The sequence below is a fragment of the Scyliorhinus torazame genome, chromosome 11 (assembly GCF_047496885.1).
Source record: "Scyliorhinus torazame isolate Kashiwa2021f chromosome 11, sScyTor2.1, whole genome shotgun sequence".
NCBI classification, from domain to species: domain Eukaryota; kingdom Metazoa; phylum Chordata; class Chondrichthyes; order Carcharhiniformes; family Scyliorhinidae; genus Scyliorhinus; species Scyliorhinus torazame.
The window spans coordinates 249,195,644-249,265,801 of record NC_092717.1 but is presented as its reverse complement, the minus strand read 5'-3'; the positions used below and the strand labels follow the sequence as shown (position 1 = coordinate 249,265,801).

Below are 70,158 nucleotides of genomic sequence, written 5' to 3'. Positions count from 1 at the left end.
AAGCGCGGATCCCGTCACGTCGCTGCTAGCCCATTTCGGGCCGGAGACTTCGCGACGATTTTTCCGGCGTGACGCAAGTCAGATTTGCGCCGTTTTTTGCGCCGATCGGAGGACTTTGCGCCGATAACGGAGAATTTCACCCCAGATCCCAGAAATGTTGGAGAATGAAAGGTTTAGTGAGAGGGAAGAACTGAGGGAGATCAACATTAGTAGAGAAATGGTGCTGGGAAAACTGATGGGATTGAAGGCGGATAAATCCCCAGGGCCTGAGAATCTGCATCCCAGAGTGCTTCAGGAGGCGGCTCTGGAAATAGTGGATGCATTGGTGGTCATCTTCCGGGATTCTATAGAGTCTGGAACTGTCCCTGCAGATTGGAGGGTAGCTCATGTCACTCCGATATTCAAAAAGGGAGGTAGAGAGAAAGCAGGGAATTACAGACCAGTAAGCCTAACATGGGTAGTGGGGAAAATGCCTGAATCCAATATCAAGGACTTTATAGCGGAACATTTAGAAAGCAGTGGCAGGATCAGTCAGAGTCAGCATGGATTTATGAAGGGAAAATCATACTTGACAAATCTGTTGGAATTCTTTGAGGAGGTAACCAGTACAGTCGATAAGGGGGAGCCAGTCGATGTGGTGATTGATGCAGGTAGGGCAGTGGATGTTGTCTATATGGACTTCAGTAAGGCCTTTGACAAGGTCCCTCATGGTAGACAATACAAAAGGTGAAGTCACATGGGATCAGGGGTGAGCTGGCAAGGTGGATACAGAACTGGCTAGGTCATAGAAGGCAGAGAGTAGCAATGGAAGGATGCTTTTCTAATTGGAGGGCTGTGACTAGTGGTGTTCCACAGGGATCAGTGCTGGGACCTTTGCTGTTTGTAGTATATATAAATGATTTGGAGGAAAATGTAACTCGTCTGATTAGTTAGTTTGCAGACGACACAAAGGTTGGTGGAATTGCGGATACCGATGAGGACTGTCAGAGGATACAGCAGGATTTAGATCATTTGGAGACTGGGCGGAGAGATGGCAGATGGAGTTTAATCCGGACAAATGTGAGGTAATGCATTTTGGAAGGTCTAATGCAGGTAGGGAATATACAGTGAATGATAGAACCCTCAAGAGTATTGACAGTCAGAGAGACCTAGGTGTACAGGTCCACAGGTCACTGAAAGGGGCAACACAGGTGGAGAAGGTATTCAAGAAGGCATACGGCATGCTTGCCTTCATTGGCTGGGGCACTGAGTATAAGAATTGGCAAGTCATGTTGCAGCTGTATAGAACCTTAGTTAGGCCACACTTGGAGTATAGTGTTCAATTCTGGTCGCCACACTACCAGAAGGATGTGGAGGCTTTAGAGAGGGTGCAGAAGAGATTTACCAGCATATTGCCTGGTATGGAGGGCATTAGCTATGAGGAGCGGTTGAATAAACTCGGTTTGTTCTCACTGGAACGACGGAGGTTGAGGGGCGACCTGATAGAGGTATACAAAATTATGAGGGGCATAGACAGAGTGGATAGTCAGAGGCTTTTCCCCCGGTAGAGAGCTCAATTACTAGGGGGCATAGGTTTAAGGTGAGAGGGGCAAGGTTTAGAGTAGATGTACGAGGCAAGTTTTTTACGCAGAGGGTAGTGGGTGTCTGGAACTCGCTGCCGGAGGAGGTGGTGGAAGCAGGGACGATAGGGACATTTAAGGGGCATCTTGACAAATACATGAATAGGATGATAATAGAGGAATACAGACCCAGGAAGTGTAGAAGATTGTAGTTCAGTCGGGCAGCATGGTCGGCACAGGCTTGGAGGGCCGAAGGGCCTGTTCCTGTGCTGTACTTTTCTTTGTTCTTTGAGGGCGCCTGGTGAGCCTGGAGGCGGAAGGCCGTCTCCCATCTTCATACGACTCTCCTCAGATCCTGCAACTGACTCACTGCCTTACCAGTAAACAGCAAATCGAAATACACCTGCGGTTTCTCCGATTCACATGGAGCTCTGGGGTGGGGTCAGTCAGATATCGGCTGTCCACCTCCAGAATATCGTCCACTAGCTTCTGGCACTCTTCCCTTCCCTCCCTATCCGTGTGTGCCTTGTACGATATAATCTCCCCTCTGATCACCACTTTCAAGGCCTCCCAGAATGTGGAAGGAGAGACAGACTCGCCCCCATTAAACCTCTCACACTCGTCTATAGCCTTCGAAATGCGCTCACAAAACCCGATGTCCGCCAGTCGCTCTACGTCCAGCCTCCATGCCCAACGTTGAATAGGGGCCACCTCGAAATCCAAATCCACCAAGTACAGAGCATGGGGTCCGAGGTGACAGTAGCCAAATCCTCTGCTCACCCCGGGAAGGAGAGACCTGCCCATCAACAAGAAGCCTACGCTGGAGTAAACCGGGGAAAATAATGAGAACTCTGCACACCCTGGATAAATGAACCACCAGGGGCCTCTCCCCACCCCCCTCCACCCACCCCCCTATTCCTTTCATAAACACTAACAGCACCTTTGTTATCCCGGATAGGGCCGCCGACGCTGGTTTGAGCAGTCTAACGTCAGCTCCAGCACGCAGTTCATGTCTCCTTCTTAGATCAGCTGATGTATGTCCAAATCCGGGATGGAAGACAACACCTTCCTTATAATCATCCCAATTTGGGGCATATACATTCACCATTACCAACCTACCTGCCAATGTCCCAGTAACAGCTACACACCTGCCACCCAAATCTGCTGCGACCGTATCCACTAAAATGCTCGTTGATTAAAATTGCCACCTCGAGCTATCAATGCCTACCTCACCCACCCCCTCCGGAGTCTGGTCTGGTCCCTCACCCACAAGTGAGTCTCCTGCAGAAATACCACATCGGCCTTTAAATTCTTCAAGAGAGAGAAAACTTTCCATCTCTTCACTGGACCCCCAAACCCCGCATGTTCCGTGTGACATCCTGATTGGGGGGTCTCTCAGCCCACCCCCAACCCGGATTCGGCCATTCACACCATGAAGCATTATCCTGGACCCACACCAAATATCTAGGCCCAAGGCCCTCCCAAGATGGCCGCCAATCCCACCCAAAAGGTGAGACAAAGAAACAGCTCGAGTCACCATCAGAGAAATACCCCACTCCTCTTTCCCCAACCAGGCCTGGAACCTGCTGATCACCTCCCAGAGAACAATGCTCCCTCCTCTACAACCGCAGCCCCCCGCCAAACAAACAAGCTTGGCTCATTGAACCTCGTCTAAACAGGTCCAACAGGCCGTAGCCCCACCCCCACCACACGCCCGTTCGCTGGCTAAAAACCTGCTCAGGGTGAATATTAAGGAACAATAAGAGGTTCCCTAGCCCTCCCCGTTACATATATATAAAAATAAATGTAACACCCCCACAATGTTCAAATTCCCACCAGGGACCATGTATTCCCATTGCTATGACATTACTCACTACCCCCTACCCTTATTGGCCCCTCATCCCCCCTCCCCCCCATATAACATATGTAAACCCCGAATAACAACAAATTTATACAGTATATGCGACATCCCAAACACATCCCGTCAACACCCGTATCGGTTCCCAGGAACCCTTTTTAACAAAGTTCTCCGCCTCCTCCAAGGTATCAGAATAGTGATCTCTCCGCCCGTATGTGACCTGCAGCCGGTACACCACCCCGAACCTCGCTACACCCTGGTGGAACGCTGCCTTCGCCTTGTTAAAGGCCGGCAGCCTCGTCACCAGCTCTGCTTTGACGTCTGATAATCCGCATGGTGCTCCCTTCCCGTCTCGAGCCTCCATTCTCTTTGGCCCACTTCAGGACCCTCTCCTTCTCTCGGAAGGTGTGGCTCATTCGCCCAAGGCTTCTGCTGGAGAATTTGGTGGGCCCTATCCAACTCTGGAAGGGATGTCTGTCCATCCCCCTCCCCACCAGCTTCTTCCCAAACCCCTGGGAAAAATACTCAGTGGGATCATCGAACCCCTACAGTGCAGCAGGAGGCCATTTGGCCCGCTGAGTCGGCACTGACCCTCTGAAAGAGCACTCCGCCCAAGCCCACTGCCCCACCCTTTAACCTACACATCCCTGGACACTAAGGGCAATTTAGCGCGGCCAATCGACCGAACCTGCCCATCTTTGGACTGTGGGATGAAACCCAAGCACCCGGAGGAAACCCACGCACACACGGGGGGAAAGTGCAGACGCTGGGCTGGCAGGGCAGCACAGTGGTTAGCACTGCTGCTTAACCGCGCCAGGGTCCCAGGTTCGATTCCCGGCTTGGGTCACTGTCTGTGCGGAGTCGGCACATCCTCCCCGTGTGTGCGTGGGTTTCCTCCGGGAGATCCGGGTTTCTCCCAGTCCCGAAAGACGTGCTGTTAGGTGAATTGGACATTCTGAATTCTCCCTCTGTGTACCCGAACAGGCGCCGGAATGTGGCGATGAGGAGATTTTCACAGTAACTTCATTGCAGTGTTAATGTAAGCCTACTTGTGACAATGAAGATTATTATTAGTGTGTGACCGTCTCCTACATGTCACCCCGGGAGCCCTCGAGCTGAGAGTTTATAACCAGCAGCAACGATTAGACAGGCTGGAAGCTCTTGACAAAGATCAGGATGTCCTGTTCCAGATGTTGAAAATAATGACAGGGATTCAGTGAGTGGAGCTGACAATTCCACTTGATGGGGAGACCAGGACTTGACGCCATCAAAACAAGGCCATCACAAATAAATCAGTGGGGAATATCAGAGAAAGCTGTTTACCCAGAGAGTGGTGCGAAGATGGACTTTGCTCCCACAGCGAGTGCTGAAGTATTGCTGAAAGTCAGAGAGTCAGTGCACCCTATAGAACCCAAGCTGGACATGGGGAGAAAGTGCAAACTCCACACAGTCACCCACGGCCAGATTTGAACCCGGGTCCCTGGCACTGTGAGGCAGCAGTGTTAACCTGGGTCCCTGGCACTGTGAGACAGCAGTGTTAACCCGGGTCCCTGGTGCTGTGAGACAGCAGTGTTAACCTGGATCCCTGGCTCTGTGAGACAGCAGTGCTAACCCAGGTCCCTGGCACTGTGAGGCAGCAGTGTTAACCCGGGTCCCTGGTGCTGTGAGACAGCAGTGTTAACCCAGGTCCCTGGCACTGTAAGACAGCAGTGTTAACCCAGGTCCCTGGCACTGTGAGGCAGCAGTGTTAATCCGAGTCCCTGGCGCTGTGAGACAGCAGTGTTAACCCGGGTCCCTGGCGCTGTGAGGCAGCAGTGTTAACCCGAGTCCCTGGCGCTGTGAGACAGCAGTGTTAACCCAGGTCCCTGGCACTGTGAGACAGCAGTTTTAACCTGGGTCCCTGGCACTGTGAGACAGCAGTGTTAACCCGAGTCCCTGGCGCTGTGAGACAGCAGTGTTAACCCGGGTCCCTGGCGCTGTGAGGCAGCAGTGTTAACCCGAGTCCCTGGCGCTGTGAGACAGCAGTGTTAAACCAGGTCCCTGGCACTGTGAGACAGCAGTGTTAACCCGGGTCCTTGGCACTGTGAGACAGCAGTTTTAACCTGGGTCCCTGGCACTGTGAGGCAGCAGTGCTAACCCGGGTCCCTGGCACTGTGAGGCAGCAGTGTTAACCTGGGTCCCTGGCACTGTGAGACAGCAGTGTTAACCCGGGTCCCTGGCACTGTGAGACAGCAGTGTTAACCTGGATCCCTGGCTCTGTGAGACAGCAGTGCTAACCCAGGTCCCTGGCACTGTGAGGCAGCAGTGTTAACCCGGGTCCCTGGTGCTGTGAGACAGCAGTGTTAACCCAGGTCCCTGGCACTGTAAGACAGCAGTGTTAACCCAGGTCCCTGGCACTGTGAGGCAGCAGTGTTAATCCGAGTCCCTGGCGCTGTGAGACAGCAGTGTTAACCCGGGTCCCTGGCGCTGTGAGGCAGCAGTGTTAACCCGAGTCCCTGGCGCTGTGAGACAGCAGTGTTAACCCAGGTCCCTGGCACTGTGAGACAGCAGTTTTAACCTGGGTCCCTGGCACTGTGAGACAGCAGTGTTAACCCGAGTCCCTGGCGCTGTGAGACAGCAGTGTTAACCCGGGTCCCTGGCGCTGTGAGGCAGCAGTGTTAACCCGAGTCCCTGGCGCTGTGAGACAGCAGTGTTAAACCAGGTCCCTGGCACTGTGAGACAGCAGTGTTAACCCGGGTCCTTGGCACTGTGAGACAGCAGTTTTAACCTGGGTCCCTGGCACTGTGAGGCAGCAGTGCTAACCCGGGTCCCTGGCACTGTGAGGCAGCAGTGTTAACCTGGGTCCCTGGCACTGTGAGACAGCAGTGTTAACCCGGGTCCCTGGCACTGTGAGACAGCAGTGTTAACCCGGGTCCCTGGCACTGTGAGACAGAAGTGTTATCCTGGGTCCCTGGCACTGTGATACAGCAGTGTTAACCCGGGTTCCTGGCACTGTGAGACAGCAGTGCTAACCCAGGTTCCTGGCACTGTGTGACAGCTGTGTTAACCCAGGTCCCTGGCACTGTGAGACAGCAGTGCTAACCCAGCTCCCTGGCACTGTGAGACAGCAGTGCTAATCCGTGTCGCTGGCAGTGTGAGACTGCAGTGATAACTAAGGTCTCTGGCACTGTGAGACACCAGTGTTAACCCAGGTCACTGGCACTGTGAGACAGCAGTGTTACCCCGGGTCCCTGGCACTGTGAGACAGCAGTGTTAACCCGGGTCCCTGGCACTGTGAGGCAGCAGTGCTAACCCGGGTTCCTGGCCCTGTGAGACAGCAGTGTTAACCCGCGTCCCTGGCACTTTGAGACAGCAGTGTGAACCCGGGTCCCTCGCACCGTGAGGCAGCAGTGTTAACCCGGGTCCCTGGCACTTTGAGACAGCAGTGTTAACACGGGTCCCTGGCACTGTGAGGCAGCAGTGTTAACCCGGGTCCCTGGTGCTGTGAGACAGCAGTGTTAACCCAGGTCCCTGGCACTGTGAGACAGCAGTTTTAACCTGGGTCCCTGGCACTGTGAGACAGCAGTGTTAACCCGAGTCCCTGGCGCTGTGAGACAGCAGTGTTAACCCGGGTCCCTGGCGCTGTGAGGCAGCAGTGTTAACCCGAGTCCCTGGCGCTGTGAGACAGCAGTGTTAACCCAGGTCCCTGGCACTGTGAGACAGCAGTGTTAACCCGGGTCCTTGGCACTGTGAGACAGCAGTTTTAACCTGGGTCCCTGGCACTGTGAGGCAGCAGTGCTAACCCGGGTCCCTGGCACTGTGAGGCAGCAGTGTTAACCTGGGTCCCTGGCACTGTGAGACAGCAGTGTTAACCCGGGTCCCTGGCACTGTGAGACAGCAGTGTTAACCCGGGTCCCTGGCACTGTGAGACAGAAGTGTTATCCTGGGTCCCTGGCACTGTGATACAGCAGTGTTAACCCGGGTTCCTGGCACTGTGAGACAGCAGTGCTAACCCAGGTTCCTGGCACTGTGTGACAGCTGTGTTAACCCAGGTCCCTGGCACTGTGAGACAGCAGTGCTAACCCAGCTCCCTGGCACTGTGAGACAGCAGTGCTAATCCGTGTCGCTGGCAGTGTGAGACTGCAGTGATAACTAAGGTCTCTGGCACTGTGAGACACCAGTGTTAACCCAGGTCACTGGCACTGTGAGACAGCAGTGTTACCCCGGGTCCCTGGCACTGTGAGACAGCAGTGTTAACCCGGGTCCCTGGCACTGTGAGGCAGCAGTGCTAACCCGGGTTCCTGGCCCTGTGAGACAGCAGTGTTAACCCGCGTCCCTGGCACTTTGAGACAGCAGTGTGAACCCGGGTCCCTCGCACCGTGAGGCAGCAGTGTTAACCCGGGTTCCTGGCACTTTGAGACAGCAGTGTTAACACGGGTCCCTGGCACTGTGAGGCAGCAGTGTTAACCCGGGTCCCTGGCACTGTGAGACAGCACTTTTACCCCGCGTCCCTGGTGTTGAGAGACAGCAGTGCTAACCCGGGTCCCTGGCTCGGTGAGGCAGCAGTGTTAACCCGGGTTCCTGGCACTGTGAGACAGCAGTGTTAACCCGCGTCCCTGGCACTTTGAGACAGCAGTGTGAACCCGGGTCCCTGGCACCGAGGGACAGCAGTGTTAACCCACGTCCCTGGCACTTTGAGACAGCAGTGTTAACCCGCGTCCCTGGCACTGTGAGACAGCAGTGTTAACCCGGGTCCTTGCACAGTGAGACAGCAGTGTTAACCCGGGTCCTGGCACTGTGAGGCAGCAGTGCTAGCCCGGGTCTCTGGCACTGTGAGACAGCAGTGTTAACCCGGGTCCTTGCACAGTGAGACAGCAGTGTTAACCCGAGTCCTGGCACTGTGAGACAGCAGTGCTAACCCGGGTCCCTGGCACTGTGAGAAAGCAGTGTTAACCCGGGTCCCTGGCACTGTGAGGCAGCAGTGTTAACACGGAACCCTGGCACTGTGAGACAGCAGTGCTAACCCCGGTCCCTGGCACTGTGAGACAGCAGTGTTAACCCGGGTCCCTGGCACTGTGTGGCAGCAGTGTTAACCCAGGTTCCTGGCACTGTCAGGCAGCAGTGTTAACCCGGTTTCTTTGCACTATGGGGCAGCAGTGCTAACCCAGGTCCCTAGCACTGTGAGACAGCAGTGTTAACCCAGGTTCCTGGCACTGTGAGGCAGCAGTGTTAACGCTGGTCCCTGGAACTGTGAGGCAGCAGTGTTAACCTGGGTCCCTGGCACTGTGAGGCAGCAGTGTTAACCCGGGTCCCTGGCCCTGTGAGACAGCAGTGTTAACCCGGGTCCCTGGCCCTGTGAGACAGCAGTGTTAACCCGGGTCCCTGGCCCTGTGAGACAGCAGTGTTAACACGGGTCTCTGGCACTGTGAGAAAGCAGTGTTAACCCGGGTCCCTGGTGCTGTGAGACAGCAGTGTTAACCCGGGTCCCTGGCACTGTGTGGCAGCAGTGTTAACCCAGGTTCCTGGCACTGTCAGGCAGCAGTGTTAACCCGGTTTCTTGGCACTATGGGGCAGCAGTGCTAACCCAGGTCCCTAGCACTGTGAGACAGCAGTGTTAACCCAGGTTCCTGGCACTGTGAGGCAGCAGTGTTAACGCTGGTCCCTGGAACTGTGAGGCAGCAGTGTTAACCTGGGTCCCTGGCACTGTGAGGCAGCAGTGTTAACCCGGGTCCCTGGCCCTGTGAGACAGCAGTGTTAACCCGGGTCCCTGGCCCTGTGAGACAGCAGTGTTAACCCGGGTCCCTGGCACTGTGAGACAGCAGTGTTAACCCAGGTACCTGGCACTGTGAGGCAGCAGTGCTAACCCAGGTCCCTAGCACTGTGAGACAGCAGTGTTAATCCGGGTCCCTGGCACTGTGAGACAGCAGTGTTAACCCGGGTCCCTGGCACTGTGAGACAGCAGTGTTAACCCGGGTCCCTGGCACTGTGAGACAGCAGTGTTAACCCGGGTCCCTGGCACTGTGAGACAGAAGTGTTATCCTGGGTCCCTGGCACTGTGATACAGCAGTGTTAACCCGGGTTCCTGGCACTGTGAGACAGCAGTGCTAACCCAGGTTCCTGGCACTGTGTGACAGCTGTGTTAACCCAGGTCCCTGGCACTGTGAGACAGCAGTGCTAACCCAGCTCCCTGGCACTGTGAGACAGCAGTGCTAATCCGTGTCGCTGGCAGTGTGAGACTGCAGTGATAACTAAGGTCTCTGGCACTGTGAGACACCAGTGTTAACCCAGGTCACTGGCACTGTGAGACAGCAGTGTTACCCCGGGTCCCTGGCACTGTGAGACAGCAGTGTTAACCCGGGTCCCTGGCACTGTGAGGCAGCAGTGCTAACCCGGGTTCCTGGCCCTGTGAGACAGCAGTGTTAACCCGCGTCCCTGGCACTTTGAGACAGCAGTGTGAACCCGGGTCCCTCGCACCGTGAGGCAGCAGTGTTAACCCGGGTTCCTGGCACTTTGAGACAGCAGTGTTAACACGGGTCCCTGGCACTGTGAGGCAGCAGTGTTAACCCGGGTCCCTGGCACTGTGAGACAGCACTTTTACCCCGCGTCCCTGGTGTTGAGAGACAGCAGTGCTAACCCGGGTCCCTGGCTCGGTGAGGCAGCAGTGTTAACCCGGGTTCCTGGCACTGTGAGACAGCAGTGTTAACCCGCGTCCCTGGCACTTTGAGACAGCAGTGTGAACCCGGGTCCCTGGCACCGAGAGACAGCAGTGTTAACCCACGTCCCTGGCACTTTGAGACAGCAGTGTTAACCCGCGTCCCTGGCACTGTGAGACAGCAGTGTTAACCCGGGTCCTTGCACAGTGAGACAGCAGTGTTAACCCGGGTCCTGGCACTGTGAGACAGCAGTGCTAGCCCGGGTCTCTGGCACTGTGAGAAAGCAGTGTTAACCCGGGTCCTTGCACAGTGAGACAGCAGTGTTAACCCGGGTCCTTGCACAGTGAGACAGCAGTGTTAACCCGAGTCCTGGCACTGTGAGACAGCAGTGCTAACCCGGGTCCCTGGCACTGTGAGAAAGCAGTGTTAACCCGGGTCCCTGGCACTGTGAGGCAGCAGTGTTAACACGGAACCCTGGCACTGTGAGACAGCAGTGCTAACCCCGGTCCCTGGCACTGTGAGAAAGCAGTGTTAACCCGGGTCCCTGGCACTGTGAGGCAGCAGTGTTAACCCGGGTCCCTGGTGCTGTGAGACAGCAGTGTTAACCCGGGTCCCTGGCACTGTGTGGCAGCAGTGTTAACCCAGGTTCCTGGCACTGTGAGGCAGCAGTGTTAACCCGGTTTCTTGGCACTATGGGGCAGCAGTGCTAACCCAGGTCCCTAGCACTGTGAGACAGCAGTGTTAACCCAGGTTCCTGGCACTGTGAGGCAGCAGTGTTAACGCTGGTCCCTGGAACTGTGAGGCAGCAGTGCTAACCTGGGTCCCTGGCACTGTGAGGCAGCAGTGTTAACCCGGGTCCCTGGCACTGTGAGGCAGCAGTGCTAACCAGGTTCCCTGGCACTGTGAGACAGCAGTGTTAACCCGAGTCCCTGGCGCTGTGAGACAGCAGTGTTAACCCGGGTCCCTGGCGCTGTGAGGCAGCAGTGTTAACCCGAGTCCCTGGCGCTGTGAGACAGCAGTGTTAACCCAGGTCCCTGGCACTGTGAGACAGCAGTTTTAACCTGGGTCCCTGGCACTGTGAGACAGCAGTGTTAACCCGAGTCCCTGGCGCTGTGAGACAGCAGTGTTAACCCGGGTCCCTGGCGCTGTGAGGCAGCAGTGTTAACCCGAGTCCCTGGCGCTGTGAGACAGCAGTGTTAACCCAGGTCCCTGGCACTGTGAGACAGCAGTGTTAACCCGGGTCCTTGGCACTGTGAGACAGCAGTTTTAACCTGGATCCCTGGCACTGTGAGGCAGCAGTGCTAACCCGGGTCCCTGGCACTGTGAGGCAGCAGTGTTAACCTGGGTCCCTGGCACTGTGAGACAGCAGTGTTAACCCGGGTCCCTGGCACTGTGAGACAGCAGTGTTAACCCGGGTCCCTGGCACTGTGAGACAGAAGTGTTATCCTGGGTCCCTGGCACTGTGATACAGCAGTGTTAACCCGGGTTCCTGGCACTGTGAGACAGCAGTGCTAACCCTGGTTCCTGGCACTGTGTGACAGCTGTGTTAACCCAGGTCCCTGGCACTGTGAGGCAGCAGTGTTAACCCGAGTCCCTGGCGCTGTGAGACAGCAGTGTTAACCCGGGTCCCTGGCGCTGTGAGGCAGCAGTGTTAACCCGAGTCCCTGGCGCTGTGAGACAGCAGTGTTAACCCAGGTCCCTGGCACTGTGAGACAGCAGTTTTAACCTGGGTCCCTGGCACTGTGAGACAGCAGTGTTAACCCGAGTCCCTGGCGCTGTGAGACAGCAGTGTTAACCCGGGTCCCTGGCGCTGTGAGGCAGCAGTGTTAACCCGAGTCCCTGGCGCTGTGAGATAGCAGTGTTAACCCAGGTCCCTGGCACTGTGAGACAGCAGTGTTAACCCGGGTCCTTGGCACTGTGAGACAGCAGTTTTAACCTGGGTCCCTGGCACTGTGAGGCAGCAGTGCTAACCCGGGTCCCTGGCACTGTGAGGCAGCAGTGTTAACCTGGGTCCCTGGCACTGTGAGACAGCAGTGTTAACCCGGGTCCCTGGCACTGTGAGACAGCAGTGTTAACCCGGGTCCCTGGCACTGTGAGACAGAAGTGTTATCCTGGGTCCCTGGCACTGTGATACAGCAGTGTTAACCCGGGTTCCTGGCACTGTGAGACAGCAGTGCTAACCCAGGTTCCTGGCACTGTGTGACAGCTGTGTTAACCCAGGTCCCTGGCACTGTGAGACAGCAGTGCTAACCCAGCTCCCTGGCACTGTGAGACAGCAGTGCTAATCCGTGTCGCTGGCAGTGTGAGACTGCAGTGATAACTAAGGTCTCTGGCACTGTGAGACACCAGTGTTAACCCAGGTCACTGGCACTGTGAGACAGCAGTGTTACCCCGGGTCCCTGGCACTGTGAGACAGCAGTGTTAACCCGGGTCCCTGGCACTGTGAGGCAGCAGTGCTAACCCGGGTTCCTGGCCCTGTGAGACAGCAGTGTTAACCCGCGTCCCTGGCACTTTGAGACAGCAGTGTGAACCCGGGTCCCTCGCACCGTGAGGCAGCAGTGTTAACCCGGGTTCCTGGCACTTTGAGACAGCAGTGTTAACACGGGTCCCTGGCACTGTGAGGCAGCAGTGTTAACCCGGGTCCCTGGCACTGTGAGACAGCACTTTTACCCCGCGTCCCTGGTGTTGAGAGACAGCAGTGCTAACCCGGGTCCCTGGCTCGGTGAGGCAGCAGTGTTAACCCGGGTTCCTGGCACTGTGAGACAGCAGTGTTAACCCGCGTCCCTGGCACTTTGAGACAGCAGTGTGAACCCGGGTCCCTGGCACCGAGGGACAGCAGTGTTAACCCACGTCCCTGGCACTTTGAGACAGCAGTGTTAACCCGCGTCCCTGGCACTGTGAGACAGCAGTGTTAACCCGGGTCCTTGCACAGTGAGACAGCAGTGTTAACCCGGGTCCTGGCACTGTGAGGCAGCAGTGCTAGCCCGGGTCTCTGGCACTGTGAGACAGCAGTGTTAACCCGGGTCCTTGCACAGTGAGACAGCAGTGTTAACCCGAGTCCTGGCACTGTGAGACAGCAGTGCTAACCCGGGTCCCTGGCACTGTGAGAAAGCAGTGTTAACCCGGGTCCCTGGCACTGTGAGGCAGCAGTGTTAACACGGAACCCTGGCACTGTGAGACAGCAGTGCTAACCCCGGTCCCTGGCACTGTGAGACAGCAGTGTTAACCCGGGTCCCTGGCACTGTGTGGCAGCAGTGTTAACCCAGGTTCCTGGCACTGTCAGGCAGCAGTGTTAACCCGGTTTCTTGGCACTATGGGGCAGCAGTGCTAACCCAGGTCCCTAGCACTGTGAGACAGCAGTGTTAACCCAGGTTCCTGGCACTGTGAGGCAGCAGTGTTAACGCTGGTCCCTGGAACTGTGAGGCAGCAGTGTTAACCTGGGTCCCTGGCACTGTGAGGCAGCAGTGTTAACCCGGGTCCCTGGCCCTGTGAGACAGCAGTGTTAACCCGGGTCCCTGGCCCTGTGAGACAGCAGTGTTAACCCGGGTCCCTGGCCCTGTGAGACAGCAGTGTTAACACGGGTCTCTGGCACTGTGAGAAAGCAGTGTTAACCCGGGTCCCTGGTGCTGTGAGACAGCAGTGTTAACCCGGGTCCCTGGCACTGTGTGGCAGCAGTGTTAACCCAGGTTCCTGGCACTGTCAGGCAGCAGTGTTAACCCGGTTTCTTGGCACTATGGGGCAGCAGTGCTAACCCAGGTCCCTAGCACTGTGAGACAGCAGTGTTAACCCAGGTTCCTGGCACTGTGAGGCAGCAGTGTTAACGCTGGTCCCTGGAACTGTGAGGCAGCAGTGTTAACCTGGGTCCCTGGCACTGTGAGGCAGCAGTGTTAACCCGGGTCCCTGGCCCTGTGAGACAGCAGTGTTAACCCGGGTCCCTGGCCCTGTGAGACAGCAGTGTTAACCCGGGTCCCTGGCACTGTGAGACAGCAGTGTTAACCCAGGTACCTGGCACTGTGAGGCAGCAGTGCTAACCCAGGTCCCTAGCACTGTGAGACAGCAGTGTTAATCCGGGTCCCTGGCACTGTGAGACAGCAGTGTTAACCCGGGTCCCTGGCACTGTGAGACAGCAGTGTTAACCCGGGTCCCTGGCACTGTGAGACAGCAGTGTTAACCCGGGTCCCTGGCACTGTGAGACAGAAGTGTTATCCTGGGTCCCTGGCACTGTGATACAGCAGTGTTAACCCGGGTTCCTGGCACTGTGAGACAGCAGTGCTAACCCAGGTTCCTGGCACTGTGTGACAGCTGTGTTAACCCAGGTCCCTGGCACTGTGAGACAGCAGTGCTAACCCAGCTCCCTGGCACTGTGAGACAGCAGTGCTAATCCGTGTCGCTGGCAGTGTGAGACTGCAGTGATAACTAAGGTCTCTGGCACTGTGAGACACCAGTGTTAACCCAGGTCACTGGCACTGTGAGACAGCAGTGTTACCCCGGGTCCCTGGCACTGTGAGACAGCAGTGTTAACCCGGGTCCCTGGCACTGTGAGGCAGCAGTGCTAACCCGGGTTCCTGGCCCTGTGAGACAGCAGTGTTAACCCGCGTCCCTGGCACTTTGAGACAGCAGTGTGAACCCGGGTCCCTCGCACCGTGAGGCAGCAGTGTTAACCCGGGTTCCTGGCACTTTGAGACAGCAGTGTTAACACGGGTCCCTGGCACTGTGAGGCAGCAGTGTTAACCCGGGTCCCTGGCACTGTGAGACAGCACTTTTACCCCGCGTCCCTGGTGTTGAGAGACAGCAGTGCTAACCCGGGTCCCTGGCTCGGTGAGGCAGCAGTGTTAACCCGGGTTCCTGGCACTGTGAGACAGCAGTGTTAACCCGCGTCCCTGGCACTTTGAGACAGCAGTGTGAACCCGGGTCCCTGGCACCGAGAGACAGCAGTGTTAACCCACGTCCCTGGCACTTTGAGACAGCAGTGTTAACCCGCGTCCCTGGCACTGTGAGACAGCAGTGTTAACCCGGGTCCTTGCACAGTGAGACAGCAGTGTTAACCCGGGTCCTGGCACTGTGAGACAGCAGTGCTAGCCCGGGTCTCTGGCACTGTGAGAAAGCAGTGTTAACCCGGGTCCTTGCACAGTGAGACAGCAGTGTTAACCCGGGTCCTTGCACAGTGAGACAGCAGTGTTAACCCGAGTCCTGGCACTGTGAGACAGCAGTGCTAACCCGGGTCCCTGGCACTGTGAGAAAGCAGTGTTAACCCGGGTCCCTGGCACTGTGAGGCAGCAGTGTTAACACGGAACCCTGGCACTGTGAGACAGCAGTGCTAACCCCGGTCCCTGGCACTGTGAGAAAGCAGTGTTAACCCGGGTCCCTGGCACTGTGAGGCAGCAGTGTTAACCCGGGTCCCTGGTGCTGTGAGACAGCAGTGTTAACCCAGGTCCCTGGCACTGTGAGACAGCAGTTTTAACCTGGGTCCCTGGCACTGTGAGACAGCAGTGTTAACCCGAGTCCCTGGCGCTGTGAGACAGCAGTGTTAACCCGGGTCCCTGGCGCTGTGAGGCAGCAGTGTTAACCCGAGTCCCTGGCGCTGTGAGACAGCAGTGTTAACCCAGGTCCCTGGCACTGTGAGACAGCAGTGTTAACCCGGGTCCTTGGCACTGTGAGACAGCAGTTTTAACCTGGGTCCCTGGCACTGTGAGGCAGCAGTGCTAACCCGGGTCCCTGGCACTGTGAGGCAGCAGTGTTAACCTGGGTCCCTGGCACTGTGAGACAGCAGTGTTAACCCGGGTCCCTGGCACTGTGAGACAGCAGTGTTAACCCGGGTCCCTGGCACTGTGAGACAGAAGTGTTATCCTGGGTCCCTGGCACTGTGATACAGCAGTGTTAACCCGGGTTCCTGGCACTGTGAGACAGCAGTGCTAACCCAGGTTCCTGGCACTGTGTGACAGCTGTGTTAACCCAGGTCCCTGGCACTGTGAGACAGCAGTGCTAACCCAGCTCCCTGGCACTGTGAGACAGCAGTGCTAATCCGTGTCGCTGGCAGTGTGAGACTGCAGTGATAACTAAGGTCTCTGGCACTGTGAGACACCAGTGTTAACCCAGGTCACTGGCACTGTGAGACAGCAGTGTTACCCCGGGTCCCTGGCACTGTGAGACAGCAGTGTTAACCCGGGTCCCTGGCACTGTGAGGCAGCAGTGCTAACCCGGGTTCCTGGCCCTGTGAGACAGCAGTGTTAACCCGCGTCCCTGGCACTTTGAGACAGCAGTGTGAACCCGGGTCCCTCGCACCGTGAGGCAGCAGTGTTAACCCGGGTTCCTGGCACTTTGAGACAGCAGTGTTAACACGGGTCCCTGGCACTGTGAGGCAGCAGTGTTAACCCGGGTCCCTGGCACTGTGAGACAGCACTTTTACCCCGCGTCCCTGGTGTTGAGAGACAGCAGTGCTAACCCGGGTCCCTGGCTCGGTGAGGCAGCAGTGTTAACCCGGGTTCCTGGCACTGTGAGACAGCAGTGTTAACCCGCGTCCCTGGCACTTTGAGACAGCAGTGTGAACCCGGGTCCCTGGCACCGAGGGACAGCAGTGTTAACCCACGTCCCTGGCACTTTGAGACAGCAGTGTTAACCCGCGTCCCTGGCACTGTGAGACAGCAGTGTTAACCCGGGTCCTTGCACAGTGAGACAGCAGTGTTAACCCGGGTCCTGGCACTGTGAGGCAGCAGTGCTAGCCCGGGTCTCTGGCACTGTGAGACAGCAGTGTTAACCCGGGTCCTTGCACAGTGAGACAGCAGTGTTAACCCGAGTCCTGGCACTGTGAGACAGCAGTGCTAACCCGGGTCCCTGGCACTGTGAGAAAGCAGTGTTAACCCGGGTCCCTGGCACTGTGAGGCAGCAGTGTTAACACGGAACCCTGGCACTGTGAGACAGCAGTGCTAACCCCGGTCCCTGGCACTGTGAGACAGCAGTGTTAACCCGGGTCCCTGGCACTGTGTGGCAGCAGTGTTAACCCAGGTTCCTGGCACTGTCAGGCAGCAGTGTTAACCCGGTTTCTTGGCACTATGGGGCAGCAGTGCTAACCCAGGTCCCTAGCACTGTGAGACAGCAGTGTTAACCCAGGTTCCTGGCACTGTGAGGCAGCAGTGTTAACGCTGGTCCCTGGAACTGTGAGGCAGCAGTGTTAACCTGGGTCCCTGGCACTGTGAGGCAGCAGTGTTAACCCGGGTCCCTGGCCCTGTGAGACAGCAGTGTTAACCCGGGTCCCTGGCCCTGTGAGACAGCAGTGTTAACCCGGGTCCCTGGCCCTGTGAGACAGCAGTGTTAACACGGGTCTCTGGCACTGTGAGAAAGCAGTGTTAACCCGGGTCCCTGGTGCTGTGAGACAGCAGTGTTAACCCGGGTCCCTGGCACTGTGTGGCAGCAGTGTTAACCCAGGTTCCTGGCACTGTCAGGCAGCAGTGTTAACCCGGTTTCTTGGCACTATGGGGCAGCAGTGCTAACCCAGGTCCCTAGCACTGTGAGACAGCAGTGTTAACCCAGGTTCCTGGCACTGTGAGGCAGCAGTGTTAACGCTGGTCCCTGGAACTGTGAGGCAGCAGTGTTAACCTGGGTCCCTGGCACTGTGAGGCAGCAGTGTTAACCCTGGTCCCTGGCCCTGTGAGACAGCAGTGTTAACCCGGGTCCCTGGCCCTGTGAGACAGCAGTGTTAACCCGGGTCCCTGGCACTGTGAGACAGCAGTGTTAACCCAGGTACCTGGCACTGTGAGGCAGCAGTGCTAACCCAGGTCCCTAGCACTGTGAGACAGCAGTGTTAATCCGGGTCCCTGGCACTGTGAGACAGCAGTGTTAACCCGGGTCCCTGGCACTGTGAGACAGCAGTGTTAACCCGGGTCCCTGGCACTGTGAGACAGCAGTGTTAACCCGGGTCCCTGGCACTGTGAGACAGAAGTGTTATCCTGGGTCCCTGGCACTGTGATACAGCAGTGTTAACCCGGGTTCCTGGCACTGTGAGACAGCAGTGCTAACCCAGGTTCCTGGCACTGTGTGACAGCTGTGTTAACCCAGGTCCCTGGCACTGTGAGACAGCAGTGCTAACCCAGCTCACTGGCACTGTGAGACAGCAGTGCTAATCCGTGTCGCTGGCAGTGTGAGACTGCAGTGATAACTAAGGTCTCTGGCACTGTGAGACACCAGTGTTAACCCAGGTCACTGGCACTGTGAGACAGCAGTGTTACCCCGGGTCCCTGGCACTGTGAGACAGCAGTGTTAACCCGGGTCCCTGGCACTGTGAGGCAGCAGTGCTAACCCGGGTTCCTGGCCCTGTGAGACAGCAGTGTTAACCCGCGTCCCTGGCACTTTGAGACAGCAGTGTGAACCCGGGTCCCTCGCACCGTGAGGCAGCAGTGTTAACCCGGGTTCCTGGCACTTTGAGACAGCAGTGTTAACACGGGTCCCTGGCACTGTGAGGCAGCAGTGTTAACCCGGGTCCCTGGCACTGTGAGACAGCACTTTTACCCCGCGTCCCTGGTGTTGAGAGACAGCAGTGCTAACCCGGGTCCCTGGCTCGGTGAGGCAGCAGTGTTAACCCGGGTTCCTGGCACTGTGAGACAGCAGTGTTAACCCGCGTCCCTGGCACTTTGAGACAGCAGTGTGAACCCGGGTCCCTGGCACCGAGAGACAGCAGTGTTAACCCACGTCCCTGGCACTTTGAGACAGCAGTGTTAACCCGCGTCCCTGGCACTGTGAGACAGCAGTGTTAACCCGGGTCCTTGCACAGTGAGACAGCAGTGTTAACCCGGGTCCTGGCACTGTGAGACAGCAGTGCTAGCCCGGGTCTCTGGCACTGTGAGAAAGCAGTGTTAACCCGGGTCCTTGCACAGTGAGACAGCAGTGTTAACCCGGGTCCTTGCACAGTGAGACAGCAGTGTTAACCCGAGTCCTGGCACTGTGAGACAGCAGTGCTAACCCGGGTCCCTGGCACTGTGAGAAAGCAGTGTTAACCCGGGTCCCTGGCACTGTGAGGCAGCAGTGTTAACACGGAACCCTGGCACTGTGAGACAGCAGTGCTAACCCCGGTCCCTGGCACTGTGAGAAAGCAGTGTTAACCCGGGTCCCTGGCACTGTGAGGCAGCAGTGTTAACCCGGGTCCCTGGTGCTGTGAGACAGCAGTGTTAACCCGGGTCCCTGGCACTGTGTGGCAGCAGTGTTAACCCAGGATCCTGGCACTGTGAGGCAGCAGTGTTAACCCGGTTTCTTGGCACTATGGGGCAGCAGTGCTAACCCAGGTCCCTAGCACTGTGAGACAGCAGTGTTAACCCAGGTTCCTGGCACTGTGAGGCAGCAGTGTTAACGCTGGTCCCTGGAACTGTGAGGCAGCAGTGCTAACCTGGGTCCCTGGCACTGTGAGGCAGCAGTGTTAACCCGGGTCCCTGGCACTGTGAGGCAGCAGTGTTAACCAGGTTCCCTGGCACTGTGAGACAGCAGTGTTAACCCGGGTCCCCCGCACTGTGAGACAGCAGTGTTAACCCGCGTCCCTGGCACTGTGAGACAGCAGTGTTATCCTGGGTCCTTGCACAGTGAGAGAGCAGTGTTATCCCGGGTCCTGGCACTGTGAGACAGCAGTGCTAGCCTGGGTCCCTGGCACTGTGAAACAGCAGTGTTAACGCGGGTCCCTGGCACTGTGAGAAAGCAGTGTTAACCCGGGTCCTTGCACAGTGAGACAGCAGTGTTAACCCGGGTCCTTGCACAGTGAGACAGCAGTGTTAAACCGGGTCCTGGCACTGTGAGAAAGCAGTGTTAACCCGGGTCCCTGGCACAGCGAGGCAGCAGTGTTAACCCGGGTCCCTGGTGCTGTGAGACTGCAGTGTTAACCCGGGTCCCTGGCACTGTGAGGCAGCAGTGTTAACCCAGTTTCCTGGCACTGTGAGGCAGCAGTGTTTACCCGGTTTCTTGGCACTATGGGGCAGCAGTGCTAACCCAGGTCCCTAGCACTGTGAGACAGCAGTGTTAACCCAGGTTCCTGGCACTGTGAGGCAGCAGTGTTAACGCTGGTCCCTGGAACTGTGAGGCAGCAGTGTTAACCAGGTTCCCTGGCACTGTGTGACAGCAGTGTTAACCCGGCTCCCTGGCACTGTGAGACAGCAGTGTTAACCCGGGTCACTGGCACTGTGAGACAGCAGTGTTAACTCGGTTCCCTGGCGCTGTGAGACAGCAGTGTTAACCCGGTTCCCTGGCGCTGTGAGACAGCAGTGTTAACCCGGTTCCCTGGCACTGTGAGACAGCAGTGTTAACCTGGTTCCCTGGCACTGTGAGACAGCAGTGTTAACCCTGTTCCCTTGCGCTGTGAGACAGCTGTGTTAACCCAGGTCCCTGGCACTGTGAGACAGCAGTGCTAAACCAGATCCCTGGCACTGTGAGACAGTAGTGCTAATCCGTGTCGCTGGCAGTGTGAGACTGCAGTGATAACTAAGGTCTCTGGCACTGTGAGATACCAGTGTTAACCCGGGTCCCTGGCACTGTGAGACAGCAGTGTTACCCCGGGTCCATGGCACTGTGAGACAGCAGTGTTAACCCGGGTCCCTGGCACTGTGAGGCAGCAGTGTTAACCCGGGTCCCTGGCTTTGTGAGGCAGCAGTGCAAACCCGGTTCCCTGGCACTGTGAGACAGCAGTGTTAACCCGGGCCCCTGGCACAGTGAGACGGCAGTGCTAACCCGTGTCGCTGGCAGTGCGAGACAGCAGTGCTAACCCGGGTCCCTGGCACTGTGAGAAAGCAGTGTTAACCCGGGTCCCTGGCACTGTGAGACAGCAGTGTTAACCCGGGCCCCTGGCACTGTGAGACGGCAGTGCTAACCCGTGTCGCTGGCAGTGTGCGACTGCAGTGATAACTCAGGTCTCTGGCACTGTGAGACACCAGTGTTAACCCAGGTCCCTGGCGCTGTGAGGCAGCAGTGCTAACTCAGGTGTCTGGCACTGTGAGACAGCAGTGTTAACCCGGGTCCCTGGCACTGTGAGACAGCGGTGCTAAACCGGGTCCCTGGCACTGTGAGACAGCAGTGTTAACCCAGGTGCCTGGCACTGTGAGACAGCAGTGTTAACCCGGGGCCCTGGCACTGTGAGACAGCAGTGTTAACCCGGGTCCCTGGCACTGTGAGTCAGCAGTGTTAACCCGGGTCCCTGGCACTGTGAGACAGCAGTGTTATCCTGGGTCCCTGGCACTGTGATACAGCAGTGTTAACCCGGGTTCCTGGCACAGTGAGACAGCAGTGCTAACCCAGGTTCCTGGCACTGTGTGACAGCTGTGTTAACCCAGGACCCTGGCACTGTGAGACAGCAGTGCTAACCCAGGTCCCTGGCACTGTGAGAGAGCAGTGCTAACCCGTGTCGTTGGCAGTGTGAGACTGCAGTGATAATTCAGGTCTCTGGCACTGTGAGACAGCAGTGTTAACCCAGGTCCCTGGCACTGTGAGACAGCAGTGCTAACTCAGGTCTCTGGCACTGTGAGACAGCAGTGTTAACCCGGGTCCCTGGCACTGTGAGACAGCAGTGTTAACCCAGGCCCCTGGCACTGTGAGACGGCAGTGCTAACCCGTGTCGCTGGCAGTGTGAGACTGCAGTGATAACTCAGCTCGCTGGCACTGTGAGACAGCAGTGTTAACCCGGGTTCCTGGCACTGTGAGACAGCAGTGTTAGCCCGGGTCCCTGGCACTGTGAGACAGCAGTGTTAACCCGGGTCCCTGGCACTGTGAGACCGCAGAGTTAACCCGGATCCCTGGCACTGTGAGACAGCAGTGTTAACCCGGGTCCCTGGCACTGTGAGACCGCAGAGTTAACCCGGATCCCTGGCACTGTGAGACAGCAGTGTTAACCCAGGTCCCTGGCACTGTGAGACAGCAGTGTTAACCCGGATCCCTGGCACTGTGAGACAGCAGTGCTAACCCAGGTCGCTGGCACTGTGAGACAGCAGTGCCAACCCAGGTCGCTGGCACTGTGAGACAGCAGTGTTAGCCCAGGTGCCTGGCACTGTGAGGCAGCAGTGCTAACCCAGGTCCCTAGCACTGTGAGACAGCAGTGCTAACCGAGGTTGCTGGCACTGTGAGACAGCAGTGTTAACCCAGGTCCCTGGCACTGCGAGACAGCAGTGCTAACCCAGTCCCTGGCACTGTGAGACAGCAGTGTTATCCCGGGACCCTGGCACTGTGAGACAGCAGTGTTAACCCGGATCCCTGGCACTGTGAGACAGCAGTGCTAACCCAGGTCGCTGGCACTGTGAGACAGCAGTGTTATCCTGGGTCCCTGGCACTGTGAGACAGCAGTGCTAACCCAGTTTCCTGGCACTGTGTGACAGCTGTGTTAACCCAGGTCCCTGGCACTGTGAGACAGCAGTTCTAAACCAGATCCCTGGCACTGTGAGACAGTAGTGCTAATCCGTGTCGCTGGCAGTGTGAGACTGCAGTGAAAACTAAGGTCTCTGGCACTGTGAGATACCAGTGTTAACCCAGGTACCTGGCACTGTGAGACAGCAGTATTACCCCGGGTCCATGGCACTGTGAGACAGCGGTGTTAACCCGGGTCCCTGGCACTGTGAGGCAGCAGTGTTAACCCGGGTCCCTGGCTTTGTGAGGCAGCAGTGCTAACCCTGTTCGCTGGCACTGTGAGACAGCAGTGTTAACCCGGGCCCCTGGCACAGTGAGACAGCAGTGCTAACCCGTGTCGCTGGCAGTGCGAGACAGCAGTGCTAACCCGGGTCCGTGGCACTGTGAGAAAGCAGTGTTAACCAGGGTCCCTGGCACTGTGAGACAGCAGTGTTAACCCGGGCCCCTGGCACTGTGAGACGGCAGTGCTAACCCGTGTCGCTGGCAGTGTGAGACTGCAGTGATAACTCAGGTCTCTGGCACTGTGAGACACCAGTGTTAACCCAGGTCCCTGGCGCTGTGAGACAGCAGTGCTAACTCAGGTGTCTGGCACTGTGAGACAGCAGTGTTAACCCGGGTCCCTGGCACTGTGAGACAGCGGTGCTAAACCGGGTTCCTGGCACTGTGAGACAGCAGTGTTAACCCAGGTGCCTGGCACTGTGAGACAGCAGTGTTAACCCGGGGCCCTGGCACTGTGAGACAGCAGTGTTAACCCAGGTCCCTGGCACTGTGAGACAGCAATGCTAACTCAGGTCTCTGGCACTGTGAGACAGCAGTGTTAACCCGGGTCCCTGGCACTGTGAGACAGCAGTGCTAACCCGGGCCCCTGGCACTGTGAGTCAGCAGTGTTAACCCGGGCCCCTGGCACTGTGAGACAGCAGTGTTAACCCAGGCCCCTGGCACTGTGAGACGGCAGTGCTAACCCGTGTCGTTGGCAGTGTGAGACTGCAGTAATAACTCAGCTCGCTGGCACTGTGAGACAGCAGTGTTAACCCGGGTTCCTGGCACTGTGAGACAGCAGTGTTAACCCGGGTCCCTGGCACTGTGAGACAGCAGTGTTAACCCGGGTCCCTGGCACTGTGAGACAGCAGAGTTAACCCGGATCCCTGGCACTGTGAGACAGCAGTGTTAACCCAGCTCCCTGGCACTGTGAGACAGCAGTGTTAACCCAGGTCCCTGGCACTGTGAGACAGCAGTGTTAACCCGGATCCCTGGCACTGTGAGACAGCAGTGCTAACCCAGGTCGCTGGCACTGTGAGAGCAGTGCCAACCCAGGTCGCTGGCACTGTGAGACAGCAGTGTTAGCCCAGGTGCCTGGCACTGTGAGGCAGCAGTGCTAACCCAGGTCCCTAGCACTGTGAGACAGCAGTGCTAACCGAGGTTGCTGGCACTGTGAGACAGCAGTGTTAACCCAGGTCCCTGGCACTGTGAGACAGCAGTGCTAACCCAGTCCCTGGCACTGTGAGACAGCAGTGTTATCCCGGGTCCCTGGCACTGTGAGACAGCAGTGTTAACCCGGATCCCTGGCACTGTGAGACAGCAGTGCTAACCCAGGTCGCTGGCACTGTGAGACAGCAGTGCCAACCCAGGTCGCAGGCACTGTGAGGCAGCAGTGTTAACACGGGTCACTGGCACTGTGAGACAGCAGTGTTAACCCGTGTCCCTGGCACTGAGACAGCAGTGTTATCCCGGGTCCCCAGAACTATGAGACAGCAGTGTTAATCCGGGTTCCTGGCACTGTGAGACAGCAGTGTTAATCCGGGTCCCTGGCACTGTGAGACAGCAGTGTTAACCCGGGTCCCTGGCACTGTGAGGCAGCAGTGTTAACCCGGGTCCCTGGCACTGTGAGACAGCACTTTTACCCCGCGTCCCTGGTGTTGAGAGACAGCAGTCCTAACCCGGGTCCCTGGCTCTGTGAGGCAGCAGTGTTAACCCGGGTTCCTGGCACTGTGAGACAGCAGTGTTAACCCGCGTCCCTGGCACTTTGAGACAGCAGTGTGAACCCGGGTCCCTGGCACCGAGAGACAGCAGTGTTAACCCGCGTCCCTGGCACTTTGAGACAGCAGTGTTAACCCGGGTCCCTGGCACAGTGAGGCAGCAGTGTTAACCCGGGTCCCTGGCACTGTGAGACAGCACTTTTACCCCACGTCCCGATAGACAAGTCCCCCGGGCCTGACGGGATATATCCAAGGATTCTATGGGAAGCAAGAGATGAAATTGCAGAGCCGTTGGCAATGATCTTTTCGTCCTCACTGTCAACAGGGGTGGTACCAGGGAATTGGAGAGTGGCGAATGTCGTGCCCCTGTTCAAAAAAGGAACTAGGGATAACCCTGGGAATTACAGGCCAGTTAGTCTTACTTCGGTGGTAGGCAAAGTAATGGAAAGGGTACTGAAGGATAGGATTTCTGAGCATCTGGAAAGACACTGCTTGATTAGGGATAGTCAGCACGGATTTGTGAGGGGTAGGTCTTGCCTTACAAATCTTATTGAATTCTTTGAGGAGGTGACCAAGCATGTGGATGAAGGTAAAGCAGTGGATGTAGTGTACATGGATTTTAGTAAGGCATTTGATAAAGTTCCCCATGGTAGGCTTATGCAGAAAGTAAGGAGGCATGGGATAGTGGGAAATTTGGCCAGTTGGATAACGAACTGGCTAACCGATAGAAGTCAGAGAGTGGTGGTGGATGGCAAATATTCAGCCTGGATCCCAGTTACCAGTGGCGTACCGCAGGGATCAGTTCTGGGTCCTCTGCTGTTTGCGATTTTCATTAATGACTTGGATGAGGGAGTTGAAGGGTGGGTCAGTAAATTTGCAGACGATACGAAGATTGGTGGAGTTGTGGATAGTAAGGAGGTCTGTTGTTGGCTGCAAAGAGACATAGATAGGATGCAGAGCTGGGCTGAGAAGTGGCAGATGGAGTTTAACCCTGAAAAGTGTGAGGTTGTCCATTTTGGAAGGACAAATATGAATGCGGAATATAGGGTTAACGGTAGAGTTCTTGGCAATGTGGAGGAGCAGAGAGATCTTGGGGTCTATGTTCATACATCTTTGAAAGTTGCCACTCAAGTGGATAGAGCTGTGAAGAAGGCCTATGGTGTGCTCGCGTTCATTAACAGAGGGATTGAATTTAAGAGCCGTGAGGTGATGATGCAGCTGTACAAAACTTTGGTAAGGCCACATTTGGAGTACTGTGTACAGTTCTGGTCGCCTCATTTTAGGAAGGATGTGGAAGCTCTGGAAAAGGTGCAAAGAAGATTTACCAGGATGTTGCCTGGAATGGAGAGTAGGTCTTACGAGGAAAGGTTGAGGGTGCTAGGCCTTTTCTCATTAGAGCGGAGAAGGATGAGGGGCGACTTGATAGAGGTTTATAAGATGATCAGGGGAATAGATAGAGTAGACAGTAAGAGACTTTTTCCCCGGGTGGAACACACCATTACAAGGGGACATAAATTTAAGGTGAAAGGTGGAAGATATAGGAGGGATATCAGAGGTAGGTTCTTTACCCAGAGAGTAGTGGGGGCATGGAATGCACTGCCTGTGGAAGTAGTTGAGTCGGAAACATTAGGGAACTTCAAGCAGCTATTGGCTCGGTACATGGATTACGGTAGAAAGATATAGTGTAGATTAATTTGTTCTTAAGGGCAGCACGGTAGCATTGTGGATAGCGCAATTGCTTCACAGCTCCATGGTCCCAGGTTCGATTCCGGCTTGGGTCATTGTCTGTGCGGAGTCTGCACGTCCTCCCCGTGTCTGCGTGGGTTTCCTCCGGGTGCTCCGGTTTCCTCCCACAGTCCAAAGATGTGCGGGTTAGGTGAATTGGCCAATGATAAATTGCCCTTAATGTCCAAATTGCCCTTGGTGTTGGGTGGAGGTGTTGAGTTTGGGTATGGTGCTCTTTCCAAGAGCCGGTGCAGACTCAAAGGGCCGAATGGCCTCCTTCTGCACTGTAAATTCAATGATAATCTATGATTAATCTAGGACAAAGGTTCGGCACAACATCGTGGGCCGAAGGGCCTGTTCTGTGCTGTATTTTCTATGTTCTATGTTCTTATGTCCCTGGTGTTGAGAGACAGCAGTGCTAACCCGGGTCCCTGGCTCTGTGAGGCAGCAGTGTTAACCCGGGTTCCTGGCACTGTGAGACAGCAGTGTTAACCCGCGTCCCTGGCACTTTGAGACAGCAGTGTGAACCCGGGTCCCTGGCACCGAGAGACAGCAGTGTTAACCCGCGTCCCTGGCACTTTGAGACAGCAGTGTTAACCCGCGTCCCTGGCACTGTGAGACAGCAGTGTTAACCCGGGTCCTTGCACAGTGAGACAGCAGTGTTAACCCGGGTCCTGGCACTGTGAGACAGCAGTGCTAGCCCGGGTCCCTGGCACTGTGAGAAAGCAGTGTTAACCCGGGTCCTTGCACAGTGAGACAGCAGTGTTAACCCGGGTCCTTGCACAGTGAGACAGCAGTGTTAACCCGGGTCCTGGCACTGTGAGACAGCAGTGCTAACCCGGGTCCCTGGCACTGTGAGAAAGCAGTGTTAACCCGGGTCCCTGGCACTGTGAGGCAGCAGTGTTAAACCGGAACCCTGGCACTGTGAGACAGCAGTGCTAACCCGGGTCCCTGGCACTGTGAGACAGCAGTGTTAACCCGGGTCCCTGGCACTGTGAGGCAGCAGTGTTAACCCGGGTCCCTGGTGCTGTGAGACAGCAGTGTTAACCCGGGTCCCTGGCACTGTGAGGCAGCAGTGTTAACCCAGGTTCCTGGCACTGTGAGGCATCAGTGTTAACCCGGTTTCTTGGCACTATGGGGCAGCAGTGCTAACCCAGGTCCTTAGCACTGTGAGACAGCAGTGTTAACCCAGGTTCCTGGCACTGTGAGGCAGCAGTGTTAACGCTGGTCCCGGGAACTGTGAGGCAGCAGTGTTAACCAGGTTCCCTGGCACTGTGAGACAGCAGTGTTAACCCGGCTCCCTGGCACTGTGAGACAGCAGTGTTAACCCGGGTCCCTGGCACTGTGAGACAGCAGTGTTAACCCGGCTACCTGGCACTGTGAGACAGCAGTGTTAACCCGAGTCCCTGGCACTGTGAGGCAGCAGTGTTAACCCGGCTCCCTGGCTCTGTGAGACAGCAGTGTTAACCCGGTTCCCTGGCACTGTGGGACAGCAGTGTTAACCCGGTTCCCTGGCACTGTGAGGCAGCAGTGTTAATCCAGGTCCCTGGCACTGTGAGACAGCAGGGTTGACCCAGGTCCCTGGCACTGTGAGACAGCAGTGTTAACCCTGTTCCCTTGCGCTGTGAGACAGCAGTGTTAATCCAGGTCCCTGGCACTGTGAGACACCTGTTTTTACCCGTGTCCCTGGCACTGTGAGACAGCAGTGTTAATCCGGTTCCCTGGCACTGTGAGACAGCAGTGTTAACCCAGGTCGCTGGCACTGTGAGGCAGAAGTGCTAACCCGGGTCCCTGGCACTGGGAGGCAGCAGTGCTAACCCGGATCCCTGGCACAGTGAGACAGCAGTGCTAACCCGGATCCCTGGCACTGTGCGACAGCAGTGCTAACCCGGATACTTGGCACTGTGTGACACCAGTGTTAACCCTGGGTCCCTGGCACTGTGAGACAGCAGTGTTACCCCGGGTCCCTGGCACTGTGAGACAGCAGTGTTAACCCGGATTCCTGGCACTGTGAGACAGCAGTGTTAAACCGGATCCCTGGCACTGTGTGACAGCAGTGTTAACCCGGGTCCCTGGCACTGTGAGACAGCTGTGTTAACCCTGGGTCCCTGGCACTGTGAGGCAGCAGTGATAACCCGGGTCCCTGGCACTGTGAGGCAGCAGTGTTAACCCAGGTCTCTGGCACTGTGAGACAGCAGTGCTAACCCAGGTCGCTGGCACTGTGAGACAGCAGTGCTAACCCAGGTCCCTGGCACTGTGAGACAGCAGTTTTAACCCAGGTGCCTGGCACTGTGAGGCAGCAGCGCTATCCCAGGTCCCTAGCACTGTGAGGCAGCAGTGTTAATCCGGGTCCCTGGCACTGTGACACAGCAGTGCTAACTCAGGTCTCTGGCACTGTGAGACAGCAGTGTTAACCCGGGTCCCTGGCACTGTGAGAGAGCAGTGCTAACCCGGGTCCCTGGCACTGTGAGACAGCAGTGTTAACCCGGGTCCCTGGCACTGTGAGACAGCAGTGCTAACCCGTGTCGCTGGCAGTGTGAGACTACAGTGATAACTCAGGTCTCTGGCACTGTGAGACACCAGTGTTAACCCAGGTCCCTGGCACTGTTAGAGAGCAGTGCTAACTCAGGTCTCTGGCACTGTGAGACAGCAGTGTTAACCCGGGTCCCTGGCACTGTGAGTCAGCAGTGCTAACCCGGGTCCCTGGCACTGTGAGACAGCAGTGTTAATCCGGGTCCCTGGCACTGTGAGACAGCAGTGTTAACCCGGGCCCCTGGCACTGTGAGACAGCAGTGTTAACCCGGGTTCCTGGCACTGTGAGACAGCAGTGTTAACCCGGGTCCCTGGCACTGTGAGACAGCAGTGTTAACCCGGGTCCCTGGCACTGTGAGACAGCAGTGTTAACCCAGGTCCCTGGCACTGTGAGACAGCAGTGCTAACCCGTGTCGCTGGCAGTGTGTGACTGCAGTGATAACTCAGGTCTCTGGCACTGTGAGACACCAGTGTTAACCCAGGTCCCTGGCACTGTTAGAGAGCAGTGCTAACTCAGGTCTCTGGCACTGTGAGACAGCAGTGTTAACCCGGGTCCCTGGCACTGTGAGTCAGCAGTGCTAACCCGGGTCCCTGGCACTGTGAGACAGCAGTGTTAACCCGGGTCCCTGGCACTGTGAGACAGCAGTGTTAACCCGGGCCCCTGGCACTGTGAGACAGCAGTGTTCACCCGGGTTCCTGGCACTGTGAGACAGCAGTGTTAACCCGGGTCCCTGGCACTGTGAGACAGCAGTGTTAACCCGGGTCCCTGGCACTGTGAGACAGCAGTGTTAACCCAGGTCCCTGGCACTGTGAGACAGCAGTGCTAACCCGTGTCGCTGGCAGTGTGAGAGTGCAGTGATAACTCAGGTCTCTGGCACTGTGAGACACCAGTGTTAACCCAGGTCCCTGGCACTGTTAGAGAGCAGTGCTAACTCAGGTCTCTGGCACTGTGAGACAGCAGTGTTAACCCGGGTCCCTGGCACTGTGAGTCAGCAGTGCTAACCCGGGTCCCTGGCACTGTGAGACAGCAGTGTTAACCCGGGTCCCTGGCACTGTGAGACAGCAGTGTTAACCCGGGCCCCTGGCACTGTGAGACAGCAGTGTTAACCCGGGTTCCTGGCACTGTGAGACAGCAGTGTTAACCCGGGTCCCTGGCACTGTGAGACAGCAGTGTTAACCCGGGTCCCTGGCACTGTGAGACAGCAGTGTTAACCCAGGTCCCTGGCACTGTGAGACAGCAGTGTTAACCCGGGTCTATGGCACTGTGAGGCAGCAGTGTTAACCCGGATCCCTGGCACTGTGAGACAGCAGTGTTAACCCAGGTCCCTGGCACTGTGAGACAGCAGTGCTAACCCAGGTCGCTGGCACTGTGAGACAGCAGTGCTAACTGTAGCGCACAAAGACTCCGAGAGACGAATGGAGTGAAGTCGATGAGGCTTTATTAAGCGTGTCTGTTCCCCCGCAGCTCGGTAGTAGACTGGCCTGCGGGGGAGGACTCCGGCTTCTTATACTCCGCCTTCAGGGCGGAGCTAGAGGTCAACGGCCAACCAGGACCCGGGATCTGTCAGCCAATGACATTAGGGCTTCCAGTCCCACATTACCCCTAATACATACTACCACATTCACCCCTTGTCAAAAATGAACCCGGCGGGGTGATGCTTCGCATGGTGGTAAGGGTTTACAGGGCTTGTCCTGGGAGGAAAACATTCATATGGCAATACAGCATTGTACAATTTTGTCCTGTTGCAACTATTTACAGCAGGTATCGGGAGAAAAAGCAAAATGTTCTTATGAAAAGTCCATATATTGATTTAGATCGACGCCACGAGTCGGTCGGGCGGACTGGTCGTCCGTGTCGATCGCCTCGGCCCCGGTGGTGGTGGTGGTGCTTGTACCGGTGTTGTCGTCTCCGGGAACCTTACGGTTTCAGCTTGGGCTTTATTCTTGGTCGGTGCTGAGGGGAGGGGAACCGATCCTCCTGGGAAGGGGGCGGTCGCGGGGTGCGGCGGTGGCAGGAAAGGGGGGGGGGTTGGGTGAATGGTGTCGGGGGTGTGTGTGTGTTGCCGACGGGCGCCAGATCTCGCAGGGAGACCGTGTCCTGTCGGCCGTCGGGGTACTCCACGTAAGCGTACTGCGGGTTCGCGTGGAGAGGTGAACCCTTTCGACCAACGGTCCTGGGGCCGCCAGCCAGGTCGGCAGCGACGTTCCAGAGGAGGACCTCCTAGGGAAGACAAGGAGACGCTCATGAGGCGTTTGATTAGTGCTCGTACACAATAGCGACCGGATGGAGTGGAGAGCGTCCGGGAGGACCTCCTGCCACCGTGAAACTGGGAGGTCCCTGGACCGTAGGGCCAGTAGGACGGTCTTCCAGACCGTGCCGTTCTCCCTCTCTACTTGCCTGTTCCCCCGGGGGTTGTAGCTGGTCGTCCTGCTTGAGGCTATGGCCTTGCTGAGCAGGAACTGGCGCAGCTCGTCACTCATGAAAGAGGACCCCCTGTCGCTGTGGACGTATGCGGGGCAACCGAACAGTGTGAAGATGGTGTTCAGGGCTTTAATGACTGTGGCCGCGGTCATGTCAGAGCAGGGGATGGCGAATGGGAAGCGAGAGTACTCGTCCACCACATTAAGGAAGTATATGTTGCGGTCGGTGGAGGGGAGGGGCCCTTTGAAATCCAGACTAAGGCGTTCAAAGGGGCAGGAAGCCTTAATCAGGTGCGCACCATCCGGCCTGAAAAAATGCGGTTTGCATTCTGTGCAGATGTAGCAGTTCCTTGTGACTGTACGGACCTCCTCTAAGGAGTATGGGAGGTTGCGGGACTTGATAAAGTGGAAAAACCGAGTGACCCCCGGGTGGCAGAGGTCCTCGTGGAGGGTTTGGAGGCGGTTAATTTGTGCGTTGGCACATGTGCCGCGGGATAGGGCATCGGACGGCTCGTTCAGCTTTCCGGGACGATACAAGATCTCGTAGTTGAAGGTGGAGAGCTCGATCCTCCACCTTAAGATCTTGTCATTTTTGATTTTGCCCCGCTGTGCATTATCGAACATGAAGGCTACCGACCGTTGGTCCGTGAGGAGAGTGAATCTCCTGCCGGCCAGGTAATGCCTCCAATGTCGCACCGCTTCCACTATGGCTTGGGCTTCCTTTTCCACTGAGGAGTGGCGGATTTCTGAAGCGTGGAGGGTTCGGGAGAAAAAGGTCACGGGTCTGCCCGCTTGGTTAAGGGTGGTCGCTAGAGCTACGTCGGAGGCATCGCTCTTGACCTGGAAGGGGAGGGACTTGTCGATGGCGCGCATCGTGGCCTTTGCGATGTCAGCTTTGATGCGGCTGAAGGCCTGGCAAGCCTCGGTCAACAGAGGGAAGGTCATGGTCTGTATTAGGGGGCGGGCCTTGTCTGCGTACTGGGGGACCCACTGGGCGTAGTATGAAAAGAACCCCAGGCAGCGTTTCAGGGCTTTTGAGCAGTGCGGGAGGGGAAATTCCATGAGGGCGCGCATACGTTCGGGATCGGGGCCTATTATCCCATTGCGCACTACGTAGCCCAGAATTGCTAGCCGGTTGGTGCTAAAAACGCACTTGTCCACGTTGTACGTGAGGTTCAAGGCTTTAGCGGTCTGGAGGAATTTTTGGAGGTTGGCGTTGTGGTCCTGCTGGTCGTGGCCGCAGATGGTTACATTGTCGAGATACGGGAACGTGTTCCGCAACCCGTGTTGATCAACCATTCGGTCCATCTCCCGTTGGAAGACCGAGACCCCGTTTGTGACGCCAAATGGGACCCTCAGGAAATGGTATAATCGCTCGTCTGCCTCGAAGGCTGTGTACTTGCGGTCACTTGGGCGGATGGGGAGCTGATGGTAGGCGGACTTGAGGTCCACGGTGGAGAAGACTTTATATTGGGCAATCCGATTGACCATGTCGGATATGCGGGGGAGAGGGTACGCGTCTAGTTGTGTGTACCTGTTGATGGTCTGGCTATAGTCTATGACCATCCTTTGTTTCTCCCCTGTCTTCACTACTACCACCTGTGCTCTCCAGGGACTATTGCTGGCCTGGATTATGCCTTCCTTTAGTAGCCGCTGGACTTCGGACCGAATGAAGGTCCGGTCCTGGGCGCTGTACCGTCTGCTCCTAGTGGCGACGGGTTTGCAATCCGGGGTGAGGTTCGCAAACAAGGACGGGGGTTGCACCTTGAGGATTGCGAGGCCGCAGATAGTGAGTGGGGGTACTGGGCCGCCGAATTTGAAGGTAAGGCTCTGTAGATTGCACTGGAAGTCTAATCCCAGTAATGTGGGGGCGCAGAGTTGTGGAAGGACGTGTAGCTTGTAGTTTTTGAACTCCCTCCCCTGCACCGTTAGGGTAACTATGCAGAAACCTTTGATCTGTACGGAGTGGGATCCTGCAACGAGGGAAATCTTTTGTGCGCTGGGGTAGGTGGTCAAGGAACAGCGTCTTACCGTGTCGGGGTGGATAAAGCTCTCCTTGCTCCTGGAGTCGACTAGGCATGGTGTCTCGTGCCCGTTTATTAGCACCGTTGTCGTCGTCGTCTGGAGTGTCCGGGGCCGAGCTTGGTCGAGCGTTATTGAAGCGAGACGTGGTTGTAGTAGTGGAGCGTCTTCCTCGAACCCCGTGGAGCCGTCGACACTGGGGTCCGTTGTTGCCGTCCAAGATGGCGTCGGGATGAACAAAATGGCTGCCCCCATGCATCGCACATGGCTGGGGGGTCACAAGATGGCGGCGGGGGTGGACAAAATGGCCGCCCCCATGCGTCGTACAGGTCTGGGGTGGTCCAAGATGGCGGCGCCCTTCCTCCCCTCGTGGTGGCCGGGACCCAAAATGGCGGCGTCTGTGGGTCACACATGGGGCGCTGGGGGGGTTGGGGAGCGTTAGGAACGCGCGGGGCTCCCTCATCTCTGGGGACAGCGGCGGTCGGGACCCAAATTGGTAGCGCCGGCGGGTCATACGTGGGGCGCGGGGGGTGGGGGGGTTGGGGGGCGTTAGAGCCGCGCAGAACTCCCTCTTCTCCCGGGACCGCGGTGGTCGGGACCCAGAGTGGCTGCGCCTGCGGGTCGTACATGGAGCGCTGGGGGGGTTGGGGAGCGTAAGCGGCGTGCAGGGCTCCCTGTTCTCCCGGGACCGCGGCGACCTCCCGGGACCGGCACACAACCGCAAAATGGCCTTTTTTCCCGCAGCTCTTGCAGATTGCTGCGCGGGCCGGGCAGCGCTGCCGGGGGTGTTTCGCCTGGCCGCAGAAATAGCAGCGGGCGCCCCCGGTGCAACTTGGCGTTTGGACTGCGCAAGCCTGTGGGGTGTCCGGGGGGGGGCGGTGGGTTTGTCGCGACGGGTACGTATGGAGCCCGATGGGCTGCCGCGCGGTCGGGGCCGTAGGCGCGGGTATTACGCGCGGCCACGTCTAGGGAGGCTGCTAGGGCCCGTGCCTCTGAGAGTCCGAGCGACTCTTTTTCCAGAAGTCTTTGGCGGATTTGGGAGGAGTTCATACCTGCCACAAAAGCATCGCGCATTAACATGTCCGTGTGTTCATTTGTGTTCACCGAAGGGCAGCTGCAGGCTCGTCACAAAATTAGTAGCGCGGCGTAGAATTCATCTATCGATTCTCCGGGACTTTGCCGTCTCGTCGCGAGTTGATAGCGGGCGTAGATCTGGTTTACTGGGCGGACATAGAGACTTTTCAGTGCTGCGAACGCCGTCTGGAAATCCTCTGCGTCTTCGATGAAAGAGAAAATCTCCGTGCTTAACCTCGAGTGCAGGACCTGTAGTTTTTGGTCTTCTGTGACCCGGCCGGTGGCCGTTCTGAGGTAGGCCTCGAAACAAGTCTGCCAATGCTTGAAAGCTGCTGCCGCGTTGTGGTAGTATGTATTGGGGGTCATGTGGGACTGGAAGCCCTAATGTCATTGGCTGACAGATCCCGGGTCCTGGTTGGCCGTTGACCTCTAGCTCCGCCCTGAAGGCGGAGTATAAGAAGCCGGAGTCTTCCCCCGCAGGCCAGTTTACTATCGAGCTGCGGGGGAACAGACACGCTTAATAAAGCCTCATCGACTTCACTCTATTCGTCTCATGGAGTCTTTGTGCGCTACAATTTATTAAGCGTGCCTAAAAAGGACTATGGAGCTCAGGATCATTCCGGAATGCCTGAGGATCAGCCCCCACGCAGTGAACGCGGCAGCAGCCTTCAAGCACTGGCAGACTTGCTTCGAGGCCTACCTCAGAACGACCACCGGCCGAGTCTCAGACGAACAAAAACTGCAGGTCCTGCACTCGAGGGTGAGCACGGAGATTTTCTCCCTCATCGAAGACTCAGACGATTTCCAGACGGCGTTCGCAGCACTGAAAAGTCTCTATGTCCGCCCAGTTAACCAAATCTACGCTCGCTACCAGCTCGCGACGAGACGGCAAGCTCCCGGAGAATCGATGGACGAGTTCTACGCCGCGCTGCTGATTTTGGGACGAGCCTGCAGCTGCCCCTCGGTGAATGCAAACGAACACACGGACATGTTAATGCGCGATGCTTTTGTGGCAGGTATGCAATCCTCCCAAATCCGCCAAAGACTTCTAGAAAAAGAGTCGCTAGGACTCTCAGAGGCACGGGCCCTAGCAGCCTCCATAGACGTGGCCGCGCGTAATACCCGCGCCTACGGCCCCGACCGCGCGGCAACCCATTGGGCCCCGTACGTACCCGTCGCGGCAAACCCCCTACCACCCCCCCCCCCTACCCCCCCCACAGGCTTGCGCGGTCCAAACGCCGAGTCGCACCGGGGGCGCCCGCTGTTATTTCTGCGGCCAGGCGAAACACCCCCGACAGCGCTGCCCGGCCCGCGCAGCTATCTGCAAAAGCTGCGGGAAAAAGGGCCATTATGCGGTTGTGTGCCGGTCCCGCGAGGTCGCCGCTGTCCCGGGAGAACAGGGAGCCCTGCAAGCAGTTTACGCGCCCCAACCCCCCCAGCACGCCATGTACGACCCGCAGGCGCAGCCACTTTGGGTCCCGACCACCGCGGTCCCGGGAGATCTGGGAGCTCTGCACGCCGCTTACGCTCCCCAACCCCCCTCCCCGCAGCCCATGTATGACCCGCCGCCGGCGCTACCGCTTTGGGTCCCGGCCAACACTCTCCACGGAGAGGAGGGAGTTTTGTGCGTCCCTAACGCCACCCTCACCCCCGTCCCGCGCCCCACGCCTGACCCGCCAGCGCCACCTACTTGGGCCCCGACCACCGCTGTCCCCGGTGAGGGAGCTCCGCGCGGTCCTAGCGCTCCCCAGTCCCCCCTGCACACCATGTGCGACCCGCAGACGCCGCCATTTTGGGTCCCGGCCACCACGAGGGGAGGAGGGGCGCCGCCATCTTGGACCACCCCAGACCTGTACGACGCGTGGGGGCGGCCATTTTGTCCACCCCCGCCACCATCTTGTGGCCCCCCAGCCACGTGCGATGTATGGGGGCGGCCATTTTGTCCATCCCCGACGCCATCTTGGACAGCAACAACGGACCCCACTCCACTACTACAACCACGGCTCGCTTCGATGACGCTCGATCAAGCTCGGCCCCGGACACTCCAGACGACGACGACAACGGTGCTAATAAATGGCCACGAGACGCCATGCCTAGTCGACTCCGGGAGCACGGAGAGCTTTATACACCCCGACACGGTAAGACGCTGTTCCTTGACCACCTATCCCAGCGCACAAAAGATTTGCCTAGCTGCAGGATCCCACTCCGTACAGATCCAGGGATTCTGCATAGTTACCCTAACGGTGCAGGGGAGGGAGTTCAAAAACTACAAGCTACACGTCCTTCCACAACTCTGCGCCCCCACATTACTGGGATTAGACTTCCAGTGCAATCTACAGAGCCTTACGTTCAAATTCGGCGGCCCAATACCCCCACTCACTATCTGCGGCCTCGCAATCCTCAAGGTGCAACCCCCGTCCTTGTTTGCGAACCTCACCCCGGATTGCAAACCCGTCGCCACTAGGAGCAGACGGTACAGCGCCCAGGACCGGACCTTCATTCGGTCCGAAGTCCAGCGGCTACTAAAGGAGGGCATAATCCAGGCCAGCAATAGTCCCTGGAGAGCACAGGTGGTAGTAGTGAAGACAGGGGAGAAACAAAGGATGGTCATTGACTATAGCCAGACCACCAACAGGTACACACAACTAGACGCGTACCCTCTGCCCCGCATATCCGACATGGTCAACCGGATTGCCCAATATAAAGTCTTCTCCACCGTGGACCTCAAGTCCGCCTACCATCAGCTCCCCATCCGCCCAAGTGACCGCAAGTACACAGCCTTCGAGGCAGACGGGCGATTATACCATTTCCTACGGGTCCCTTTTGGCGTCACAAACGGGGTCTCGGTCTTCCAACGGGAGATGGGCCGAATGGTTGATCAACATGGGTTGCGGGCCAAGTTCCCGTATCTCGACAATGTAACCATCTGCGGCCACGATCAGCAGGACCACGACGCCAACCTCCAAAAATTCCTCCAGACCGCCAAAGCCTTGAACCTCACGTACAACGAGGACAAGTGCGTTTTTAGCACCGATCGGCTAGCCACTCTGGGCTACGTAGTGCGCAATGGGATAATAGGCCCCGACCCCGAACGTATGCGCGCACTCATGGAATTTCCCCTCCCGCACTGCCCAAAAGCCCTGAAACGCTGCTTGGGGTTCTTTTCATGCTACGCCCAGTGGGTCCCCCAGTACGCAGACAAGGCCCGCCCCCTAATACAGACCGCGACCTTCCCTCTGTCGACAGAGGCTTGCCAGGCCTTCAGCCGCATCAAAGCGGATATCGCAAAGGCCACGATGAGCGCCATCGACGAGTCCCTCCCCTTCCAGGTCGAGAGCGACGCCTCCGACGTAGCTCTAGCGGCCACCCTTAACCAAGCGGGCAGACCCGTGACCTTTTTCTCCCGGACCCTCCACGCCTCAGAAATCCGCCACTCTTCAGTAGAAAAGGAAGCCCAAGCCATAGTGGAAGCTGTGCGACATTGGAGGCATTACCTGGCCGGCAGGAGATTCACTCTCCTCACCGACCAACGGTCGGTAGCCTTCATGTTCGATAATGCACAGCGGGGCAAAATCAAAAACGACAAGATCTTAAGGTGGAGGATCGAGCTCTCCATCTTCAACTATGAGATTTTGTATCGTCCCGGAAAGCTGAACGAGCCGTCCGATGCCCTATCCCGCGGCAAATGTGCCAACGCACAAATTAACCGCCTCCAAACCCTCCACGAGGACCTCTGCCACCCGGGGGTCACTCGGTTTTACCACTTCATCAAGTCCCGCAATCTCCCATACTCTTTAGAAGAGGTCCGTACAGTCACAAGGGACTGCCACATCTGCGCGGAATGCAAGCCGCATTTTTTCAGGCCAGATGGAGCGCACCTGATTAAGGCTTCCCGCCCCTTTGAACGCCTCAGTCTCGATTTCAAAGGGCCACTCCCCTCCACCGACCGCAACGCATATTTTCTTAATGTGGTGGACGAATACTCCCGCTTCCCTTTTGCCATTCCCTGTTCTGACATGACCGCGGCCACAGTCATTAAAGCCCTGAACAGCATCTTCACACTGTTCGGTTACCCCGCATACATCCACAGCGACAGGGGGTCCTCTTTCATGAGTGACGAGCTGCGCCAGTTCCTGCTCAGCAAGGGCATAGCCTCAAGCAGGACGACCAGCTACAACCCCCGGGGGAACGGGCAAGTAGAGAGGGAGAACGGCACGGTCTGGAAGGCCGTCCTACTGGCCCTACGGTCCAGGGATCTCCCAGTTTCACGGTGGCAGGAGGTCCTCCCGGACGCTCTCCATTCCATCCGGTCGTTATTATGTACGAGCACTAATCAAACGCCACATGAGCGTCTCCTTGTTTTCCCTAGGAGGTCCTCCTCTGGAACGTCGCTGCCGACCTGGCTGGCGGCCCCAGGACCCATCTTGCTCTGAAAGCACGTGCGGGCACATAAGGTGGACCCGTTGGTCGAAAGGGTTCACCTCCTCCACGCGAACCCCCAGTACGCCTACGTGGAGTACCCCGACGGCCGACAGGACACGGTCTCCCTGCGGGATCTGGCGCCCGCCGGCAACACGCACACCCCCCCGACACCATCAACCCAACCGCCCCCCTTCCTGCCACCGCCGCACCCCGCGACCGCCCCTTCCCAGGAGGATCAGTCCCCCTCCCCTTTGCACCGACAGCTGAAACCGTGCGGCTCCCGGAGGTGACAACGCTGGTACAAGCACCACCACCACCGCCGGGGCCGAGGCGATCGACACGGACGACCAGACCGCCCGACCGACTCGTGGCGTCGATGTAAAACAAAGATGGACTGTTCAATGAATATTTTGTTTTTCCTATACCCTCTGTAAATAGTTGTAACAGGACGAAACTGTCCAATACTGTACTACCATGTAACTGTTCTATCCTCCCAGGACCAGCCCTGTAAACCCTTACCACCATACGAAGCATCACCCCGCCGGGTTCATTTTTGACAAGGGGTGAATGTGGTAGTATGTATTGGGGGTCATGTGGGACTGGAAGCCCTAATGTCATTGGCTGACAGATCCTGGGTCCTGGTTGGCCGTTGACCTCAAGCTCCGCCCTGAAGGCGGAGTATAAGAAGCCGTTTCTTCCCCCGCAGGCCAGTTTACTATCGGGCTGCTGGGGAACAGACACACTTAATAAAGCCTCATCGACTTCACTCTATTCGTCTCACGGAGTCTTTGTGCGCTACAAATTGCAACCGTGTTGGTTCATCTGTACCTCAGAGCACCCAACACCACATGTACTAACACGAACCAGACACCTCATGAATGTCTCCTTGTCTTCCCCAGGAAGTCCTCCTCGGGGACCTCGCTCCCCACCTGGCTAGCAACACCCGGAACTGTCCTGCTGCGGAAACATGTGAGGGCGCACAAGTCGGACTCGCTGGTCGAGAGGGTCCACCTGCTGCATGCCAACCCCCAGTACGCCTACGTAGCGTTCCCCGACGGACGCCAAGATACGGTCTCCCTCCGGGACCTGGCGCCCGCCGGAGCCCCACGCGCGCCCGAGCCACTGCCCCCCCCCCCCCCTCCGTACCTGACCGGAGGGTCAGTACTGCCGCCAGAACCCCGACCCAGAGCCGAGCAGGCACCGACGCCCCCTACAGGCACCCCTTCCTTCTGCCCATCTTTCGACCTTACAGCGCCGCCTAGGGGTGACGAAACTGCCTGGGAGGAAGACACCACGTTCCCGGAGTCACTACCGCGGGGGCCCTCACCAGGATCGCCGCCGAAACTTAGACGCTCCACAAGGATGACCAGGCCGCCCGATCGTCTGATTGCAGCACCATGAAGAAAATTAACAACGCAAGAACTTTCTCCGCAATCCTCGACATCACGGTACCTGCAATACCTGGTCCTACCATGCAAAGAACAAAGAACAAAGAACAAAGAAATGTACAGCACAGGAACAGGCCCTTCGGCCCTCCAAGCCCGTGCCGACCATACTGCCCGACTAAACTACAATCTTCTACACTTCCTGGGTCCGTATCCTTCTATTCCCATCCTATTCATATATTTGTCAAGATGCCCCTTAAATGTCCCTATCGTCCCTGCCTCCACTACCTCCTCCGGTAGTGAGTTCCATGCACCCACTACCCTCTGCGTAAAAAACTTGCCTCGTACATCTACTCTAAACTTTGCCCCTCTCACCTTAAACCTATGCCCCCTAGTAATTGACCCCTCTACCCTGGGGAAAAGCCTCTGACTATCCACTCTGTCTATGCCCCTCATAATTTTGTATACCTCTATCAGGTCGCCCCTCAAAGGCAACAGTAATACTGGCCATCACCCCGCTGGCTCTTTTTTAACAGGAGGTGAATGTGGTAATACCAGGAATTGCGGTACCAGAGAGAGGAATGACCATTGGCTAGACTGCGGGGTCTACCATTGGGCAATGTACATAGCCCCACCCTGAGAGTCGGGGTATAAGAACCTGTGCCGTCCCCAGCAGCCTTCACTTCTGTAACTTCGCTGCTGGGTACAGTTCTATCTGATTAAAGCTGAATCGATATGACTCTACGTGGACTCAAGAGTATTGATTGTGTATCACACTCCCTGCTCCACTCCCACATTTTACCCTCCCATAAATTTGAGTTCATTCAAAACTCTGTTCTCTGTGTCTTAATTCACAACAATTCCCGGTCTCATATCACCACCTGTGTAACAGGCTTGAGGGGGTGAATGGGCCTCCTCCTGTTCCTGTGTAACAGGCTCGAGGGGCTGAATGGGCCTCCGCCTGTTCCTGTGTAACAGGCTCGAGGGGCTGAACGGGCCTCCTCCTGTTCCTGTGTAACAGGCTCGAGGGGCTGAATGGGCCTCCTCCTGTTCCTGTGTAACAGGCTCGAGGGGTTGAATGGGCCTCCTCCTGTGACAGTGTAACAGGCTCGAGGGGCTGAATGGGCTCCTCCTGTTCCTGAGTAACAGTCTCGAGGGGCTGAATGGGCCTCCTCCTGTTCCTGTGTAACAAGCTCGAGGGGCTGAATGGGCTCCTCCTGTTCCTGTGTAACAGGCTCGAGGGGCTGAACGGGCCTCCTCCTGTTCCTGTGTCACAGGCTCGAGGGGCTGAATGGGCCTCCTCCTGTTCCTGTGTAAGAGGCTCAAGGGGCTGAATGGGCCTGCTCCTGTTCCTGTGTCACAAGCTCGAGGGGTTGAACGGGCCTCCTCCTGTTCCTGTGTAACAGGCTCGAGGGGCTGAATGGGCCTCCTCCTGTTCCTGTGTAACAGGCCCGAGGGGCTGAATGGGCCTCCTCCTGATCCTGTGTCACAAGCTCGAGGGGTTGAATGGGCCTCCTCCTGTTCCTGTGTAACAGGCTCGAGGGGCTGAATGGGCCTCCTCCTGTTCCTGTGTAACAGGCTCGAGGGGTTGAATGGGCCTCCTCCTGTGACAGTGTAACAGGCTCGAGGGGTTGAATGGGCCTCCTCCTGTGACAGTGTAACAGGCTCGAGGGGCTGAACGGGCCTCCTCCTGTTCCTGTGTAACAGGCTCGAGGGGCTGAATGGGCCTCATCCTGTTCCTGTGTAACAGGCCCGAGGGGCTGAATGGGCCTCCTCCTGATCCTGTGTCACAAGCTCGAGGGGTTGAATGGGCCTCCTCCTGTTCCTGTGTAACAGGCTCGAGGGGCTGAATGGGCCTCCTCCTGTTCCTGTGTAACAGGCTCGAGGGGTTGAATGGGCCTCCTCCTGTGACAGTGTAACAGGCTCGAGGGGCTGAATGGGCTCCTCCTGTTCCTGAGTAACAGTCTCGAGGGGCTGAATGGGCCTCCTCCTGTTCCTGTGTAACAGGCTCGAGGGGCTGAATGGGCTCCTCCTATTCCTGTGTAACAGGCTCGAGGGGTTGAATGGGCCTCCTCCTGTGACAGTGTAACAGGCTCGAGGGGCTGAATGGGCCTCCTCCTGTTCCTGTGTAACAGGCTCGAGGGGCTGAATGGGCCTCCTCCTGTGACAGTGTAACAGGCTCGAGGGGCTGAATGGGATCCTACTGTTCCTGAGTAACAGGCTCGAGGGGCTGAATAGGCCTCCTCCTGTGACAGTGTAACAGGCTCGAGGGGCTGAATGGGCCTCCTCCTGTTCTTGTGCATTGAAAAACAAGATTAATGGCAGGTGGGATCAGTCAATGTGGGAGGAAGGCCTGTCTCTGTTACTGGGATGTCAGATAAACACCTCACCCTGCCCCCTGGGCCACTCCCATTCTTCACCTCCAGTGGCCTTCCTGGGTAAATTGACAAATCAATATCAATTTGTTGTAAATTAAAGGGAGGTTTGTTCGCACCCCCCCCCTAACTTCTTCCTTTTGAATTAGTGGTGCATGAAGTGGTTTTGTTGTCTTTTCAAAGATGTCACTCGAGATTCACTTGTCCCCAGGCTCATTGATCGATTTTGAGGGGTAATTGGGGGAGGGTCAGGTGTGATTGATCAGGGGGCAGCTGGTCATGGGGAGAATTGGACAATTATTTTAATTCGAATTGTGAGGCCTGTATTTAAAGATTTGTGCTGGTGTGGGGCTCTCTGAGTTTGGAGTTATACCTGGGAGGTTGTGGTTTTAGTGGTTGTCATGGTGAATGAACTAGTGAAGAAGAAGGCAGCCCCCAAAACCGCTAATGGAGATAAGAAGCCTTCGAAACGTAGACAGAAACGGAAGGAGAGTTACTCGGTTTACATTTACAAGGTCCTCAAGCAGGTAACAGTAACTCTTCACTTTGATTTTTAATGTGGCATCTTCCAGCTTTAATGTTTCATAAAATTCCTGCAGTGTGGATGGGGACCATTTGGCCCATCAAATCTGCACTGACCCTCTGACAGAGCTCCCTACCTATTCCCCTGTAACCCTACCTAACCTTTAGGCAATCTTTGGACACTAACGAATGATTTATCGTGGTTCATCCACCTAACCGGCACATCTTTGGACTGTGGGAGGAAACCGGAGTGCCCGGAGATTTCTGCACATTGGGATGAATTGATTGATTGAATTCCATGGGATGTGGGTATTGCTGGGAAGCACTTGTTGCCCATCCCTAATTGCCCTTGAACCGAGGGCTTGCATAGCCATTTCGGAGAGCAGTCTGACTTGACCACATTGCGGGGGCCCCGACTTGCACGTGGAGGGCCCCGACTTGCACGTGGAGGGCCCCGACTTGCACGTGGAGGGCCCTGACTTGCACGTGGAGGGCCCCGACTTGCACGTGGAGGGCCCCGACTTGCACGTGGAGGGCCCCGACTTGCACGTGGAGGGCCCCGACTTGCACGTGGAGGGCCCCGACTTGCACGTGGAGGGCCCCGACTTGCACGTGGAGGGCCCCGACTTGCACGTGGAGGGCCCCGACTTGCACGTGGAGGGCCCCGACTTGCACGTGGAGGGCCCCGACTTGCACGTGGAGGGCCCCGACTTGCACGTGGAGGGCCCCGACTTGCACGTGGAGGGCCCCGACTTGCACGTGGAGGGCCCCGACTTGCACGTGGAGGGCCCCGACTTGCACGTGGAGGGCCCCGACTTGCACGTGGAGGGCCCCGACTTGCACGTGGAGGGCCCCGACTTGCACGTGGAGGGCCCCGACTTGCACGTGGAGGGCCCCGACTTGCACGTGGAGGGCCCCGACTTGCACGTGGAGGGCCCCGACTTGCACGTGGAGGGCCCCGACTTGCACGTGGAGGGCCCCGACTTGCACGTGGAGGGCCCCGACTTGCACGTGGAGGGCCCCGACTTGCACGTGGAGGGCCCCGACTTGCACGTGGAGGGCCCCGACTTGCACGTGGAGGGCCCCGACTTGCACGTGGAGGGCCCCGACTTGCACGTGGAGGGCCCCGACTTGCACGTGGAGGGCCCCGACTTGCACGTGGAGGGCCCCGACTTGCACGTGGAGGGCCCCGACTTGCACGTGGAGGGCCCTGACTTGCACGTGGAGGGCTGGCCAGGTAAGGAGGTGGTTTGCCTGGAAACAACTGTGTTTACCATCTACTGGGGTGGGACTTGAGCCCATGACCCCAGTGAATCCATCTAGGCCTCTCGATTACAGCACAATGCTGTAGTTCGTCATTGTGTTTGCCTCTTGTTCAGTGAGTCGATTGATGTTGACCTTGGTTCAACCCTGCCCCTCTTTCAACCCTGCCCCTCTATCTCCTCACTTGTTCAGGCAGTTTTCCCCAACTAACTGTTGCCATAAATGCAGCAATTGTGACAGAACAGTCCTTCCCTATAGAAGGAGGAGCCCTGTGCATTGAAATGGTGACGGTGACATGAAATACAGATGGATACTTGTGTAGTGGGAGGATTCATTCTCCTCTTGGTGATCTGCCAAGTAAATCTTCATTAAATGCACTGCAGTAACCCACCCCACCTTCCAAACCCACGACTGCTGCTGTCTAGGAGGACCAAGGCAGCAGTATGCAGGAGAAAACCGAGCAGAATGTGGTCAGACCCCATTTAGAATAAGTGAGCAGTTTTGGGACCCTGTATCTTGAGGAAGAATGTGCTGGCCTTGGGGAGGGAGAATTGTTGTGGGGCAGGTTCCGGGTGGGAATGACGTGGGGCAGGAGGGGTGGTGGGAAACTAAAAGTAAGCTGGATGTTGAATTAGAAACTGGGCCAGTTTGCCGCCTTGAGGGTTAATGTTGGGGTTTGCCTGGAGGTGCCAACCGTTTGTCGACTGGAAAATTAATCTTCAGCAGAGAGGGGGGGGGGGTTAGTTTAGCTTGGAGTAGGGGGTTAATAACGGTGGGTTCTGTAAGGGAGGGAGATGGCTTTTGATTTGTGTACATTATTTATTGTGCTGTTGTCCAGCCGCACAACCTCGCAAATGTTTATTTTTTTAAAAAGAATTTGAAAGGGGGTTGGTTTGATCTGTGATCTTGCTGTCTCTCTCCCTCTCTGCAGGTGCACCCTGACACTGGGATCTCCAGCAAGGCCATGAGCATCATGAACTCCTTTGTGAATGACGTATTTGAACGGATTGCAACTGAAGCTTCACGACTGACTCAGTACAACAAGCGGAGCACCATTACTAGCCGGGAAGTACAGACCGCTGTCCGCCTGCTCCTTCCTGGGGAGCTGGCCAAACATGCTGTCTCTGAGGGCACCAAAGCTGTCACCAAATATACCAGCGCCAAATAGTCAGCGGGGCTGTGTACGTCCTGCGGCCGCCCCTACACCAACCCCCCCCCTCCCCTCCATTCAACCCAACAAACATGATTGTGGAAAATGATCAATAAAAGTTTAACCTTTTATGGATTTGCATGTGTATGCTGTGTCATAGAATCTAGTAACATCTGTTAACTCCCACTATAGTTGTTAGATTTGAATTGACCAATAGGTACAGTTGCCTGGTGCAGAGCAGGAAAGCTAACTAGAATTATATAAAGGAAGAGGAACGGGGGCTGGTTTAGCTCACTGGGCTAAATCGCTGGCTTTTAAAGCAGGCCAAGGCAGGCCAGCAGCACTGTTCAATTCCTGTACCAGCCTCCCCGAACAGGCGCTGGAATGTGGTGACTAGGGGCTTTTCACAGTAACTTCATTGAAGCTGACTTGTGACAATAAGTGATTTTCATTTCGTTTTTTCAATAAAAGGTCAGAGGCAAAAATAGACACTGGACCGCTGGAGAATGTGGCTGGAGAAGTAGTAATAGGCAACTAAAGAAGCCGGTGAACTGAATAGTTACTTTGCATCAGTCTTGACACCAGTGGGATGCCAGAGCTCCAGGGGTCAGGTGAGTGAAGTGGTCATTACGAAGAAGGTTCTGGGGAAACTGCAAGGTCTGCAGGTGGATAAGTCGCCTGGACCGGATGGACTACACCCCAGGGTCCTGAAAGAGAAGCTGAGGAGATTGTGGAGGCTTTGATGATCGTTCAGGAATCACTGGAGGCGGGAAGGGGCCCAGAGGACTGGAAAGTGGCTAACGTATCACCCCTGTTTAAGAAGGGAGGCAGAAGACTGGAAATTGTAGGCCGGTTAGCCTGACTTCTGTCATTGGTAAGATTTTGGAGTCCGTTATTAAAGATGAGATTGCGGATACTTGGAAGTGCATGGGAAAATAGGACTGAGTCAGCACGGCTTCGTCAAGGGCAGGTCGTGCCTGACATCTGAGTTCTTTGAGGAAGTAACAAGGAAGTTAGACAAAGGAGAACCAGTGGACGTGATTTATTTAGATTTCCAGAAGGCCTTTGACAAGGTGCCGCATAGGAGATTGTTAAATAAGTTAAGAGCCCATGGGGATTCGGGGGAAGATCCTGGCGTGGACAGAGGATTGGCTGACTGGCAGAAGGCAGAGAGTGGGGATAAAGGGGTCTTTTTCAGGATGGCAGCCGGTGACTAGTGGTGTGCCTCAGGAGTCGGTGCTGGGACCACAACTTTTCACAATATACATTAATGATCTGGAAGAAGGAACTGAATGCACTGTTGCTAAGTTTGCAGATGATACAAAGATCTGTAGAGACAGGTAGTATTGAGGAAGTAAGGGGGCTGCAGGAGGATTTGGACAAGCTAGGAGAGTGGGCAATGAAGTGGCAAATGAAATACAATGTGGAAAAGTGTGAGGTTATGCACTTTGGAAGGAGGAATTTAGGCGTAGACTATTCTCTAAATGGGGAAATGCTTCGGAAATCAGAAGCACAAAGGGACTTGGGAGTCCTTGTTCATGATTCTCTTAAGGTTAACGTGCAGGTTCAGTCGGCAGTTAGGTTTATGTCAAGAGGGCTAGAATACAAGAGCAGGGATGTACTTCTGAGGCTTAATAAGGCTCTGGTCAGACCCCATTTGGAGTTGTGAGCAGTTTTGGGCCCTGGATCTAAGGAAGGATGTGCTGGCCTTGGAAAGGGTCCAGAGGAAGTTCACAAGAATGATCCCTGGAATGAAGAACTTGTCGTATGAGGAACGGTTGAGGACTCTGGGTCTGTACTCGTTGGAGTTTAGAAGGATGAGGGGGGATCTTATTTAAACTTACAGGATACTGCGAGGCCTGGATAGAGTGGACGTGGAGAGGATGTTTCCACTTGTAGAAAAAACTAGAACCAGAGGACACCATCTCAGACTAAAGGGACGATCCTTTAAAACTGAGATGAGGAGGAATGTCTTCAGCCAGAGGGTGGTGAATCTGTGGAACTCTTTGCCGCAGAAGGCTGTGGAGGCCGAATCACTGAGTGTCTTTAAGACAGAGATCGATGGGTTCTTGATTAATAAGGGGATCAGGGGTCATGGGGAGAAGGCAGGAGAATGGGGATGAGAAAATATCAGCCATGATTGAATGGCGGAGCAGACTCGATGGGCCGAGTGGCCTAATTCTGCTCCTATGCCTTATGGTCTTATTATTGATCTTCAAAGCAACAAAACCAAGTTTTAATGCCTCCCAACCTTTTATATTAAGGAGAAAAAGGAGCTGATTGGTTGGCAAGTTGAACAGAGCTTGAATTAGTACTTGGAACTATGATGTTGCTGGGGAGGGAGGGACAGGATTGGCAGCAACGTTCCAGGATACCGATGTTTCAGGCGGGATCGAGGGGGACTTTAAAGGGATGGGGGTTGGCCTACTGGTTATGGAGAATATCACAGCTGTACTGCGGGAGGAAACCTCGCAGGGCTCATGGAGTGAGGCAATATGGGTAGAGCTCAGGAATAAGAAGGGTGCAGTCACAATGTTGGGGGTTTACTACAGGCCTCCCAACAGCCAGCGGGAGGTAGAGGAGCAGATCGGCAGACAGATTTTGGCAAGGGGTTAAAGCAGCGGGGTTGTTGTGGTGGGTGATTTTTAACTCTCCCTATATTGACTGGGACTTACTTAGTGCTAGGGGCTTGAATGGGGCAGAGTTTATAAGGAGCATCCAGAGGGGTTTCTTGAAACCAGTATGTAGATAGTCCAACTAGGGAAGGGACCGTATTGGAGAAAGAACCTGACCGGGTGGTCGTTTCAGTAGGGGAGCATTTTGGGAACAGTGACCATAATTCATTTTTTTAAGGTCCTTTTGGATAAGAGTAGTCCTCCGGGGAAGGCTAATCGTAGAAATAATCATATGAATATTTGGCCAGAACTAAGAATCTAGTTGGGGGGAGGAGGGGGGAGGATGTTTGAGGGTAAATCAACATCTGATTTACCAGGGGCTGGTTTAGGTCACTGGGCTAAATCGCTGGCTTTGAACGTAGACCAAGGCAGGCCAGCAGCACGGTTCAATCCCCGTACCAGCCTCCCCGAACAGGCGCCGGAATGTGGCGACTAGGGGCTTTTCACAATAGCTTCTTTTGAAGCCGCCTTGTGACAATAAGCGATTTTCATTTCATTCATCTGACATGTGGGTGGCTGCCAAAAGTCAGTTGATCAGAATTCCGGACCGGCATGTTCCTGTAAGGAAGCAGGATAAAGATGACAAGTTTCGGGAACTGTGGGTAGCGAAGGATATTGTGAGCCTAATCAAAAAAGGAAGCATTCATTAGGGCTACAAGGCTGGGAACAGCCAAAGCCCATGAGGAATATCAGGAAAGTAGGAAGGAACTAAACGTAGGAGGGCTAAAAGACATCTCAATGTCATTGGCCCGCAGGATTAAGGAAAATCCCAAGGCTTTTTACACGTAAAGAGCAAGAGGGTAGCCAGGGAGAGGGTTGGCCCACTCGAGGACAGGGGAGGGAATCTATCTGTGTTGAACCAGGAGAAGATGGCGAGGTACTGAATGAGAACTTTGCACCAGTATTCACCAAAGAGAAGGACTTGGTGGATGATGAGCCTGGGGAAGGGAGTGTAGGGTCACATTGAGATCCAAAAGGAAGTGTTGGGCGCCTCGAAAAAATAACTCCCCAGAATACTGCGGCCTTGACAGAAATCTTTGTATCCTCATTGGCTACAGGTGATGTCCCAGAGGACTGGTGAATAGCCAATGTTGTTCCTCTGTTTAAGAAGGGTAGCAGGGATAATCCAGGAAATTACAGGCCGGTGAGCCATATGTCAGTGGTAGGGAAATTACTGGAGAGATCTAGGTGTACACGTCCACAGGTCACTGAAAGGGGCCACACAGGTGGAGAAGGTAGTCAAGAAGGCATACGGCATGCTTGCCTTCATTGGCCGGGGCATTGAGTATAAGAATTGGCAAGTCATGTTGCAGCTGTATAGAACCTTAGTTAGGCCACACTTGGAGTATAGTGTTCAATTCTGGTCACCACACTACCAGAAGGATGTGGAGGCTTTAGAGAGGGTGCAGAAGAGATTTACCAGAATGTTGCCTGGTATGGAGGGCATTAGCTATGAGGAGCGGTTGAATAAACTCGGTTTGTTCTCACTGGAACGACGGAGGTTGAGGGGAGACCTGATAGAGGTATACAAAATTATGAGGGGCATAGACAGAGTGGATAGTCAGAGGCTTTTCCCCAGGGTAGAGGGGTCAATTACTAGGGGGCATAAGTTTAAGGTGAGAGGGGCAAGGTTTAGAGTAGATGTGCGAGGCAAGTTTTTTACGCAGAGGGTAGTGGGTGCCTGGAACTCGCTGCCGGAGGAGGTGGTGGAAGCAGGGACGATAGTGACATTTAAGGGGCATCTTGACAAATACATGAATAGGATGGGAATAGAAGGATACGGACTCAGGAAGTGTAGAAGATTGTAGTTTAGTCGGGCAGTATGGTCGGCACGGGCTTGGAGGGCCGAAGTGCCTGTTCCTGTGCTGTACATTTCTTTGTTCTTGAGTGTGTATTTGCCATGGCAACGCCTCTTTCTCTGCAGCTAGGGTAGCCCCCCCCCCCCCTTGCCCCCAGCCTGGACAGCTTCCTTTGGGCGAGAGTTCAAACTCTCTATTTATGTTTAACCTAAAGGTGGATTTGGACTTTCAGTTGCGTTGAGCTCTATCGGTAGCCAAGTCTGCAGGTGGGGTCTCTGGGGTGAGATTTCATAGCAGACTAACATAATAAATCAACACCAGGGGTCAGCACTGGTTTTGGCCATTGACCAGGAATGTTCATAGGACTTATTTGTGCTAGAATGGGGGACACGACTAACGGCAAGACAAGAAATAGCAGATCCTTGTTATTATTACTGAAATGTAATATATATTTTACTCATTTGTCTTGCCGAGTTGTATTTAACTTGATGATAAACAGGTTAAGTCTTCCATAGAATCACAGAATTTACAGAGCAGAAGGAGGCCATTCGGCCCATCGAGTATGCACCGGCCCTTACAAAGAGCACCGTACTCAAGCCCACGTATCCACCCGATCCCCACAACCCAGCAACACCCACTTAACATTTTTTGGACACAAAGGGCAATTTATCATGGCCAATTCACCTAACCCGCACATCTTTGGACTGTGGGAGGAAACCGGAGCACCCGGAGGAAACCCACGCACACACAGGGAGGATGTGCAGACTCCGCACAGACAGTGACCCAAGCCGGGAATCGAACCTGGGACCCCCGAGCCGTGAAGCAACTGTGCTAACCACTGTGCTGCCCATTGATGACAAACTATTTATTGAGTAATAAAATAACGTACTTGTGAGTTCTTTCACATTAATACTTTGACTAGTAATGTAATTAACTAAGATTATGATGTGGAGATGCCGGCGTTGGACTGGGGTGAGCACAGCAAGAAGTCTTACAACACCAGGTTAAAGTCCAACAGGTTTGTTTCGATGTCACTAGCTTTCGGAGCGCTGCTCCTTCCTCAGGTGAATGACGAGGTATGTTCCAGAAACATATATATAGACAAATTCAAAGATGCCAAACAATGCTAGGAATGCGACCATTTAGCAGGTGATTAAATCTTTACAGATCCAGAGATGTGGTGACCCCAGGTTAAAGAATTACATCTTTGTGAATTGCATCAAGCCAGGACAGTTGGTAGGATTTTGCAGGCCAGATGGTGGGGGATGAATGTAATGCGACATGAATTCCAGGTCCCAGTTGAGGCCGCACTCGTGTGCGGAACTTGGCTATAAGTTTCTGCTCGGCGATTCTGCGTTGTCGCGCGTCCTGAAGGCCGCCTTGGAGAACGCTTACCCGGAGATCAGAGGCTGAATGCCCTTGACTGCTGAAGTGTTCCCCGACTGGAAGGGAACATTCCTGCCTGGTGATTGTTGCGCGATGTCCGTTCATTCGTTGTCGCAGCGTCTGCATGGTCTCGCCAATGTACCACGCTTCGGGACATCCTTTCCTGCAGCGTATGAGGTAGACAACGTTGGCCGAGTCGCACGAGTATGTACCGTGTACCTGGTGGGTGGTGTTCTCACGTGTAATAGTGGTATCCATGTCGATGATCTGGCAAGTCTTGCAGAGATTGCCATGGCAGGGTTGTGTGGTGTCGTGGTCACTGTTCTGAAGACTGGGTAGTTTGCTGCAAACAATGGTTCGTTTGAGGTTGCGCGGTTGTTTGAAGGCAAGTAGTGGGGGTGTGGGGATGACCTTGGCAAGATGTTCATCGTCATCAATGACGTGTTGAAGGCTGTGAAGAAGATGACGTAGTTTCTCCGCTCCGGGGAAGTACTGGACGACGAAGGGTATTCTATCGGTTGTGTCCCATGTTTGTCTTCTGAGGAGGTCGGTGCGGTGTTTTGCTGTGGCGCATTGGAACTGTCGATTGATGAGTCGAGTGCCATATCCCGTTCGTACGAGGGCATCTTTCAACGTCTGTAGATGGCTGTTACGCATCTCCTCGTCTGAGCAGATCCTGTGTATACGGAGCGCTTGTCCATAGGGGATGGCTTCTTTAATGTGTTTAGGGTGGAAGCTGGAGAAATGGAGCATCATGAGGTTATCCGTGGGTTTGCGGTAAAGCGAAGTGCTGAGGTGACCGTCCTTGATGGAGACGAGTGTGTCCAAGAATGCAACTGATTTTGGAGAGTAGTCCATGGTGAGTCTGATGGTTGGATGGAACTTATTAATGTCATCGTGTAGTCGTTTCAGTGATTCTTCGCCGTGGGTACAAAGGAAAAAAATGTCATCGATGTATCTGGTGTATAACGTCGGTTGAAGGTCCTGTGCGGTGAGTAGGTCCTGTTCAAACTTGTGCATGAAGATGTTGGCGTATTGGGGTCCGAATTTGGTCCCCATGGCTGTTCCGTGTGTCTGGGTTTGCGGTAAGTCAGCACCCATGGACCAGTTGAACCAGGAACATTCCTTGTCACAATGGACGTCTCAGCACTCTACACCAGCATCCCCCATGACAACGGCATTGCTGCAACAGCCTCAGTACTCAACACCGACAACTGCCAATCTCCAGACGCAATTCTGCAACTCATCCACTTCATTCTGGATCACAACGTCTTCACCTTCAACAACAGGTTCTTCATCCAGACGCACGGAACAGCCATGGGGACCAAATTCGCACCCCAATACGCCAACATCTTCATGCACAAGTTTGAACAGGACCTACTCACCGCACAGGACCTTCAACCAACGTTATACACTGTGGTAGTATGCATTAGGGGTCATGTGGGACTGTGAAGCCGTGATGTCATTGGCTGACAGATCCCGGGTCCTGGTTGGCTGTTGACCTCTAGCTCCGCCCTGAAGGCGGAGTATAAGAACCAGGAGTTCTCCCCCGCAGGCCAGTCTGCTACTGAACTGCGGGGAACAAGTCACGCTTAATAAATTGTAGCGCACAAAGCCTCATCGACTTCATCTCTATTTGTCTCTTGTGAGTCTTTGTGCGCTACATACACCAGATACATAGATGACAGTTTTTTCCTTTGGACCCACGGCGAAGAATCACTGAAAACGACTACACGATGACATTAATAAGTTCCATCCAACCATCAGACTCACCATGGACTACTCTCCAAAATCAGTTGCATTCTTGGACACACTCGTCTCCATCAAGGACGGTCACCTCAGCACTTCGCTTTACCGCAAACCCACGGATAACCTCATGATGCTCCACTTCTCCAGCTTCCACCCTAAACACATTAAAGAAGCCATCCCCTATGGACAAGCGCTCCGTACACACAGGATCTGCTCAGACGAGGAGGAGCGTAACAGCCATCTACAGACGTTGAAAGATGCCCTCGTACGAACGGGATATGGCACTCGACTCATCGATCGACAGTTCCAACGCGCCACAGCGAAAAACCGGACCGACCTCCTCAGAAGACAAACATGGGACACAACCGACAGAATACCCTTCGTCGTCCAGTACTTCCCCGGAGCGGAGAAACTACGTCATCTTCTTCACAGTCTTCAACACGTCATTGATGACGATGAACATCTTGCCAAGGTCATCCCCACACCCCCACTACTTGCCTTCAAACAACCGCGCAACCTCGAACGAACCATTGTTTGCAGCAAACTACCCAGTCTTCAGAACAGTGACCACGACACCACACAACCCTGTCATGGCAATCTCTGCAAGACGTGCCAGATCAAAGACATGGATACCACTATTACACGTGAGAACACCACCCACCAGGTACGCGGTACATACTCGTGCGACTCGGCCAACGTTGTCTACCTCATACGCTGCAGGAAAGGATGTCCCGAAGCGTGGTACATTGGCGAGACCATGCAGACGCTGCAACAACGAATGAACGGACATCGTGCAACAATCACCAGGCAGGAATGTTCCCTTCCAGTCGGGGAACACTTCAGCAGTCAAGGGCATTCAGCCTCTGATCTCCGGGTAAGCGTTTCCAAGGCGGCCTTCAGGACGCGCGACAACGCAGAATCGCCGAGCAGAAGCCTATAGCCAAGTTCCGCACACATGAGTGCGGCCTCAACCGGGACCTGGGATTCATGTCGCATTACATTCATCCCCCACCATCTGGCCTGCAAAATCCTACCAACTGTCCTGGCTTGATGCAATTCACACCTCTTTAACCTGGGGTTACCCCATCTCTGGATCTGTAAAGATTTAATCACCTGCTAATGGTCGCATTCCTAGCATTGTTTGGCATCTTTGAATCTGTCTATATATGTGTTTCTGGAACATACCTCTTCATTCACCTGAGGAAGGAGCAGCGCTCCGAAAGCTAGTGACATCGAAACAAACCTGTTGGACTTTAACCTGGTGTTGTAAGACTTCTTACTGTAACTAAGATTAGATTAACCTAACAATTATGATAATACACTGCACTCTGATTTGTCACATCATTACTCGAGCTGCACGACACACACACTACCCTACGGGAAACTCCTCATGTAAATCCTGTTAGACTGGGCAGCACGGTAGCCTTGTGGATAGCACAATTGCTTCACAGCTCCAGGGTCCCAGGTTCGATTCCGGCTTGGGTCACTGTCTGTGCGGAGTCTGCACGTTCTCCCCGTGTCTGCGTGGGTTTCCTCCGGGTGCTCCGGTTTCCTCCCACAGTCCAAAGATGTGCAGGTTAGGTGGATTGGCCATGATAAATTGCCCTTAGTGTCCAAAATTGCCCTTAGTGTTGGGTGGGGTTACTGGGTTGTGGGGATAGGGTGGAGGTGTTGACCTTGGGTAGGGTGCTCTTTCCAAGAGATGGTGCAGACTCGATGGGCCGAATGGCTTCCTGCACTGTAAATTCTATGACAGAGATGCCATCTGGTGATCACCTATCTGTACTGATTGCACATTAACTAATCATGTATTAACACGTACAGGGATCACTACAATCCTTTCCTTTCCTCACTGCCCATAGCTGCTGTTCTCTGCTTGCTGAATGTTGTGTGTACCAGCAGGATGGGGCTCTCTGCTTGCTGAATGGAGTGTGTACCAACAGAATGGCGCCCTCTGCTTGCAGAATGGAGTGTGTCCCAGCAGAATGGGGCTCTCTGCTTGCTGAATGTTGTGTGTACCAGCAGAATGGGGCCCTCTGCTTGCTGAAGTGAGTGTGTACCAGCAGGATGGGGCTCTCTGCTTGCTGAAGTGAGTGTGTACCAGCAGGATGGGGCTCTCTGCTTGCTGAATGGAGTGTGTACCAGCAGGATGGGGCTCTCTGCTTGCTGAAGTGAGTGTGTACCAGCAGAATGGGGCTCTCTGCTTGCTGAATGGAGTGTGTACCAGCAGAATGGGGCTCTCTGCCTGCTGAATGGAGTGTGTACCAGCAGGATGGGGCTCTCTGCTTGCTGAATGGAGTGTGTACCAGCAGGATGGGGCTCTCTGCTTGCTGAAGTGAGTGTGTACCAGCAGAGTGGGGCTCTCTGCTTGCTGAATGGAGTGTGTCCCAGCAGGATGGGGCTCTCTGCTTGCTGAATGGAGTGTGTCCCAGCAGAATGTGGCTCTCTGCTTGCTGAATGGAGTGTGTACCAGTAGGATGGGGCTCTCTGCTTGCTGAATGGAGTGTGTACCAGCAGGATGGGGCTCTCTGCTTGCTGAATGGAGTGTGTACCAGCAGAATGGGGCACTCTGCCTGCTGAATGGAGTGTGTACCAGCAGAATGGGGCTCTCTGCTTGCTGAATGGAGTGTGTACCAGCAGAATGGGGAACTCTGCCTGCTGAATGGAGTGTGTACCAGCAGGATGGGGCTCTCTGCTTGCTGAATGGAGTGTGTACCAGCAGAATGGGGCTCTCTACCTGCTGAATTGAGTGTGTCCCAGCAGGATGGGGCTCTCTGCTTGCTGAATGGAGTGTATACCAGCAGAATGGGGCTCTCTGCTTGCCGAAGTGAGTGTGTACCAGCAGAATGGGGCTCTCTGCTTGCTGAAGTGAGTGTGTCCCAGCAGTGTACCAGCAGAATGGGGCTCTCTGCTTGCTGAAGTGAGTGTGTCCCAGCAGAATGGGGCTCTCTGCTTGCTGAATGGAGTGTGTACCAGCAGGATGGTGCTCTCTGCTTGCTGAACGGAGTGTGTCCCAGCAGAATGGGGCTCTCTGCTTGCTGAATGGAGTGTGTACCAGCAGGATGGGGCTCTCTGCTTGCCGAAGTGAGTGTGTCCCAGCAGAATGGGGCTCTCTGCTTGCTGAATGGAGTGTGTACCAGCAGGATGGTGCTCTCTGCTTGCTGAATGGAGTGTGTCCCAGCAGAATGGGGCTCTCTGCTTGCTGAATGGAGTGTGTACCAGCAGGATGAGGCTCTCTACCTGCTGAATTGAGTGTGTACCAGCAGAATGGGGCTCTCTGCTTGCTGAATGGAGTGTGTACCAGCAGAATGGTGCTCTCTGCTTGCTGAATGGAGTGTGTACCAGCAGAATGGGGCTCTCTGCTTGCTCAATGGAGTGTGTACAGCAGAATGTGGCTCTCTGCTTGCTGAATGGAGGGTGTACCAGCAGAATGGTGCTCTCTGCTTGCTGAATGGAGTGTGAACCAGCAGAATGGGGCTCTCTGCTTGCTGAATGGAGTGTGTACAGCAGAATGGGGCTCTCTGCTTGCTGAATGGAGTGTGTACCAGCAGAATGGGGCTCTCTGCTTGCTGAATGGAGTGTGTACCAGCAGGATGGGGCTCTCTGCTTGCTGAATGGAGTGTGTACCAGCAGGATGGTGCTCTCTGCTTGCTGAATGTTGTGTGTACCAGCAGAATGGGGCTCTCTGCTTGCTGAATGGAGTGTGTACCAGCAGAATGGGGCTCTCTGCTTGCTGAATGGAGTGTGTACCAGCAGGATGGGGCTCTCTGCTTGCTGAATGGAGTGTGTACCAGCAGAATGGGGCTCTCTGCTTGCTGAAGTGAGTGTGTACCAGCAGAATGGGGCTCTCTGCTTGCTGAATGGAGTGTGTACCAGCAGAATGGGGCTCTCTGCTTGCTGAATGGAGTGTGTACCAGCAGGATGGGGCTCTCTGCTTGCTGAATGGAGTGTGTACCAGCAGAATGGGGCACTCTGCCTGCTGAATGGAGTGTGTACCAGCAGAATGGGGCTCTCTGCTTGCTGAATGGAGTGTGTACCAGCAGAATGGGGCACTCTACCTGCTGAATTGAGTGTGTACCAGCAGGATGGGGCTCTCTGCTTGCTGAATGGAGTGTATACCAGCAGAATGGGGCTCTCTGCTTGCCGAAGTGAGTGTGTACCAGCAGAATGGGGCTCTCTGCTTGCTGAATGGAGTGTGTACCATCAGAATGGGGCTCTCTGCTTGCTGAAGTGAGTGTGTCCCAGCAGAATGGGGCTCTCTGCTTGCTGAATGGAGTGTGTACCAGCAGAATGGGGCTCTCTGCTTGCTGAATGGAATGTGTCCCAGCAGGATGGGGCTCTCTGTTTGCTGAATGGAGTGTGTACCAGCAGGATGGTGCTCTCTGCTTGCTGAATGTTGTGTGTACCAGCAGAATGGGGCTCTCTGCTTGCTGAATGTTGTGTGTACCAGCAGGGTGGGGCTCTCTGCTGGCTGAATGGAGTGTGTACCAGCAGGATGGGGCTCTCTGCTTGCTGAAGTGAGTGTGTACCAGCAGAATGGGGCTCTCTGCTTGCTGAATGGAGTGTGTACCAGCAGAATGGGTCTCTCTGCTTGCTGAATGGAGTGTGTACCAGCAGAATGGGGGCTCTCTGCTTGCTGAAGTGAGTGTGTACCAGCAGAATGGGGCTCTCTGCTTGCTGAATGGAGTGTGTACCAGCAGAATGGGGGCTCTCTGCTTGCTGAAGTGAGTGTGTACCAGCAGAATGGGGCTCTCTGCTTGCTGAAGTGAGTGTGTCCCAGCAGAATGGGGCTCTCTGCTTGCTGAATGGAGTGTGTACCAGCAGAATGGGGCTCTCTGCTTGCTGAATGGAGTGAGTAACAGCAGGATGGTGCTCTCTGCTTGCTGAACTGAGTGTATACCAGCAGAATGGGGCTCTCTGCTTGCTGAATGGAGTGTGTACCAGCAGAATGGGGCTCTCTGTTTGCTGAATGGAGTGTGTACCAGCAGAATGGGGCTCTCTGCTTGCTGAAGTGAGTGTGTCCCAGCAGAATGGGGCTCTCTGCTTGCTGAATGGAGTGAGTAACAGCAGGATGGTGCTCTCTGCTTGCTGAATGGAGTGTGTACCAGCAGAATGGGGCTCTCTGCTTGCTGAACAGAGTGTATACCAGCAGAATGGGGCTCTCTGCTTGCTGAATGGAGTTTGTCCCAGCAGAATGGGGCTCTCTGCTTGCTGAATGGAGTGTGTCCCAGCAGGATGGGGCTCTCTGCTTGCTGAATGGAGTGTGTCCCAGCAGGATGGGGCTCTCTGCTTGCTGAAGTGAGTGTGTCCCAGCAGAATGGGGCTCTCTGTTTGCTGAATGGAGGGTGTCCCAGCAGGATGGGGCTCTCTGCTTGCTGAATGGAGTGTGTCCCAGCAGGATGGGGCTCTCTGCTTGCTGAATGGAGTTTGTCCCAGCAGGATGGGGCTCTCTGCTTGCTGAATGGAGTTTGTCCCAGCAGGATGGGGCTCTCTGCTTGCTGAATGGAGTGTGTACCAGCAGAATGGGGCTCTCTGCTTGCTGAATGGAGTGTGTACCAGCAGAATGGGGCTCTCTGCTTGCTGAATGGAGTGTGTACCAGCAGAATGGGGCTCTCTGCTTGCTGAATGGAGTGTGTACCAGCAGAATGGGGCTCTCTGCTTGCTGAATGGAGTGAGTACCAGCAGGATGGGGCTCTCTGCTTGCTGAATGGAGTTTGTCCCAGCAGGATGGGGCTCTCTGCTTGCTGAATGGAGTGTGTACCAGCAGAATGGGGCTCTCTGCTTGCTGAATGGAGTGTGTACCAGCAGAATGGGGCTCTCTGCTTGCTGAATGGAGTGAGTACCAGCAGGATGGGGCTCTCTGCTTGCTGAATGGAGTTTGTCCCAGCAGAATGGGGCTCTCTGCTTGCTGAATGGAGTGTGTACCAGCAGAATGGGGCTCTCTGCTTGCTGAATGGAGTGAGTACCAGCAGGATGGGGCTCTCTGCTTGCTGAATGGAGTGTGTACCAGCAGGATGGGGCTCTCTGCTTGCTGAATGGAGTGTGTACCAGCAGAATGGGGCTCTCTGCTTGCTGAATGGAGTGTGTACCAGCAGAATGGGGCTCTCTGCTTGCTGAATGGAGTGTGTACCAGCAGGATGGGGCTCTCTGCTTGCTGAATGGAGTGTGTACCAGCAGAATGGGGCTCTCTGCTTGCTGAATGGAGTTTGTCCCAGCAGGATGGGGCTCTCTGCTTGCTGAATGGAGTGTGTACCAGCAGAATGGGGCTCTCTGCTTGCTGAATGGAGTGTGTACCAGCAGGATGGGGCTCTCTGCTTGCTGAATGGAGTGTGTACCAGCAGAATGGGGCTCTCTGCTTGCTGAATGGAGTGAGTACCAGCAGGATGGGGCTCTCTGCTTGCTGAATGGAGTTTGTCCCAGCAGGATGGGGCTCTCTGTTTGCTGAATGGAGTGTGTACCAGCAGGATGGTGCTCTCTGCTTGCTGAATGTTGTGTGTACCAGCAGAATGGGGCTCTCTGCTTGCTGAATGGAGTGAGTACCAGCAGGATGGTGCTCTCTGCTTGCTGAAGTCAGTGTATACCAGCAGAATGGGGCTCTCTGCTTGCTGAAGTGAGTGTGTCCCAGCAGAATGGGGCTCTCTGCTTGCTGAAGTGAGTGTGTCCCAGCAGAATGGGGCTCTCTGCTTGCTGAATGGAGTGTGTACCAGCAGAATGGGGCTCTCTGCTTGCTGAATGGAGTTTGTCCCAGCAGGATGGGGCTCTCTGTTTGCTGAATGGAGTGTGTACCAGCAGAATGGGGCTCTCTGCTTGCTGAATGGAGTGTGTCCCAGCAGAATGGGGCTCTCTGCTTGCTGAATGGAGTGTGTCCCAGCAGAATGGGGCTCTCTGCTTGCTGAATGTTGTGTGTACCAGCAGAATGGGGCTCTCTGCTTGCTGAATGTTGTGTGTACCAGCAGGATGGTGCTCTCTGCTTGCTGAAGTGAGTGTGTACCAGCAGAATGGGGCTCTCTGCTTGCTGAAGTGAGTGTGTACCAGCAGAATGGGGCTCTCTGCTTGCTGAAGTGAGTGTGTACCAGCAGAATGGGGCTCTCTGCTTGCTGAAGTGAGTGTGTACCAGCAGGATGGGGCTCTCTGCTTGCTGAATGGAGTGTGTACCAGCAGAATAGGGCTCTCTGCTTGCTGAATGGAGTGTGTACCAGCAGAATGGGGCTCTCTGCTTGCTGAATGGAGTGTGTACCAGCAGAATGGGGCTCTCTGCTTGCTGAATGGAGTGTGTACCAGCAGGATGGGGCTCTCTGCTTGCTGAATGGAGTGTGTACCAGCAGAATGGGGCTCTCTGCTTGCTGAAGTGAGTGTGTACCAGCAGAATGGGGCTCTCTGCTTGCTGAATGGAGTGTGTACCAGCAGAATGGGGCTCTCTGCTTGCTGAATGGAGTGTGTACCAGCAGGATGGGGCTCTCTGCTTGCTGAATGGAGTGTGTACCAGCAGAATGGGGCACTCTGCCTGCTGAATGGAGTGTGTACCAGCAGAATGGGGCTCTCTGCTTGCTGAATGGAGTGTGTACCAGCAGAATGGGGCTCTCTACCTGCTGAATTGAGTGTGTACCAGCAGGATGGGGCTCTCTGCTTGCTGAATGGAGTGTATACCAGCAGAATGGGGCTCTCTGCTTGCCGAAGTGAGTGTGTACCAGCAGAATGGGGCTCTCTGCTTGCTGAATGGAGTGTGTACCAGCAGAATGGGGCTCTCTGCTTGCTGAAGTGAGTGTGTCCCAGCAGAATGGGGCTCTCTGCTTGCTGAATGGAGTGTGTACCAGCAGAATGGGGCTCTCTGCTTGCTGAATGGAATGTGTCCCAGCAGGATGGGGCTCTCTGTTTGCTGAATGGAGTGTGTACCAGCAGGATGGTGCTCTCTGATTGCTGAATGTTGTGTGTACCAGCAGAATGGGGCTCTCTGCTTGCTGAATGTTGTGTGTACCAGCAGGATGGGGCTCTCTGCTGCCTGAATGGAGTGTGTACCAGCAGGATGGGGCTCTCTGCTTGCTGAAGTGAGTGTGTACCAGCAGAATGGGGCTCTCTGCTTGCTGAATGGAGTGTGTACCAGCAGAATGGGTCTCTCTGCTTGCTGAATGGAGTGTGTACCAGCAGAATGGGGGCTCTCTGCTTGCTGAAGTGAGTGTGTACCAGCAGAATGGGGCTCTCTGCTTGCTGAATGGAGTGTGTACCAGCAGAATGGGGGCTCTCTGCTTGCTGAAGTGAGTGTGTACCAGCAGAATGGGGCTCTCTGCTTGCTGAAGTGAGTGTGTCCCAGCAGAATGGGGCTCTCTGCTTGCTGAATGGAGTGTGTACCAGCAGAATGGGGCTCTCTGCTTGCTGAATGGAGTGAGTACCAGCAGGATGGTGCTCTCTGCTTGCTGAACTGAGTGTATACCAGCAGAATGGGGCTCTCTGCTTGCTGAATGGAGTGTGTACCAGCAGAATGGGGCTCTCTGCTTGCTGAATGGAGTTTGTCCCAGCAGGATGGGGCTCTCTGCTTGCTGAATGGAGTGTGTACCAGCAGGATGGGGCTCTCTGCTTGCTGAATGGAGTGTGTCCCAGCAGAATGGGGCTCTCTGCTTGCTGAATGGAGTGAGTACCAGCAGGATGGGGCTCTCTGCTTGCTGAATGGAGTGTGTACCAGCAGAATGGGGCTCTCTGCTTGCTGAATGGAGTGTGTACCAGCAGGATGGGGCTCTCTGTTTGCTGAATGGAGTGTGTCCCAGCAGAATGGGGCTCTCTGCTTGCTGAATGGAGTTTGTCCCAGCAGGATGGGGCTCTCTGCTTGCTGAATGGAGTGTGTACCAGCAGGATGGGGCTCTCTGCTTGCTGAATGGAGTGTGTACCAGCAGGATGGGGCTCTCTGCTTGCTGAATGGAGTGTGTCCCAGCAGAATGGGGCTCTCTGCTTGCTGAATGGAGTGTGTACCAGCAGAATGGGGCTCTCTGCTTGCTGAATGGAGTGAGTACCAGCAGGATGGGGCTCTCTGCTTGCTGAATGTTGTGTGTACCAGCAGGATGGGGCTCTCTGCTTGCTGAATGGAGTGAGTACCAGCAGGATGGTGCTCTCTGCTTGCTGAAGTCAGTGTATACCAGCAGAATGGGGCTCTCTGCTTGCTGACGTGAGTGTGTCCCAGCAGAATGGGGCTCTCTGCTTGCTGAAGTGAGTGTGTCCCAGCAGAATGGGGCTCTCTGCTTGCTGAATGGAGTGTGTACCAGCAGAATGGGGCTCTCTGCTTGCTGAATGGAGTTTGTCCCAGCAGGATGGGGCTCTCTGTTTGCTGAATGGAGTGTGTACCAGCAGAATGGGGCTCTCTGCTTGCTGAATGGAGTGTGTCCCAGCAGAATGGGGCTCTCTGCTTGCTGAATGGAGTGTGTCCCAGCAGAATGGGGCTCTCTGCTTGCTGAATGTTGTGTGTACCAGCAGAATGGGTCTCTCTGCTTGCTGAATGTTGTGTGTACCAGCAGGATGGTGCTCTCTGCTTGCTGAAGTGAGTGTGTACCAGCAGAATGGGGCTCTCTGCTTGCTGAAGTGAGTGTGTACCAGCAGAATGGGGCTCTCTGCTTGCTGAAGTGAGTGTGTACCAGCAGAATGGGGCTCTCTGCTTGCTGAAGTGAGTGTGTACCAGCAGGATGGGGCTCTCTGCTTGCTGAATGGAGTGTGTACCAGCAGAATAGGGCTCTCTGCTTGCTGAATGGAGTGTGTACCAGCAGAATGGGGCTCTCTGCTTGCTGAATGGAGTGTGTACCAGCAGAATGGGGCTCCTGCTTGCTGAATGGAGTGTGTCCCAGCAGGATGGGGCTCTCTGCTTGATGAATGGAGTGTGTACCAGCAGAATGGGGCTCTCTGCTAGCTGAATGGAGTGTGTACCAGCAGAATGGGGCTCTCTGCTTGCTGAATGGAGTGTGTACCAGCAGAATGGGGCTCTCTGCTTGCTGAAGTGAGTGTGTACCAGCAGGATGGGGCTCTCTGCTTGCTGAATGGAGTGTGTACCAGCAGAATGGGGCTCTCTGCTTGCTGAATGGAGTGTGTACCAGCAGAATGGGGCTCTCTGCTTGCTGAATGGAGTGTGTCCCAGCAGAATGGGGCTCTCTGCTTGCTGAATGGAGTGTGTACCAGCAGAATGGGGCTCTCTGCTTGCTGAATGGAGTGTGTACCAGCAGAATGGGGCTCTCTGCTTGCTGAATGGAGTTTGTCCCAGCAGGATGGGGCTCTCTGTTTGCTGAATGGAGTGTGTACCAGCAGAATGGGGCTCTCTGCTTGCTGAATGGAGTGTGTCCCAGCAGAATGGGGCTCTCTGCTTGCTGAATGGAGTGTGTCCCAGCAGAATGGGGCTCTCTGCTTGCTGAATGTTGTGTGTACCAGCAGAATGGGGCTCTCTGCTTGCTGAATGTTGTGTGTACCAGCAGGATGGTGCTCTCTGCTTGCTGAAGTGAGTGTGTACCAGCAGAATGGGGCTCTCTGCTTGCTGAAGTGAGTGTGTACCAGCAGAATGGGGCTCTCTGCTTGCTGAAGTGAGTGTGTACCAGCAGAATGGGGCTCTCTGCTTGCTGAAGTGAGTGTGTACCAGCAGGATGGGGCTCTCTGCTTGCTGAATGGAGTGTGTACCAGCAGAATAGGGCTCTCTGCTTGCTGAATGGAGTGTGTACCAGCAGAATGGGGCTCTCTGCTTGCTGAATGGAGTGTGTACCAGCAGAATGGGGCTCTCTGCTTGCTGAATGGAGTGTGTCCCAGCAGGATGGGGCTCTCTGCTTGATGAATGGAGTGTGTACCAGCAGAATGGGGCTCTCTGCTAGCTGAATGGAGTGTGTACCAGCAGAATGGGGCTCTCTGCTTGCTGAATGGAGTGTGTACCAGCAGAATGGGGCTCTCTGCTTGCTGAAGTGAGTGTGTACCAGCAGGATGGGGCTCTCTGCTTGCTGAATGGAGTGTGTACCAGCAGAATGGGGCTCTCTGCTTGCTGAATGGAGTGTGTACCAGCAGAATGGGGCTCTCTGCTTGCTGAATGGAGTGTGTCCCAGCAGAATGGGGCTCTCTGCTTGCTGAATGGAGTGTGTACCAGCAGAATGGGGCTCTCTGCTTGCTGAATGGAGTGTGTACCAGCAGAATGGGGCTCTCTGCTTGCTGAATGGAGTGTGTCCCAGCAGGATGGGGATCTCTGCTTGCTGAATGGAGTGTGTCCCAGCAGGATGGGGCTCTCTGCTTGCTGAATGGAGTGTGTACCAGCAGGTTGGGCCTCTCTGCTTGCTGAATGGAGTGTGTACCAGCAGAATGGGGCTCTCTGCTTGCTGAATGGAGTGTGTACCAGCAGAATGGGGCTCTCTGCTTGCTGAATGGTGTGTACCAGCAGGATGGGGCTCTCTGCTTGCTGAAGTGAGTGTGTACCAGCAGAATGTGGCTCTCTGCTTGCTGAATGGAGTGTGTACCAGCAGAATGGGGCTCTCTGCTTGCTGAATGGTGTGTACCAGCAGGATGGGGCTCTCTGCTTGCTGAATGGAGTGAGTACCAGCAGGATGGTGCTCTCTGCTTGCTGAAGTGAGTGTGTACCAGCAGAATGTGGCTCTCTGCTTGCTGAAGTGAGTGTGTCCCAGCAGAATGGGGCTCTCTGCTTGCTGAAGTGAGTGTGTCCCAGCAGAATGGGTCTCTCTGCTTGCTGAATGGAGTGTGTACCAGCAGAATGGGGCTCTCTGCTTGCTGAATGGAGTTTGTCCCAGCAGGATGGGGCTCTCTGTTTGCTGAATGGAGTGTGTACCAGCAGGATGGTGCTCTCTGCTTGCTGAATGTTGTGTGTACCAGCAGAATGGGGCTCTCTGCTTGCTGAATGGAGTGAGTACCAGCAGGATGGTGCTCTCTGCTTGCTGAAGTGAGTGTATACCAGCAGAATGGGGCTCTCTGCTTGCTGAAGTGAGTGTGTCCCAGCAGAATGTGGCTCTCTGCTTGCTGAATGGAGTGTGTACCAGCAGAATGGGGCTCTCTGCTTGCTGAATGGAGTTTGTCCCAGCAGGATGGGGCTCTCTGCTTGCTGAATGGAGTGTGTCCCAGCAGAATGGGGCTCTCTGCTTGCTGAATGTTGTGTGTACCAGCAGAATGGGGCTCTCTGCTTGCTGAATGTTGTGTGTACCAGCAGGATGGTGCTCTCTGCTTGCTGAATGTTGTGTGTACCAGCAGAATGGGGCTCTCTGCTTGCTGAATGTTGTGTGTACCATCAGGATGGGACTCTCTGCTTGCTGAATGGAGTGTGTTGCAGCAGAATGGGGCTCTCTGCTTGCTGAATGGAGTGTGTACCAGCAGAATGGGGCTCTCCTGCTTGCTGAATGTTGTGTGTACCAGCAGAATGAGGCTCTCTGCTTGCTGAATGGAGTGTGTACCAGCAGAATGGGGCTCTCTGCTTGCTGAATGGAGTGTGTACCAGCAGGATGGGGCTCTCTGCTTGCTGAATGGAGTGTGTACCAGCAGAATGGGGCTCTATGCTTGCTGAATGGAGTGTGCCCCAGCAGAATGGGGCTCTCTGCTTGCTGAATGGAGTGTGTACCAGCAGAATGGGGCTCTCTGCTTGCTGAATGGAGTGTGTCCCAGCAGAATGGGGCTCTCTGCTTGCTGAATGGAGTGTGTACCAGCAGAATGGGGCTCTCTGCTTGCTGAATGGAGTGTGTACCAGCAGAATGGGGCTCTCTGCTTGCTGAATGGAGTGTGTACCAGCAGGATGGGGCTCTCTGCTTGCTGAATGGAGTGTGTCCCAGCAGAATGGGGCTCTCTGCTTGCTGAAGTGAGTGTGTACCAGCAGAATGGGGGTCTCTGCTTGCTGAAGTGAGTGTGTACCAGCAGAATGGGGCTCTCTGCTTGCTGAAGTCAGTGTGTACCAGCAGAATGGGGCTCTCTGCTTGCTGAAGTGAGTGTGTACCAGCAGGATGAGGCTCTCTGCTTGCTGAATGGAGTGTGTACCAGCAGAATGGGGCTCTCTGCTTGCTGAATGGAGTGTGTACCAGCAGAATGGGGCTCTCTGCTTGCTGAATGGAGTGTGTACCAGCAGAATGGGGCTCTCTGCTTGCTGAATGGAGTGTGTCCCAGCAGGATGGGGCTCTCTGCTTGATGAATGGAGTGTGTACCAGCAGAATCGGGCTCTCTGCTAGCTGAATGGAGTGTGTACCAGCAGAATGGGACTCTCTGCTTGCTGAATGGAGTGTGTACCAGCAGAATGGGGCTCTCTGCTTGCTGAATGGTGTGTACCAGCAGGATGGGGCTCTCTGCTTGCTGAATGGAGTGAGTACCAGCAGGATGGGGCTCTCTGCTTGCTGAAGTGAGTGTGTACCAGCAGAATGTGGCTCTCTGCTTGCTGAATGGAGTATGTACCAGCAGAATGGGGCTCTCTGCTTGCTGAATGGTGTGTACCAGCAGGATGGGGCTCTCTGCTTGCTGAATGGAGTGAGTACCAGCAGGATGGTGCTCTCTGCTTGCTGAAGTGAGTGTGTACCAGCAGAATGTGGCTCTCTGCTTGCTGAAGTGAGTGTGTCCCAGCAGAATGGAGCTCTCTGCTTGCTGAAGTGAGTGTGTCCCAGCAGAATGGGGCTCTCTGCTTGCTGAATGGAGTGTGTACCAGCAGAATGGGGCTCTCTGCTTGCTGAATGGAGTTTGTCCCAGCAGGATGGGGCTCTCTGTTTGCTGAATGGAGTGTGTACCAGCAGGATGGTGCTCTCTGCTTGCTGAAGTGAGTGTATACCAGCAGAATGGAGCTCTCTGCTTGCTGAAGTGAGTGTGTCCCAGCAGAATGGGGCTCTCTGCTTGCTGAATGGAGCGTGTACCAGCAGAATGGGGCTCTCTGCTTGCTGAATGGAGTGTGTACCAGCAGAATGGGGCTCTCTGCTTGCTGAATGGAGTTTGTCCCAGCAGGATGGGGCTCTCTGTTTGCTGAATGGAGTGTGTACCAGCAGAATGGGGCTCTCTGCTTGCTGAATGGAGTGTGTCCCAGCAGAATGGGGCTCTCTGCTTGCTGAATGGAGTGTGTCCCAGCAGAATGGGGCTCTCTGCTTGCTGAATGTTGTGTGTACCAGCAGGATGGTGCTCTCTGCTTGCTGAATGTTGTGTGTACCAGCAGAATGGGGCTCTCTGCTTGCTGAATGGAGTGTGTACCAGCAGAATGGGGCTCTCCTGCTTGCTGAATGTTGTGTGTACCAGCAGAATGAGGCTCTCTGCTTGCTGAATGGAGTGTGTACCAGCAGAATGGGGCTCTCTGCTTGCTGAATGGAGTGTGTACCAGCAGGATGGGGCTCTCTGCTTGCTGAATGGAGTGTGTACCAGCAGAATGGGGCTCTCTGCTTGCTGAATGGAGTGTGCCCCAGCAGAATGGGGCTCTCTGCTTGCTGAATGGAGTGTGTACCAGCAGAATGGGGCTCTCTGCTTGCTGAATGGAGTGTGTCCCAGCAGAATGGGGCTCTCTGCTTGCTGAATGGAGTGTGTACCAGCAGAATGGGGCTCTCTGCTTGCTGAATGGAGTGTGTACCAGCAGAATGGGGCTCTCTGCTTGCTGAATGGAGTGTGTACCAGCAGGATGGGGCTCTCTGCTTGCTGAATGGAGTGTGTCCCAGCAGAATGGGGCTCTCTGCTTGCTGAAGTGAGTGTGTACCAGCAGAATGGGGCTCTCTGCTTGCTGAAGTGAGTGTGTACCAGCAGAATGGGGCTCTCTGCTTGCTGAAGTGAGTGTGTATCAGCAGAATGGGGCTCTCTGCTTGCTGAAGTGAGTGTGTACCAGCAGGATGGGGCTCTCTGCTTGATGAATGGAGTGTGTACCAGCAGAATGGGGCTCTCTGCTTGCTGAATGGAGTGTGTACCAGCAGAATGGGGCTCTCTGCTTGCTGAATGGAGTGTGTACCAGCAGAATGGGGCTCTCTGCTTGCTGAATGGAGTGTGTCCCAGCAGGATGGGGCTCTCTGCTTGATGAATGGAGTGTGTACCAGCAGAATGGGGCTCTCTGCTAGCTGAATGGAGTGTGTACCAGCAGAATGGGGCTCTCTGCTTGCTGAATGGAGTGTGTACCAGCAGAATGGGGCTCTCTGCTTGCTGAATGGTGTGTACCAGCAGGATGGGGCTCTCTGCTTGCTGAATGGAGTGAGTACCAGCAGGATGGTGCTCGCTGCTTGCTGAAGTGAGTGTGTACCAGCAGAATGTGGCTCTCTGCTTGCTGAAGTGAGTGTGTCCCAGCAGAATGGGGCTCTCTGCTTGCTGAATGGAGTGTGTACCAGCAGAATGGGGCTCTCTGCTTGCTGAAGTGAGTGTGTCCCAGCAGAATGGGGCTCTCTGCTTGCTGAATGGAGTGTGTACCAGCAGAATGGGGCTCTCTGCTTGCTGAATGGAGTTTGTCCCAGCAGGATGGGGCTCTCTGTTTGCTGAATGGAGTGTGTACCAGCAGGATGGTGCTCTCTGCTTGCTGAATGTTGTGTGTACCAGCAGAATGGGGCTCTCTGCTTGCTGAATGGAGTGAGTACCAGCAGGATGGTGCTCTCTGCTTGCTGAAATGAGTGTATACCAGCAGAATGGGGCTCTCTGCTTGCTGAAGTGAGTGTGTCCCAGCAGAATGGGTCCCTCTGCTTGCTGAAGTGAGTGTGTCCCAGCAGAATGGGGCTCTCTGCTTGCTGAATGGAGTGTGTACCAGCAGAATGGGGCTCTCTGTTTGCTGAATGGAGTGTGTACCAGCAGAATGGGGCTCTCTGCTTGCTGAATGGAGTGTGTCCCAGCAGAATGGGGCTCTCTGCTTGCTGAATGGAGTGTGTCCCAGCAGAATGGGGCTCTCTGCTTGCTGAATGTTGTGTGTACCAGCAGAATGGGGCTCTCTGCTTGCTGAATGGAGTGTGTACCAGCAGAATGGGGCTCTCTGCTTGCTGAATGGAGTGTGTCCCAGCAGAATGGGGCTCTCTGCTTGCTGAATGGAGTGTGTCCCAGCAGAATGGGGCTCTCTGCTTGCTGAATGTTGTGTGTACCAGCAGAATGGGGCTCTCTGCTTGCTGAATGTTGTATGTACCAGCAGGATGGTGCTCTCTGCTTGCTGAATGTTGTGTGTACCAGCAGAATGCGGCTCTCTGCTTGCTGAATGTTGTGTGTACCAGCAGGATGGGGCTCTCTGCTTGCTGAATGGAGTGTGTTCCAGCAGAATGGGGCTCTGTGCTTGCTGAATGGAGTGTGTACCAGCAGAATGGGGCTCTCCTGCTTGCTGAATGTTGTGTGTACCAGCAGAATGAGGCTCTCTGCTTGCTGAATGGAGTGTGTACCAGCAGAATGGGGCTCTCTGCTTGCTGAATGGAGTGTGTACCAGCAGGATTGGGCTCTCTGCTTGCTGAATGGAGTGTGTACCAGCAGAATGGGGCTCTCTGCTTGCTGAATGGAGTGTGTCCCAGCAGAATGGGGCTCTCTGCTTGCTGAATGGAGTGTGTACCAGCAGAATCGGGCTCTCTGCTTGCTGAATGGAGTGTGTCCCAGCAGAATGTGGCTCTCTGCTTGCTGAATGGAGTGTGTCCCAGCAGAAGGGGGCTCTCTGCTTGCTGAATGGAGTGTGTACCAGCAGAATGGGGCTCTCTGCTTGCTGAATGGAGTGTGTACCAGCAGGATGGGGCTCTCTGCTTGCTGAATGGAGTGTGTCCCAGCAGAATGGGGCTCTCTGCTTGCTGAAGTGAGTGTGTACCAGCAGAATGGGGCTCTCTGCTTGCTGAAGTGAGTGTGTACCAGCAGAATGGGGCTCTCTGCTTGCTGAATGGAGTGTGTACCAGCAGAATGGGGCTCTCTGCTTGCTGAATGGAGTGTGTACCAGCAGAATGGGGCTCTCTGCTTGCTGAATGGAGTGCGTCCCAGCAGGATGGGGATCTCTGCTTGCTGAATGGAGTGTGTCCCAGCAGGATGGGGCTCTCTGCTTGCTGAATGGAGTGTGTACCAGCAGGTTGGGCCTCTCTGCTTGCTGAATGGAGTGTGTACCAGCAGAATGGGGCTCTCTGCTTGCTGAATGGAGTGTGTACCAGCAGAATGGGGCTCTCTGCTTGCTGAATGGTGTGTACCAGCAGGATGGGGCTCTCTGCTTGCTGAAGTGAGTGTGTACCAGCAGAATGTGGCTCTCTGCTTGCTGAATGGAGTGTGTACCAGCAGAATGGGGCTCTCTGCTTGCTGAATGGTGTGTACCAGCAGGATGGGGCTCTCTGCTTGCTGAATGGAGTGAGTACCAGCAGGATGGTGCTCTCTGCTTGCTGAAGTGAGTGTGTACC

The 70,158-nt window shown here is 55.3% G+C and overlaps 1 protein-coding gene across 1 annotated transcript; it reads left to right on the top strand.

The window, feature by feature from the left end:
• Positions 1–42,698: 42,698 nt before the first annotated feature.
• Positions 42,699–45,405, top strand: h2bk1 (H2B.K variant histone 1). The gene is made up of 2 exons (XM_072468643.1): positions 42,699–42,868; positions 45,058–45,405. Exons 1-2 carry the CDS (start codon positions 42,743–42,745, stop codon positions 45,292–45,294), a joined length of 363 nt encoding a protein of 120 aa, XP_072324744.1. The 5' UTR covers positions 42,699–42,742; the 3' UTR covers positions 45,295–45,405.
• Positions 45,406–70,158: the final 24,753 nt, after the last annotated feature.

Excerpts from the sequence above, each read along its gene's own strand:
- h2bk1 (XM_072468643.1), top strand. The coding sequence starts at position 42,743 with ATGGTGAATGAACTAGTGAAGAAGAAGGCAGCCCCCAAAACCGCTAAT. Across the intron at positions 42,869-45,057 it reads TTTACAAGGTCCTCAAGCAG|GTGCACCCTGACACTGGGAT; the intron begins GTAACAGTAACT and ends CCCTCTCTGCAG.